Genomic DNA, 72,089 nt, shown 5'->3' on the forward strand with positions numbered 1-72,089 from the left:
AATTCGAATAAAAAATATTTGGACGTTACAGAGTGTGTATAGGATCTGATACGGAAAAATGGTATCAACCGCTCTGATGCCAATTGTTAGGTCCTGAAACGATTGTAGAAGGGGGGGTTGAATACAATCGTCACTAAAAATCGCGGCGGAATAATCTGATTTGAATTAAACTTGTTAATCAGATTTTAATTAATTAATATAACAATGTTTTAAGTCGTTATATAATTAATAAGGTTCGTTTTAATGTCCACTAAAGTTCGTAGAATAAATTCGACAGGATGTATTCTAGTTTAGTGATTAAAACAACCGAGTGATCAAAGCACAGAAAACTGTGGATATAACAATTGCAAGTTACAAACAACTTGAAAGCTTTTACAATGCAATGAACACTTGGAAATGAAGAAGTGAAGCCATATTTATAGGCAAGCACTTTGAACTAGGTATGACATTGAAAGGAATGACTTTTAAGCTTAGGAATGACATTACAAAGGAAGATATGACATTGTTACACAAAGCCATGCCCTAAAACAAGAAAGGAATGACATAAACAAGTAATGTCATACTGCATAGGCACGGTATGACATTCTATACTTGGCCACTAAGTCATTCGGTATGACTTTGAACACAAAAGACATTCGGTTGCCTTCGGTATGACTTTTTCAAGTCATACAAATGCAAGTCATACACACAACTGCCAAATGCCTGAGTGGATGACACGGTATGACTTTATTAAGTCATACCAGTGAATGTCTGATACCAACAAACGGTATGACATTCACAAGGTTATATCAGCTCAAGTCAGAATCAAGTACACGGTATGACTTTTAATAAGAAAGTCATACCGATTGATTAAGCCATGCAATACTCATCAGTATGTCATATTAAAGCCTATTCTGTGAATGTCTGCTCAATTGACACGGTATGACATTATCTGAGAATGTCATACCGAGTCCAATATGCATTAAAACACTTGATTTAATTAAATAAATACTTACTAATTACTCACTTAATTATATTAATTATATAAATTCATAAATTAAATTAATTCGAAGGTGAATTAATTTAATAAATAAATTATACAACCAATTTAATTAATTTGAAGAGTGAAATAATTAAATAAATATTTATAAAATTATATTCCTTTAGCAGCAGGGACTCCAGGCTTTGTTGAACGTTGTAGATTTCTGTCTTGATCGAACGGCCACTTGTAGTTGATGCAGAACACTTAATCTGAGTAGCTGACACACAAATGTACTGTCTGGTTCATCTGTATCTAGCTGAATTAAATATTCTTTATCAAATAAACATTTGAGACGTGGCTTGTTCGTCGATTCTTTGTCTTCGTAGTTCTTCTTCATTAGTAACAATAGTATGGAATCTTCTGAATAAATAAAGTATTAAAACTTTATACCTTCTGGACTTCTGGACGTGCTACAAAAGATTATTTGTACACTGAGGCTTGAACATATTAATGAACTTCTTCCAGTGGTGTGCAGCAGCATCCTGAAATTCTTCAGACATATAATTTCAATAAATCACTTGACGTTCTTCGTACGGATTCCTTCAAGAGTACTTGCTATTTACCTTGCTTTCTTATCAGAGTTGAGTTGGTACCTTTTTAATTACAAATAGGCTAAACATATGCCTTTCATTTTTGTAATACATATAAGATATAAGAAAATTATGATTTTATTAATTTTGTATAGAATTATATGGCGTTAATGTCTTGTTCATCAAACCAAATTTTATTATATTTTATTTAAATTCTACATTTTCATGCAAATCATCGGTGTAACTGCAGAAGAGTTTAATATCTACTAAGAATCCCTAAACAAAAATTTGAATCATGCTGCTTGGTCCATAAATTTATTCATTTGGGATGCATACACGGACATAAAAAAAATTGTTCATAGATTTAGTTGGAGGGCTCAAAGGGTGAAAGTCAGCGATAATTTAGAATTTAATTAGAAAATTTAAAGGGCGAAAGTCACGTATAAATGAATAAAATACCTTAAATATTAAAATACATATTATTATTTCATATCTCTATATTCAAAATAAAATAAATATTAAAATATTTATTTATAAAATTCTTATAATCCTTTGCAGTGATTTATAATATTTATATGTTATTTTATAAAATATGTTTGAATATTTATTTTATTTTTCATTAAAAAAGATTTTTCTTTCGTTAAACTTGCTTTTAATTAAACCTCATTCATATTTTTCCCAAAACTACCCCTCCCTTCTGTTAAACTTAACGGTGATTTGGATGGAAAGTGTTAAGTGGGTGCAAAGCGTTACAGATTAAAAACTTATGAGTGCAACTGGCAATGTTTTAAACAATGAAACCAAATCGCAAAACGCCCCAAAGTTACAGGTGCATAGTGTGATTTACTCATATATATATATATATATTTATACACGAAAGGGTAGTTAGCATTGTAATGACGAGGATACTATTAATTATAGGTGCAAGTAGGAGGCCAGGCAAAGAACCTCTATAAGCATCTATACAAGAGTTCAGTAAGCTTTATCCAGGCAAGTGAAACTCTTCCTTTATACTTGCTTGATAATTGTATACCCTGTGAATATTGATTTACTGCTTACTTAGAACTGGAATATTTCATCACCCCTTATGATCATAACTTTGGATTCCAATAATACCCTTAATACTTGAATTACCCTTTTCATATAATGTCACCCTTCAACCACATGAATACACTCTAATAGTCCCTTGATGAATAATGAGAACTTGATACCCCACATTAAACTGAATTATCCCTTTGGAACCCTGATCTTAATAACATTCCATATTTTGAGAAATATCACTTGTGTTTTGAAAACACCTTGCTTAATGACTTGTCTTTGATCAAGACCCCTTTTTGAAAATGAATTGAATTGAATGACCTTAATAGGAATTGGATAATAATTTATAAATACTGAGGCGCCAGTCAATTATTGCAGCATCAGTAGCGGGGAGCCTGATGTCTGTTTATGGTCAATGTGTGCCGAGGATCCTCCCTGGTTGAATCACTTTATGTGGTTCAGAGCTTGGTGTGGACTGATCACCCCTCAATGCTCGTAGCGCTGTGTGTTTCCAATTTCAATAAACTGTTATCTCACATTGTACCTTTACTTGTGATTATACCTTGTGATATCTATTGTTGATTTTGCACTTGTTATACTGCATATTGTGAACTGTTATATATACTGCTTTCACTTGCTGAGCTTTTTGCTCATATATATATTATTGTTGTTATAACCATTCAGTGAAACCCGAGAATGGCACGATTGAAGCAGATCACCCGTAAATCCACCTCCGGTTCAGGGATTGCATACCGCCGTATGATGGAGCAGGTTGGGAACTCGTAGTTCCCTAATTTATCTTTTAGAAACTTTTGGGATTTAAAATTTGTAGTAATGACTTAGACTTTTAATTTGGGTTTGTAATAACTTTAGATGTTGTTCATACTCATTCCTGGTGATTCCGGGATCATGGATTTAGACTTGTAGTTTAATCTTTATAATTCTGTAGTTTAATTATATATATCGATATGCATGTTTTAGTCGGTTATTTATGGTGGGTCCGTCACACACACACACACACACACACACACACACACACACACACACACATATATATATATATATATATATATACACATATGAGTCTTAGGTTGCTCTCCTTCTATTTTAGTCAATGTGGGATCACAAGTCACAAATCAGAATAAATAAACAAAACATGTGTTATTCATTATTTATATTATTCAGATTAATTGATATCAATTTTATAGAATATATTCATAGTCTGATTATTAAAATAATCTTGACTCAATATATTTCATATTATTAATTAAATAATTAATATAAATAAATAATCTTGTAATAGAAAAAGATAGGGTTAAATATCAAAGTGGTCACTGAAGTAGAGGTCATATATCACTTTGCTCACTAATTTTATCGGTGTCTCATTTCAATCATTAAAATCACAATAAATATCAATTAAGTACCTCCAAATTAAAACTCTATAAATAATATTTTTACTCCTTGAACTGAAATTTGGAGGTACTTAATTGATATTTGTTATGACTTTAATGATTGAAATGAGACCCCTGTGACGACCCAGAATATTTCAGTATGAATTATTATTACAAATAAATATTTTGTGATTTGGAATTTTAGTTCCTTAAATAAGTAGTTAAAATGTGATATATAGTTGTGCCTCTTATCTATGGCTTCCGTATAGAATGATTTTTGTTAACATTTGAATAATATACAAATTGACTAATTTATATTTTCGGGAATTTTATTAATGTATATATTTTAATTATATTCATTTTAAATTATGACATTCGGCATAATCGAATTATATTTATGATATTTTTATTTAAATATTTTACTAATTTATGCTAATATTTGAGAGGAAATAATAATTTTTAAACATTTCAAAAATATTATTAAAGAATGCTGCAAATATTAGTTTCTATTTAAAATGATATTATAATCAATAGTCAGGACCCATAATTTTGTGTTAATTAGTTAAACAATAAATGATAATTATGTGATTACTTGTCAGGTATGAAAAATTATGAGTTATACGATGCTAACATGTCACTCGTATGTGCTTATGTGTATAAATGTGTTTATAGTAGTCTATCTTAATTGTTTAGTAATTATTTTTTTTTGAATTTTCGGAAATTGATATTTTAAAGAATAAATTACAAAAAAGTACAAATATAATTTTAAATATTAGTTTTAAGGTTCCCTAGTGATAATTATTATATTTATGACTTTTCAAAATTATATAATATTAGTTTTAATAAAAATTAGATTTTTAGTGAATGGTTTTTGAATTAAAACTTCCAAAATCCGTGAAGACTTCAAAAATTATTTTAAAATTCTGAAACTTTAATTATAAACCTTTTATAATATTACCTTGCTATGGTAAATGTATCGTGAGTTTTAGAAGATATTTCGAATAACTTTTATATTACAATGTTTACGATAAAAACGAAACAAATTAGTAATTCACGAGCCGAGAAACACTTGGCATTCATTTGGGGCATGATTTTTGCATGTGAGACAAGTGTTAAAAGATGGGGAGGTGAGGCCATGACTCACCACTTAGATTGATTGCATGGTTGGCAAGTGTCAAGCTAAGAAAAAACAAAGAAAAAAAAAACAAATATATCAAAACTTTCATTTCTCTCTCTCCACTCACAATCTCTCCACTCCCTCTCCTCTCACTCTATCCCTCTGGGCACCCCCTTCTTTTTCAGTATGATATCTTCTCTTTTCTTTTCCAAAGGGCTGGAGCTCAAGGGCCGCGGGGATGTTGTTGAACGGAGGTGGTGCTGGCTTTGGTTTAGGAATGGAGAATGCACCAAGTAGGATAGAGATGAAGGTGGTACATAGATGGAGTTGAATGGATGGGGAATATGTATTGGAGCTGGTTTGTAGAGAGAAAGAGATATATGGAGAAAGAGATAAGGAGGTTGGATGAGCATGGAAGTAAGGAGAATACAAGAGAAGGTGGAAGGAGCAAGGCAGAAACCAACCGCTCCTGGACAGATTTGGACGTGAGTTTGCACAGGTAATATGAATGTCATAAACTCCGATTTAGTTTAAGGTTTCTACACGAAAATTATTCCTTATAGTTTTTAGAATCTCTCTGCAAAAGTTCATGATAAATCACTGTATAAGTTCGGAGTTATGAATTTATTAGTAAAGGGGTGCCAGAACATACGACCTGCAGATGTATCCTACTTTGGGTAATTGTTTTTGTATGACAACTGGTGAATTGGGACATGAAGTTTTTATAGGAGATACATAAGACATTTATTAAGATTCTGTAAAAATTTGGTTATGATATATTAATATTTCGAATTACTAAAAATGCCCAAGTAAAAGGTGTGCGGGCAGGATTTCTGTTTCCAGGGATGTAGTGCTATTTTGGAATGTGTTTTTGAGGATGTTATGGACTTTATCTCTTGCTGGACAAAGAATGAAAGTCGTAGATAAATATCCGAATATGGCCTCTGTAAAATTTGGTAATGTTTAGACATGTGGATAATGAGATAATGCGAAAGACAAATCAGTTCTGGAATAAAGGAAGCCACCAGGCTACTGTCCTGTTTTGGACAGAGCATATGAGGCCCTTAAACTCATATTTTGATGATACGTGTTGAAGACAAAATGTTCAATACTGTTTCTAGTTTACTTAGGCGAAAATCTTGTACTATTTAAGCGTACGATTGTTGAGTTATGGTATCTTAATGAAGATCTATAAAACTAGAATTTGCGAATTGACACCAATTGCTGAGAATTGTTTGAAACCTCATTCTTAACTTGTATTCAACAAAAAAATCTTGGTACACCTATTATATGATGACAATGATGATACACGTGTTTGGTAATGGGATTAACACGAGTTTACTTATGGAAATGTTAAGATTATAGCCGTAATAATGCCCAATTTTCGAGAAATATCACCACGGTTGGTACACAGATTCAGGGCATAAGAATTTTGTCAAATATTTGGCATGTCTATGTAGATATTAGTTAGTAGATCACGTGAGCGCTTGAATCACGTAAAAAGGATGTACGCTTTAGGAGTTATGGTCGTTTTTATATGGGATGTGCGTAACCGTAACTCTCGTAACAAAATGAATTTTGTGATTAAAGTTCACATAGTGAAAATGTGAAATAAATAACGAAATCTATATAACTGTAATAATCATGAAATACACTGGAAATGAGATTTATTTTTAGTAATATGAAACATAAAGTAATATATTAAGTAGGAAGTCAGAACTTTGTTTTAAGAAAAATTCTAAATTATTTATTTCTGTCTAGAAGAGCCCTTCTTATTTGGGGAAGCAAGCACATCTATATATGTTTTGGGCAAAGACTTTATTTCAAGGAAAGCAAGGCAAGTTCACTTATCCCTACTTTGACTTGCTGAATTTTGTGTTATGATTCTGTTAAATGTGATTTTACTTGATATTAAAGATCCGGAAATAAGGCAAGTTGATTTCTTAACCTATACTCTTTTTATTATTTTTGTTTTCTGCACCCCGATAACTTTAGACTTAACTTATACTCCATCCATTATTCTCTACGAGTAACTCGATCCAGAATTCAGAATTATTGCGTATTGAGGCTGCTTCTCTTTGTTCGAGGGCAACCTTTTAATTATTATATAAATTATGATTATTTTCCTTTGTTCGGAAATAATCACTTTCATTGACTCAATGGTCGGTATATTTTTCATATCGACCACCTTCGTCTTGATTAATCGATACTCGCTAGATTCCTTGTTCGAATCTAAGACTTTTGATTATCCTTTCAATCATTTAATTTTATTCGAAAATCTTAAATCTGGAGGATGCTCTTCTCACTGGTCAACGTGGCTTGCGAACCACGGAGTTTAATTTATATATGAGATTATTGGTCCCAAATGAGGACATTTACGAATACGGGGAACGTCGGAAGAGTTCGACGATGGCCTCAGAGATATTCGTTATGCTAGCTAAAGAGGATAGGGCGTGCTTATCGCGAGCCGTGATCGGGTGAGGGTAAGTTACGCAGGAGAACGGTACTCGGCGATAGTTGATCGCATCGCTGCTGTATCGGGGTGGAAATGACCAGTTTCATCTTACAAATTATCGGTGAATTGCCAGATAAGAATCTCTTTAATACACTATGATGTGAAGTGAATTTCATTCACTTGAAGTTGTGATTATTGTTTCATTCATTTAATGTTGTTATTATTATTTCATTCACTTAAAGATGTGATTATTGTTTACTTTCGAGATCCCCTCTCATATCATTTTTGAAATGTTAATTATGAACTTGCTGAGCACACTGTTGCTCACTCTTGCTACTCTGATATTGTTAGACAGGGTGGAACAAAGCAGATGAACAGTATTGTTCGCCAAAGCAAAGAGAAATTAAGTATTATATATGAAGTGAGGATGTATAGACTTGAAAGTTGTTTCTTGGGATGGTAACGTAGTATGTTCAGACTTGTGCTAAAATTTCCCAAATGTATCAAATATTGTATTATGTAGGTAGTGTTTGTGAGTATTAGATCCTGAGATCTGTGGGGTTGTGTCCACGGTGAACCTTATTTTATTATGAGTTGTAATGATAATACAAGTGTATGAAAGTATTGTACCGTGACGACCTAAATTCACGAAAGGGTGGATTTGGGGGCGTTACAGAGTTGGTATCAGAGCTGTAGTTATATTCTTAGGATTATGAACCCCTAGGAATATAATACGATGAGAGAGATATTATAATAAGAGGAGTATAGGACTATTAAGAAGATATATTGATATAGTTGCATATATTAATATTATAATTAGTGTCTTTCTAGATATACAATGAGAGACTAAGTGAGAGTTATCTCTGAACTGTAAAATGAAGAACTAAGTAGTGACCTTTTTATTAATAAGAGAATTTACTAAAAAAAAAATTTAGGTGTCAAACTTTCCTAGAACCGCGACAGGTCCCCTACTTCTCACTCGGGGGACTGTATTGACTATTATCGATCTCTAGCAGTGACATTATTGAACATTAGATGGCAGTAGAGAACGACTCTGAGAATTCTTATGCTTAGGTACTAGCACGCTCTGCACCCAAGATTTTGTTGATGATGAGGATGAGTCCATAATAGTACTTCTACACTGGAGATGGAGCCACATGTTCCACATTTGAAGCTAAACCGCTGAAAGTTTTGATATTCGTGATATATTACTTCCGAAGGTCGTGATATATTCTCAGTATGTTGTATCCTTACACGATGTCTAAACCTACTAGCGTAGTTGTAGTTTTGCATTAGAAGTTGTTAAAACCAAATAAATAAATGAATAAACCCCTTAACGACAATTATCAAGAATGCTTACAAACTTAATGCATATAGGCTTCTGGAATTGTGAATCCATATTGTATCCCTCCTAAACCTTTGATATTCTTTGGTATAACTGAGATGAACAACCTTATTCATATAAGGGATAAAGACTATTTGCCTGTGTGACAAAAGTCTGGTGGGACGCCACCGATTGGTCTGTTGCGTATCATTAGAGTACTAAAGGCTGGCCACCTTGTGTACTTTGAAGATTGTTCTAATGATAATGCATCAGATGTTCATTGATCATATTGATCTCTCAGTTTAACCCTTTTTCAGAACACCTTAGTTATCAAGTGATCCTACCTATACCATAACTCGGACTTAATCTGATTCTAATAAGGATTAATGTTTAAGAGCAAAAGAAGGAAGTGATAAATTATGGAGTAATAAAACTTCCCTTTGAATATGGAAAGGTCAAGAAATCAATTTTGAGCACCGATAGTTGATTAAAGATATACCTTCGCAACAGTTCATTATTCGTATCTTCAGAGTACATTCATGTTATCCCATAGTTAGTATAAAGTTTTAAAATAGAATAATTATGGAAGTGAGTTTTTTTTTCAATGTAAGAAATGAAGTGAAGTGAGATGCATATCAGATATATTGTTGAGTGATCGAAAGTGATTGAATACATATCAATCATCGAGTCGTAGTAAATAAAGGAATGCTTAGATTTTAAAAGATATAAGATTTAATGTTTAAGATATTTAATCAAATTGTACATCATTTCGCGGTCAGAAGAAAGGATTCTGCAAATTAAATTAAACCAACTCTTTCCAACCTCTTCAGAAGGATTAGCTTCACCAAGGTTGTTGTTATCTATTTGATTGGTGGAGGGCGACATGCTATCAGTGTTGAGATGAAAATACCATGTTAAGGTTTATTATTATTGAAGATGAGACGATACGAATATAAAAGACATACGAACGTATACCTATCAAATTTATTGAAAAACCGCCATACACGTCCCGTCTCCTAATGGTACCTTTGTAAATTTGGTTGTGATAATTTCCATACGCAAAACTTAAGTTATTGTGTTTAAAGATTTATAACCCCAAATACGATAATAGTTTTAATTAGTTATATTTACCCTACCTATTTGATCTTTATAACCCAAAATCTTGTTTCAAGTGTTTAAAGAGATACCATCAAAGTGAAATATTTGGGTAATCACTCAAGCTAAACCTGAAGAAGACCAAAGTGAAGACATTTTTAGAGAAAACCAGAACCGAAATTGAGATCCTAACCTAAAACCAATCATGGGTGATTTTAATTTCTTTAAGTAAAAAAAGATCTTTTTGAGAATAAGTACATCTAATACATATAGGGTAAATGTGATTTGTGTCATCCCTACTACGTACAAAAGCATTGTGGATAGGATTAGTTATACCGAGAAGATAACAGTAGAAATGAAGAAGGTTATGTAATTATTTGTGTTTAAGATAAGAATACAACAACCACTACTTATTGAGCATGAATGATTTGAGATCTCTAGACGTTGATTTATCATGATGACACTTACGTAACTCGAACTAATACCTTACAAGGATTTAAATCATAAGTTTTAACTGACCCCCTTTTTAGAAGACACCAAATACACTTCTTTGGTTTAGAGAAATATAATAAAGGTAACAGGGAAAGAATTATATTTCAAGGACTAGAACAGAAGAGCGAGTTTGAGAATGTTCTCAAGAGAATTAGTAAAAAAAATACTATGAGAATGAAATCATTAGAATAATAAAAAAATAAAAAGAAGAGAGATTTTGTGGATGACTGAACTACCCTAGTAAATTAACTAAGTCAAAAAAAAAGAGACCATTTTGATATATAATATGTAAAAGAGAGCATTCAAGATGTATAACCCATTGGTTAGTTAAATACCTCAAATATAGCAAAATGGACCACCTGTAAAGATATAAAAGAGAACCTAAAGTCTAGTCACCCATATAAGTCCATCAGATTTATTGGTGACCGTTTGGCTATACGGTAGATATTTATTTGAACTCATTTGAGAACACCTGATTATTTTATTGTTAATTATTAAATCGGAGTAATATATATTACCTAACTAACAAAGAGAAGGAACTAATTACTCCAAAAAAAAAAAAAAAAGAAGCAATATATACACATGTGTTAGAGAATACCCATAACTTCCAATGGAAAACCCGGATATAGAATTTACTACATCCATGGGAAACAAAATGAGTGCTCGCAATTTTAATCTCATTGTGAGATATATATGATACAAGGATAAGAAGGTCATTAGAAACATGCACAATGATTAGGAATTACCAGATAATTTACTTCATTGATATCCACAAATACCTTGATTATTGAATGTTTGTGCTCGAAGGAGCAGCTAATGAAAAATGAAGATGATTAAGAGATAATACCTTTTGAGGACATGTTTATATAAAAACTTGAAATTAATAGTTTGAACCTTATCTTATTTCTTTCAAGATAGCAAAGATTGGCATATGTAGGAGTTAGTCACCAATATAGATTGAATGCTAGGGAAAAAAAAATTGTGATAAGAAACAAGCAATAAAGTTTTACCAATGTTTCAAGTCAAAAGTGTTAGGTCCAGATATGATTGTAGAAGGGGGGGGGTTGAATACAATCAGTACCAAATCGTCGCGGAAGTGAATCTGATTGAATATGATTTGTTAATCAGATTATAATTAATTAATATAACAATGTTTGACGTCGTTATATAATTAAGATGGTTCAGTTTTAATGTCCACTAAAGTTCGTAGAATAAATTCGACAGGGTATATTCTAGATTTAGTGATTAAAACAACCGGGTTATCAAAGCACAGAAAACTGTGGATATAACGATCAAGCAAGTTACAAACAACTTGAAAGCTTTACAAATGCTTTGAATACAAAGTGAATGAACACTAAAAATGAAGGATGCAATGCCATATTTATAGGCAAAGCATTTGTACTTGTAAGACAATTGAAAGACAAGACAATTGTAAGTAGCAAAGACAAAGTGGAAGGGGCAAGACAATTTCAGATTGCCTTGCAAGCACAAGACACAGCAGAAAGACAATTTTTGAGCTCGTAAGACAATTTAGAGCTTCGGTAAGACAATCTTCATTCGGTCAGACAATCAAGAACTTCGGTAAGACAATTGCAATTGTCTTGCAGAAGCCATTCGGCCAGACAATCTTGGATTGTCTTGGCAGAAGACATTCGGCCAGACAATTTAAGATTGTCTTGCAAGCATCACAAGGCTTCGGTCAGACAATCTAATTGTCTTGGCACAAAGCATTCGGTAAGACAAATTGAATGTCTTGCAGACTTTCTAAACCATTCGGTAAGACAAAGAGTTTGTCTTGGCAGTTGTCTTCACCTTCGGTAAGACAAACAATATTTGTCTTGCAGTCATTCAATGAGATTCGGTAAGACAATTCCAATTGTCTTGCTGAGCTTGAGTAGGTGATTGAATGTAATATGTAGATTATATTTAAATAGAAAATTATCCACTTAATTAATTTAATCATATAAATTCATAAATTAAATTAATTCGAAAGTGAATTAATTTAACAAATAAATTACATAATTAATTTAATTATTTGAGAAGTGAAATAATAATCTATTAAATATTAAATCACCCCTTCTTCAGAAGAATAGCTTCCCGTCTTCTTTAAACATTAATAACTCCGTCTTGATCAGTCGAACGAACGAACCACCAACTCTGCTTGACTTCAAATATTCAATTTGAATAACTGATACACAGATGTACTGTCTGGTTCATCTGTATCTAGTTAAATCAAATATTCTTTGTCAAATAAACATTTAAGAATTTGATTTGTTCGTCGAGTCTTCGTCTTGTAAGTACTTCTTCATTAAATGGAATCTTCTGATAAAATAAAGTATAGAAACTTTATATCTTCTGAACTCCTGGACGTGCCACAAAAGATTATTTGTGCACTGAGGCTTGAACATATTAATGAAATTCTTTCAGTGGTGTGCAGCAGCATCCTGGAATTTATCTGACATATAATTCCCATAAATCATTTGACGTTCTTCGTACTGATTCCGTTGACTTACTATTTACTGAGCTTTCTTATCTGAGTTGAGTTGTATCTCTTTAAATACAAATAGGCTGAACATATGCCTTTCAATCTCCCCCTATTTGTTTGTTAACATAACATGCAAATTTCCTAGAGGATAACTCAACTAACAGATAAGACAAAGATTTAAACAATGGAATGTAAATAGCAAAAGTTTATGGCTTGCATTGAACATTAAACCATATTCATAATAGATTACAAAAGGATGTTCCTTGAACATATCTAACAAATATCCTAATCAATCTATTCACTCAGAACGAGTGACTTCTCCTTCTTCAGCATCTGAACAGTGAATAATTGGAGTAGAAGGCTCATTCTGAGTAGGCTCTTCAGCTGCAGTGGATTCTCCACGCTTCTTTCTTTCACGAGCCAAAGAGAGATAATATTGAACTTCAATATCCACAGGGTCTTCGATGAAATCTGCTGGCTGAGATTGGTTGATATACTTCATCTTCCTGAAGTATTGTTGAATGTTTCTCCTTGTGCAGTAGTTTACAATCTCAGTATCAGCATCAGCTTTGGCCTTAGTAGCGAAGCCCTTGGTACGTAGAATTGTAGATACAAGAACCAACTGACTCACATCATACTTAAGAAGATGTTGGTGGTCCAGGTAGAAGGTTCCAAATTTTCTCTCGTGAATGAACTTGACACAGTAAGGCTTTCTGACAACTTGTGGACTTTTATGAATAGCACAATCCATAAGTTTGTCACGTAGGAGTTCATTCAGATTCGAGCTACGTCTGATCTTGTTACGAATCACCCAGATTTCAGTTAGAGATAGAAACTTGAATAAATCAATTGAAACCCTGAATGTTCCGTTTCTCTGAGTAGAAATAATGATCTCCCATTCATTGAGAAGATTCTTGACACCAATAGTTATATATTCTAACTCGAGAGCAAGAGCACGCATAAACATATCTTCATTAGGGTTAGCCTCTCTCAGGTCATAAATGAAGGATTTGAATTTACCATCATTGAAAGGTTCCCTTTGAGGTCCAGAGAGAATTTGCCTTGCAATATCCCAGCTTTCACCAACTTTTCTGGAGATATCCTCTCTCTTTTCCTTGCACTTGGCATCCCATAGTTTCTGTTTCTCCAGCTTGACCAACTCATCAGTTGTCCTCTTCTCATCTACCAGTTTCTGCAGTTCCTGAAGCTTTGCTTTGCTAGCTTCATGTTGAGCTTTGAACATCTTGACCTTTTCCATGTGCTCAGGATCTACAGACTGATCTTCATTGAAAAGAAAGCCTTCCTCGAAACGACCTTCTTCCTCAGCTTCAAAATAAGCAGAGTCAAATGCATCATCATCATCAACATCTTCAGGAATGTTGTCATAATCCTGATTAGTGAAGATGTTCTCAGTTTCAGGCATTTTGCCTTTAGATTTGCTAGCTGCAGAAGAGTCTTTTTCACTTGCTCCTTCTCCACCCTTATCACTCCTATCAGTATCACCAGTATCACCACCCTTGTCACCACCCTTATCACCCCTGTCACCAGCATTGCTGTCATCCTTATCTTTGTCATCCTTATCCTTCTCCCCCTTAGTTGAGGGATCCTCTGGAGTAGACTGAGATGTTGACGGATTGATCTTTAAGTGTTGAACAACTTGAGCCAAAGTTTGCTCCAAGTTGTCTAGCTTCGTCAGACAGAGCTCCTGAGTTGTATCAAATTTGTCCATCCGAGAGTGAATACCCTTGACATGAGCATCTAATTCCTGTTTGAGGGAAGAAAATGAAGGATCAACAACCTTTTCTTGTAGAGTCACCAACTCTCCACTTCTGAATCTTGCATTCTCAGCATTCAACCTTTCTATCTCAGTCCTGAGAGCAGCCATTTGTTCCTGTAACAGATCTGTGTTGGTGTGTGCACTCACCTCACGAACACTCAAAGATTTTTCACTATCCTCTCGTGCATGTGTTTCGCTCGGTGTTTGCCTGATTTCACTCGTGTTTGTCACACCGTCACCAGTACCTGTATATACAACCATAGTTCCCTGAGATGGAACTGTAGGTTGTGAAGGAACAAATTGTCCTCCGAATGCCTGTGAAGGCGGATGTACTTGCAGGTTGCCAAGTAGATCCTGATCCAAAAAGAAAGAGTGATCAGAAAGATTTTCATATAACATGTTTTGAAATTCTGTGCTCTCTCTAAGTGAAGAATCAAAAGACACAGGTTCAGTGTTTACTAGCGTGAGTGCTAGTTGTGTGCTTGACTCTTTACAGGATACCGCGGTCGGACGGCCAATTTCAATAAATGCATTCTGTGGAGAGAATGAATCTAGAGACTGTATATTTACCGTTTCAGAGTCCAAATCCTTTTGGGAGGAAATGGATGCAGCTGCAGTTGTCTCTGGTTCTGCCACCCTTTGCTTCTTATGAGACAGAGCTGCGGGATCTCGTAAAAGTGCACTCCCACTCCGTTTCCGGGCTACCTTTCTAACAACAGGGGTTGAAGTAGTGTTGTTTGAAGTGTTTGAAGAAGAATCAGTAGTTGAAGCGGAAACATCAGCTTGGATATGAACCTGGGTGTTTTCAGGTTCAATGCTGGGAGTCTGGAAATCAAATCCAATATCACAATCAAAATCTGCAATATCAATATTAAAGGTATCAGTGAGAGTAGAAAGTACCTGAGCTACCTGTAAATCTGTCCTGAAGTCCTGTAGCTCTGGATTGATAGCAGAATCAGCAGGCAGAGGCTGAGAAGTGGATTGTGGTGGAGGAATGGTATGTGTATGTGTAGGTGAAGGTATTGGTTCAGATTGAGAGGGAAGAATGGAGGCTTGTTGGTCTGGGAAGAAGTTGTATTGTGGAGGGGATTGATGTTGAGATTGGTGAGGAGAATTGTAATCTGATTGGTGAGGTGATTGTTGTGGTGAATTGTAAGGAGGGTTGTAGGGAGAGTAATGTGAGGATTGGCTGGATGATTGGTAGTCTTGGAGTAGTTGAAGTGGTTGATAGTTTTGAGGAGGTGATTGTTGTTGCGGTTGTTCTTGTGGTTGAGCTTGTTGTTGTTGTTGTGGTTGATATTGTTGTTGTTGTAGTGGTTCTGGAACTTGTACAGGCTGAAAAGGAACACTGAATTGCTCGAGCATGAATGGAGTCACCACAAGTGGTACATTGTCATGCTTTTTCTTGTTGACCAGCCTCGTTTGGATCTTGGCACAAGTCCTCTGAATAGGAACAATAGGAGAATCGACGTACATGTGCCTATCATCATCATTCATCATATCATTCATAAACAACATCAGGAATCTGGGGTAGAAGCATTCAACTTTGTCATTCCTCTGAATTGATCTCTGTGTAACAGACCCCATCTTTCTGATAATCTCCCTCAGCAATATCTTCCCAAAGTTGATTCGACGGTTATAAGCTATGCTGAATCCAAAGATCTGCAGCATTGAAGATATATTGCCAAAATTCTTTCGATTAGTGGGAGCAAACACCTTGGCGAGGGTGTCAAAGAACACATCCCATTCAGCCTTCAGATTTCCCTTTGACATCTTCGGGAGAAAGATCTGACCTTGATAGTGGATATCCTGAAAGAATTGTCTCAGTTCATCCTCTGAGGGATCTGGCTCAAAATTGTCCCTTGGAAGTCCTAAGATCCGGTTCACATCATCGACAGTGATTACAATCCTCTTCCGGTTAGGTAAATCCCCTATTATCTTGTAGTTTTCCAGGGTCGTAGAGTTGACAGCATTTGAGTAGAAGTCAAACAGAGGTTGCAGCTTGACTTGAATATCTGCAGTCAGTGCCGTACTGACTAAACTCTGTCTCGAAAGAAATCTGACCCAAGTCCGGAATCTATCAGAGCAGTCATCAGGATTAAGGCTGGCACAGTAGTTAGTCTCAGCAACCACGAATTCTCCGGCCATTTTTAATAATTAAAAATTGAATTAAGCGAGAATTTTTCAAATTAAATGTGAATTCTCAAATGTCTCGCAAATTTCAACTATTAATTAAAACTTGATTAATTAATTAATAATTCGAAATATTTGGATAATATCGAATTAAAAGTTAATTAACTTAAATGGCACTAAACAATTAATCCAACTCAGCCAAACACGCCCTTAAGTCAAAAAGCCCCAATTTACACTAACTCCAAACCAAACGCAGCCTTAAATCAAAACTCCAAGAACCCTAACTTCAAATTGGCTTAAAATCGACTCGAAAAACACACAAGCAATACAGATAAACTGAATCCCAGGCAAGTCTCAGATCAAACTAAGTCGAAAAGTTTTGAAAACAGTCAACAAAAACCGACGAGAATCCGACCAAAATCCGGCAGAGGTTCGGCTGAAATCGATCGATTTTAAGTAACAAAGCAAGCTTAGAGGCTTGAAATACAAGAATCCAGCAAGTTTTCGGTTTAAAACTTGAAAACCCAGTTCGAATGCGTGAAGATATGTATGTGATCGTGTGTGTATATGCTCAGTGTAGAAGATGAAGGCAACGGGCAAGACAAACGAGATTGTCTTGCTCGAATTGTCTTGAGACAATTATATACAAATATCAAGACAAACGCTAATTAAGTCTCGGTAAGACAATGTAAGATTGTCTTGCCGAGATTTATCTAATCAGACAAGTCACGTGTCTGTAAGACAATTAATTGTCTTACAGATACAAAAAAGGCGAATTAAGAGATAGGCTCGGTAAGACAAATTGTCTTGCCGAGTTTTTGTTTGATTTAATAGAAATAAACTGAGAAACCGGTTCAGCAAGACAATTTGAGATTGTCTTGCCGAGCCATGCAGTAGACAATGTAATTGTCTAGCAGAAAAATAAAAATAAAAATACTAATTTGATTTTTGATTAATTTGAAAGATAAAACTTTTTGCAATTAAAATCAAAAATCTATTTATAAAAAATAATACTATAAATCACACAAATATTTTGTAAATTTCAACTTTAATTAAATATAAATACTTATGATTTTAACTTTAATTCAAAAAGATGAATTAACTTAGAATCAAATATTTATGCTTAATTAATTTTGAAAAATACAAAATAATTACAAATAATTATCTAAATGCTTAGGGAATAGTACAGGGGAGTGTATGAGCACTTAGAAAATTACAGACTAATATACAAACATGCATAATTACTCAGAATATTATCAGATAACATACAGAAAATCATATAAAATCTAATAAAATAGATATAATTATACAGAAAATTCACAAAAATATACAAAAACATATAATGCATATGAAAAATATATACAAGAGAACTATGTCATATTTAACATCCCTAATTCACAAACCAGCTTAGAGAAAGTGGATTCATCCAGTGGTTTAGTGAAGATGTCAGCAATTTGCTCAGTCGTGGGTACAAAATGTAACACCACTGTACCATTCATGACATGTTCTCGTATGAAATGATACCTGATATCAATGTGCTTGGTTCTTGAATGTTGAACCGGATTGTTGGAAATGGCTATGACACTTGTATTATCACAAAATATGGGAATTTTGTTTACTACAACACCATAATCATTCAGTTGATTCTTGATCCACAAGATCTGAGCACAGCAGCTTCCAGCAGCTATATACTCAGCTTCAGCAGTAGAAGTAGACACGGAGTGCTGCTTCTTGCTATACCAGGAAACCAACCGACGTCCTAGAAATTGACAGCTTCCAGACGTACTCTTCCTATCAATCCTGCATCCTGCATAATCAGAATCTGTATAGCCGGTTAAGTCAAAACCAGTATTCTTAGGGTACCAAATACCTAAACCAGGTGTACCCTTAAGATATCTAAAGATTCTTTTGACGGCTATAAGATGTGATTCCTTAGGATCAGCTTGGAACCTAGCACACAAACATGTTGCAAACATGATATCTGGTCTACTTGCAGTAAGATAAAGTAGAGAGCCAATCATACCTCGATAGCTTGTGATATCAACTTTCTTACCAGATTTATCCTGGTCAAGCTTTGTGGCAGTGGCCATGGGTGTCTTTGCCGGTGAAGAGTCTTCTAGATTGAACTTTCGAAGAAGATCTCTGACATACTTGGATTGGCAAATAAATATTCCATCATCCTTTTAGCTTACTTGAAGACCAAGTAAGTAGGACAGCTCACCCATCATACTCATCTCATAGTTACTCTGCATCAACTTAGCAAATCTCTTGCACAAGTTATCGTTAGTAGAACCAAATATAATGTCATCAACATATATTTGTACAAATATCATATCCTTATCATGCAATTTGTAAAAGAGAGTTTTGTCTATGACACCTCTAGTAAAATTGTTTTCAATTAAAAACTCAGAGAGAGTGTCATACCATGTCCTTGGTGACTGCTTGAGTCCATAGACAGCTTTGAATAGGAAGTATACAAAATCAGCAAACTCTGGATTCTCAAAGCCAGGGGGCTGTTCCAGATATACTTCTTCTTCTAGCTTTCCATTCAGAAATGCACTTTTCACATCCATTTGATATACCTTGAAGTTGGAGTGTGCAGCAAATGCAAGAAATATTCTGATGGCTTCAAGACGAGCAACTGGAGCATAGGTTTCATCATAATCAATTCCTTCTTCCTGTGAATAACCTTTTGCAACCAGTCTGGCTTTGTTCCTTACAACAATGCCATCACCATCTAACTTGTTACGGAAGACCCATCTAGCTCCAATTGTAGATTTTCCTTTTGGTCTTGGAACCAGGGCCCAGACTTCTTGTCTCTCAAATTGATTGAGTTCTTCTTGCATGGCAAGAACCCAATCAGGATCAGCAAGTGCTTCTTCTATTTTCTTTGGTTCTAGTTGAGATAGAAACCCAGAGAATAGGCATTCATTTGTCGTAGCACTTCTAGTTCTTACACCAACATCAGGATCACCAATAATCAAATCAAAGGGATGATCTCTGCTCCAAATCCTTTCCCTTGGAAGATGTGTCCTTGATGATTCAGCAGTATTATCATTAAGCTGAAATGTGTGACTAGTTGATCCATCAGCTCCCCCTGAGTTGTTGCCAGGTTGACTTGATGATCCACCACTGGCATTAGTGGAATCTCCAGCATCATTGCCATTTCCTCCACCATTGCCTGGATCATTATCATTGTTGTCATCTCCTGTTGCAACCTCAGGTGGAATATCATCATCTGAATCAGAGTCTGGATAGTTGTCAAACTTCAGAGACTCAGATGGATCAGCAGATTGTATACTTGGAAGTTTAGTGTCATCAAATGTAACATTGACACTAACTTTCACTGACAGAGTATCAATTATAAAAACTCTATAAGCATTATTTGTATAACCAACAAAAATTGCTTCAGAAGCCTTTGGCTCAAACTTGTTCAAGTTCTCTTCACCATCCTTGAGAACATAACACTTGGCTCCAAAGACATGAAGATGTTTGACATAAGGTTTCTTGTTGTTATACAGATGAAATGGAGTTTTCATATGATCCTTGTTGATCAAAGTTCTATTCTGGGTATAGCAGGCAGTAGACACAGCTTCAGCCCAAAAGTACAGAGGAAGCTTTGCTTCAGCAATCATAGTCCTTGCAGCTTCGATCAGTGTACGATTCTTTCTTTCGACGACTCCATTCTGCTGAGGAGTCCTTGGTGCTGAATACTGCCTTCTAATTCCCTTTTCAGAGTAAAAATTGATTAGAGTTTGATTTTTAAACTCAGTTCCATTGTCTGATCTTACAGCTTTTACAGGAACACCTTTTTCCAACTCAACCAACTTGATATGATCAATTACTGTCAGGGGAGTTTCATCCTTAGAAGCCAGGAAGTAAACCCAAGTAAATTTTGAGAAGTCATCCACAATAACCAAGGCATATCTTCCTCCATCAATGGATGCAACATTCACAGGGCCAAACAAATCCATATGCAACAAATGAAGTGGATCTGTAATGGTATTGATGGTTTTGCCTTTGTGAGATGCTCTCTTCGCTTTTCCTTTCTGACAAGCTTCACAAAGAACATCAGTTGAGAATTCCAGGGAAGGCAACCCTCTCACTAGATCTCTCTTGACTAGAGAGTTCATGGTTTTGAAGTTGAGGTGTGAGAGCTTCTTATGCCATAACCAACTATCTTCAGCTGACGCTTTGGCGTAGAAACAGTGAACTTCGTTTCCTGGTCCTGAAGACAAATCAGCTACGAATATATTGCCTTTCCGTATGCCACATAGTGAAGGACGCTTATCCTTGATATGTTTAATGATACATATCTCCTTTTCAAAATGAACATAATAACCTTTGTCACAGAATTGACTGACACTCAGGAGATTATGTTGAAGTCCTTCAACTATTGCAATATCTTCTATGATGATCCTTCCAATTTTGTACTTGCCATATCCCACAGTACGACCTTTGCTATTATCAGCAAAACTGACTGTAGGGCCAGCTCCTTCTCTTATGTCCTCTAGCAGGGATTTATTGCCAGTCATGTGCATTGACGCTCCACTGTCAAGCAACCAAGTAACACGAACAACTCCACTGGCACCCTGCAAAAGACAACTTGATTAGACAGTCTTTGGGACCCACACTTGATTGGGTCCGGCAGTCTTAAAGAACTGATTTCTATTAGGTAATACAACAGAGCCTCTTGGACTGATACTTGGTTCAGACTTGACTGAACTTACTTCCTTAACAACAGCCTTATAAACCTTAGTTTTAGGCTTTGGAACATAAGTCTCCTTCCTAACATGAGTAGGACTAGCAGTCTTTGATCTTGCATGCTTGTTGTTTGTGTGTTGTCTAGGTGATGTGTTTTCATTTTTAGCATGCAAATTTTTAAAATAAGCAGACATCAAATTGAAAGCACAAGTCATACAATTATCAACACTACAAAATTTATGACATGCATCAAAAGCAGGAACAACAGGAGTATCAGTCACAATAATAGGAACATCAACAGATTCTACTCTACTATCGTTAACAGTTTTAAAATTCTCAGTAGAATGGCATCTATTGTTTCTGTTCTTACTATTAACAAAATTATTGGGCTTGTTGAACTTAGTTCTTTCAGAGTTGACACCTAAACCAGCTTTAGGCAACCTAACATTGCCTTTCACTTTAATTGGTTTCAGGTTTGTCAGAATCTCATCTCTCATTTCATTACTCTCTTTCATTTTAAGGTCTTCCTGTTTTAGTTCATATCTAATGACAACAGGAGTCTCTAAAAGAGGTTCAGCTTCTGAGGTTTTAAACAAAGGTTTAAGGGAATCTTTCAAAACAAAAGGAATCCCTCTCTCTTCAGCACTCTTCTTAAAAGGAGTAATGTTACTAGCCTTACCTACAGATTTGTTATAGTCAAAACCTATTCCAACAGTTCTCTTGATCTCTTGTTTATCATTAAGTTCCTTGACTATAGTGGAGGCATCCTTAAAGGCTTTACACTTAACTTTCTCTTCGTCTAGCTGAAGTCTTAAAGCAATCTCACCTTTCTCTAGAACTTTGACTTTAGCACATTGTAATCCTAAATCCATAGTCAATTGTTCTAATTTAGGTTTTAATACTTTCATCTCATTCATCTTATAAGCATGAATTTCTAAGACTAAAGTATCAATTTTAAGATTGGCAGCTTTCATCTTTTTAATAGCATCATCTCTTTCAAGTCCTAATTTCATCAACAGTTTAGGGCATGTAGGATCTACCTGAAAGCTTCCAGCAGGAGGAGGTGAAGATGATCCTGTATTAGCCATGAAAGCAACATTCCCTAGCTGCTCCTCTTCATCACTATCTGTATCATCCCAGCTTTTGCCTTCTGCCAGATAAGATTTGCTTTTGAAACTTTGACTTCCAGAAGTACCATGATGCTTTCTAACCAGTGCATCATACTTCTGCTTCAGCTCATCATACGAATCTTTTCTTTTTCCTTGAACCTTGGGCTGTTTGCATTCAGTTGCAAAGTGTCCAGGTTCACCACAATTGAAGCATTTGAACTTGCTTCTGTCCACCATCCCAGTCTTGTATCCTCCTTTGCTTGTAGAAGATGAATAGCCTCCCTTCTGAAACTTACTAACAGTAGGTTTGTATTTATAGGAAGGGTTCTTCCGGAATCTCATGTTTCCAAACTTCTTGGCAAACAGTGATAGAGATTGATCTTCTAACTGTTCAAGCTCTTCCATCGTATAGAACTCTTCGTCACCACTGGAAGAAGCAGTCTGACCCATCTCAGGTACAACAAATTCCTGAGTGGTTTTAGAAGGAACAACAACATCCTTCTTCTTTTCTTCCAGTACAGGTGACTCAACAACTAGAGCTCTCGAATGGTTCTGTGTTTTACCCCAGCCATATCTCTGTTTACTTTGAACTTGCTCCAGTTCATAAGTTTTCAAAACTCCGTAGAGTCTTTCCAGAGAAATCTCATTCAGATCCCTGCTTTCCCTGATGGCAGTGATTCTGTGTTCCAGATGTTCAGGAAGGGTTAAGAGAAACTTCATGTTGACCTCTTTCTTGTCGTAGAATTTCCCATTCGGATTTAAATTATTTATCAAATTATTAAGTCTGATAAATACTTCTGAAATCCCTTCACCGGGATGGGAACCAAACTGTTCATACTGAGCCATCAGTATCTCTTTCTTGTTTTCCCTAACTTCCTCTGAGCCTTCATTGATAATCTCTAACGTATCCCAGATTTGCTTGGCGTTCTTACAATTTACAACAGCATTGTACATCACTGGATCTAGAGATTCAACCAAAATTAGTTGAAGAGCATCATCTAAATTCATCTGTTCACTCTCTTCATCTGTGTACTCAGAAAGTTCTTTCGGAATGACCTGATGAGGTATCAACACACCATCCTCTTCGTGTGCTAATATGACCTTCATAGGAGTAGTAACACCCTTGTCTAAAATCCCAATGTATTTTCTGTTCGCTGTTCGAAGGAATAGGAACATGTGCCTTTTCCATAGGCCAAAGTGTTCCTGGCTGAACGGTGGGATTTTAATGCTACTGATCTTTTGCGTACTCATTTTTTAGGAATTTAAGGTGAATAGTGTTTGGATGAGATTTGGATTTTTGAAAGAAAAATATTTTAAATCAAAATTAATTTTTGGAATAAAATTAATTCGAATAAAAAATATTTGGACGTTACAGAGTGTGTATAGGATCTGATACGGAAAATGGTATCAACCGCTCTGATGCCAATTGTTAGGTCCAGATATGATTGTAGAAGGGGGGGGGGGGTTGAATACAATCAGTACCAAATCGTCGCGGAAGTGAATCTGATTGAATATGATTTGTTAATCAGATTATAATTAATTAATATAACAATGTTTGACGTCGTTATATAATTAAGATGGTTCAGTTTTAATGTCCACTAAAGTTCGTAGAATAAATTCGACAGGGTATATTCTAGATTTAGTGATTAAAACAACCGGGTTATCAAAGCACAGAAAACTGTGGATATAACGATCAAGCAAGTTACAAACAACTTGAAAGCTTTACAAATGCTTTGAATACAAAGTGAATGAACACTAAAAATGAAGGATGCAATGCCATATTTATAGGCAAAGCATTTGTACTTGTAAGACAATTGAAAGACAAGACAATTGTAAGTAGCAAAGACAAAGTGGAAGGGGCAAGACAATTTCAGATTGCCTTGCAAGCACAAGACACAGCAGAAAGACAATTTTTGAGCTCGTAAGACAATTTAGAGCTTCGGTAAGACAATCTTCATTCGGTCAGACAATCAAGAACTTCGGTAAGACAATTGCAATTGTCTTGCAGAAGCCATTCGGCCAGACAATCTTGGATTGTCTTGGCAGAAGACATTCGGCCAGACAATTTAAGATTGTCTTGCAAGCATCACAAGGCTTCGGTCAGACAATCTAATTGTCTTGGCACAAAGCATTCGGTAAGACAAATTGAATGTCTTGCAGACTTTCTAAACCATTCGGTAAGACAAAGAGTTTGTCTTGGCAGTTGTCTTCACCTTCGGTAAGACAAACAATATTTGTCTTGCAGTCATTCAATGAGATTCGGTAAGACAATTCCAATTGTCTTGCTGAGCTTGAGTAGGTGATTGAATGTAATATGTAGATTATATTTAAATAGAAAATTATCCACTTAATTAATTTAATCATATAAATTCATAAATTAAATTAATTCGAAAGTGAATTAATTTAACAAATAAATTACATAATTAATTTAATTATTTGAGAAGTGAAATAATAATCTATTAAATATTAAATCACCCCTTCTTCAGAAGAATAGCTTCCCGTCTTCTTTAAACATTAATAACTCCGTCTTGATCAGTCGAACGAACGAACCACCAACTCTGCTTGACTTCAAATATTCAATTTGAATAACTGATACACAGATGTACTGTCTGGTTCATCTGTATCTAGTTAAATCAAATATTCTTTGTCAAATAAACATTTAAGAATTTGATTTGTTCGTCGAGTCTTCGTCTTGTAAGTACTTCTTCATTAAATGGAATCTTCTGATAAAATAAAGTATAGAAACTTTATATCTTCTGAACTCCTGGACGTGCCACAAAAGATTATTTGTGCACTGAGGCTTGAACATATTAATGAACTTCTTTCAGTGGTGTGCAGCAGCATCCTGGAATTTATCTGACATATAATTCCCATAAATCATTTGACGTTCTTCGTACTGATTCCGTTGACTTACTATTTACTGAGCTTTCTTATCTGAGTTGAGTTGTATCTCTTTAAATACAAATAGGCTGAACATATGCCTTTCAAAAAGATTTGTATATTAAGCGTAGTAAGTCTGTTTGGTTCAAGAAGGTAGATGTAGAAAATAACCACTGTGATTGAAGCGATTTCAGTTTAATGAGTTCGGACATGTTTTATGAGAAAATAATGGGTTGTGGAGAAAAAAGGGAGCGAAAAAGTTCTACCAATAATTTAAGCCAGAAGAATAGTACATTAGCGCAGTAAAGCCTAGTTGTTGCAAGAAGGTGTTAACCTCTATGATTAAAGAGATCTTACTTTAATATCAAAATTTATCAAGATTATCACTTCATGGAAAGTGAAGTTTCGACAAATGGTTACGAGGTCCCACACTTATATTTAGTGCACTGTACGAATGGCTATAATGAAAATGGAAGGACTAGTGAAGCGGCTACAAGAGTCACTTATTAAGGATGTGATAGATTCAATAGGTAACAACGAACATATATGAGTTGCGAATAAGACTATACACCTACGTTAGGATTACCAGAACGTAATAAAAGGAAATTTGAGAATAAATATCTTTATCTTCGACTGGTCAAGAGATTTTTTTTCCCCCTAAGATTCAATAGAGACAAGGATATCATCGACTTAACATGAGATGTTTCATGGAAGTCCTTATAGGTATGATATGGATCATAAAGAATACTTAGAGGTTATTATTTATTTGATCACTGTGTCTAATATTTTCTTGAAATTCGGTGAACTGGGACCAGGAGGAATAGTAGACGTCTTGTGATTAAGATCTTTAAGGATTTAATGATTTACTCACAAACTTTAGATTTAGGAAGGGAGAACATCTCAAGCTTTTATGGGCAATACTAGAAATATTACGTAAGGAAAAGTGGTAAGTGATTTATTGAAGAAGAACTCAACTTTCACGATATATGAGATGAGGGAGTGTCTATAGACCTTAAAAGCAGTATTATGATTGAGAAGAATTAAGATGATGATGTCGTTCAGAGTTTCTTAGATTACCGAGATACTAAAAAAAGGTTTGTGAATGATCGCTAAACCACTAACAAAGATAAAAGGTTAAAGTGAGAAGTTGGAATTGATGACTACAAGTGAAACACATAATTCAACATATTTTAATTTAAAGTAAAAATATTTTCTTGGATATTAAGGGAAATTACTAGTAGCCTAATGAGAAAATAGAAATTGTGAACTTGGCAATTAAAATGTGTAGCATGCAAAAGAATGAAAGCTAGTACAAGACTATTAAAACCACTAGAAATTCTGAGTGAAAAGGGAGCCTCTCAGGATCGATTCTAATAGTGGATTGCCATAGACTATGACGAATCATGATGTACTAAAGGATATCATGCACAGACTCGCCTAGTTAGCAAATTTTCTCTTAAGAAATTAAAAACTAATTAATTGAGAAATCGATGGGATTTATTAGAAATAGATTATGATTAGACATAGAACAATATGTATCAATGGTGTCGAAAAGAGACGTTTGAATTAATTAAGAATTCTCAAGACATTTCCAAGAATATCTCGTGGATAGGTTAAATTCGAATACAACATATAATCTGTAGATTTAGCGGCTACGTGAAGAGCGATTCATACTACAAAAGAGTTGAGATGAACTTAAGCATCAAACTTCAAAGGGAGTTAATATAATCATTTTCCATTACTTGAGGCTGCCATAACCATATATGTCAACCAAGTATCAGATCGCTTTGTCGGAAACAATGTATGGACAAAGGTTTCCATGTATTGGGATGAAGTACGAGAGTGAAATACACTGAAAATCGATACTGTAAAAAAATAGTAATAATAACATGACCCGTGGAGATTTTTTTTATAAAGGACTAAGATGTGTATCGACACCATATGGAGATGAGTTCCTATACTTGGAGATTATTGAGAATATGACTAAGATATCCAACATATGATGTTGAGGTGGCTACTAAATAAATTGGATATCTGACTTAGAAAAATCAGTTGAAGAGTGAGAAAGTTGAGATATACATGAAATATGGGATCGATTTAAAGATTTATCATCACATAAATAAAGCAAAATAAGGTGAGATAGTTGTCTAAATTTTTTTCAGGAAGTTACGATCACATCCTAAACTATTCTCCACCAAGAAGGAATGTCATTGTCAATACTTAGAACCGAACGAAAAGATATAAGATGTTAGTTTCTAGGACTAAGTTGACTAGATAAATTATAAAGTTATTAACCAAAGTCAAGATTTGAGCTCATGCAATCGCAGAAGGATTTGAAATATTGGTGGAGGCTAAGTAACTTCAGGAATTTTAAGATACTCTGAAAGAGCGATTAAAGAAGGAAGCACGTAAATGACAGGGGAAGAGCTCTTGAGTAAGAAGGATGATAAGAACAAAAAAAAATTTTGCTTTTGAACCTGGATTCTAGACATTGCAAGATGAATTTATGAGTGAAACATATAATCTAAGATATTATAATCATCTAGGAAGTACAAATATATATACCAGGATATCAAAAGAGACTATCAATGACTCTTAATGAGGAGAGAAATTATGTGATTGGATAGCTAAATGTTCACATGTCAGTGAATGACAACTAACTCTAAATTATTATGACCATTAGAGATTCTAGGTGGAAATAAGTTCTCATTAAGATAGATTTCTGTAAATAGGTCACCATGGATGGATGTAAATCATGATGTGAATATCGTGACAGACTTACCAAGATAGCTTTTCTTTCGGAAAATCGTAATTAGTCAATAGAGAAACTACGAAATTTGATGCGAAAGAAGTTTTGGTTAGAATTAAAAAACTGAGGTCAATAACGTCAGATAGAGATGCCCGATGCCTTTTGATTTTAGTGATCATTTCAAGAATATTTTGAAACCGGATTAAAAATCGAATACAATTTAGCATCTGTTGATTGGTTAACTAAATGAAAGGGTGATATATGTTGTAGAAGAGATATTATGGGCTTAAGCATTAGATTTCAAAGGAAGGTTGATATGATTAATTATCACTACTTAAGTTTGCCTCTAACGTTAGATGCCATTCAAGTAATATAATACATCTATAGAAAACGTTGTATGGGCAAACGTCTTTAATGTATTTGGAGGATATGGGAGAACGAATATACTTAAACTCATATGGTACAATTTAACTTATGAACATATTTATATAGTGGATTAGAGGATACAAGAGTCGAGAAGTAGAAAGATCAAGATGGACAAAATAGTTTTAAGGGAACCATGAGATATAAGAAGCTATTTGGAAGTTATAAACCAAAATACAGAAGGAATATCCCTCTCTATTGATGACAAGTGTTGATTCCGAGGACGGAATCCTTGAAGGGGGGAAGAATGTGACGACCCAGAATATTTCAGTATGAATTATTATTACAAATAAATATTTTGTGATTTGGAATTTTAGTTCCTTAAATAAGTAGTTAAAATGTGATATATAGTTGTGCCTCTTATCTATGGCTTCCGTATAGAATGATTTTTGTTAACATTTGAATAATATACAAATTGACTAATTTATATTTTCGGGAATTTTATTAATGTATATATTTTAATTATATTCATTTTAAATTATGACATTCGGCATAATCGAATTATATTTATGATATTTTTATTTAAATATTTTACTAATTTATGCTAATATTTGAGAGGAAATAATAATTTTTAAACATTTCAAAAATATTATTAAAGAATGCTGCAAATATTAGTTTCTATTTAAAATGATATTATAATCAATAGTCAGGACTCATAATTTTGTGTTAATTAGTTAAACAATAAATGATAATTATGTGATTACTTGTCAGGTATGAAAAATTATGAGTTATACGATGCTAACATGTCACTCGTATGTGCTTATGTGTATAAATGTGTTTATAGTAGTCTATCTTAATTGTTTAGTAATTATTTTTTTTGAATTTTCGGAAATTGATATTTTAAAGAATAAATTATAAAAAAGTACAAATATAATTTTAAATATTAGTTTAAGGTTCCCTAGTGATAATTATTATATTTATGACTTTTCAAAATTATATAATATTAGTTTTAATAAAAATTAGATTTTTAGTGAATGGTTTTTGAATTAAAACTTCCAAAATCCGTGAAGACTTCAAAAATTATTTTAAAATTCTGAAACTTTAATTATAAACCTTTTATAATATTACCTTGCTATGGTAAATGTGTCGTGAGTTTTAGAAGATATTTCGAATAACTTTTATATTACAATGTTTACGATAAAAACGAAACAAATTAGTAATTCACGAGCCGAGAAACACTTGGCATTCATTTGGGGCATGATTTTTGCATGTGAGACAAGTGTTAAAAGATGGGGAGGTGAGGCCATGACTCACCACTTAGATTGATTGCATGGTTGGCAAGTGTCAAGCTAAGAAAAAACAAAGAAAAAAAAAACAAATATATCAAAACTTTCATTTCTCTCTCTCCACTCACAATCTCTCCACTCCCTCTCCTCTCACTCTCTCCCTCTGGGCACCCCCTTCTTTTTCAGTATGATATCTTCTCTTTTCTTTTCCAAAGGGCTGGAGCTCAAGGGCCGCGGGGATGTTGTTGAACGGAGGTGGTGCTGGCTTTGGTTTAGGAATGGAGAATGCACCAAGTAGGATAGAGATGAAGGTGGTACATAGATGGAGTTGAATGGATGGGGAATATGTATTGGAGCTGGTTTGTAGAGAGAAAGAGATATATGGAGAAAGAGATAAGGAGGTTGGATGAGCATGGAAGTAAGGAGAATACAAGAGAAGGTGGAAGGAGCAAGGCAGAAACCAACCGCTCCTGGACAGATTTGGACGTTAGTTTGCACAGGTAATATGAATGTCATAAACTCCGATTTAGTTTAAGGTTTCTACACGAAAATTATTCCTTATAGTTTTTAGAATCTCTCTGCAAAAGTTCATGATAAATCACTGTATAAGTTCGGAGTTATGAATTTATTAGTAAAGGGGTGCCAGAACATGCGACCTGCAGATGTATCCTACTTTGGGTAATTGTTTTTGTATGACAACTGGTGAATTAGGACATGAAGTTTTTATAGGAGATACATAAGACATTTATTAAGATTCTGTAAAAATTTGGTTATGATATCTTAATATTTCGAATTACTAAAAATGCCCAAGTAAAAGGTGTGCGGGCAGGATTTCTGTTTCCAGGGATGTAGTGCTATTTTGGAATGTGTTTTTGAGGATGTTATGGACTTTATCTCTTGCTGGACAAAGAATGAAAGTCGTAGATAAATATCCGAATATGGCCTCTGTAAAATTTGGTAATGTTTAGACATGTGGATAATGAGATAATGCGAAAGACAAATCAGTTCTGGAATAAAGGAAGCCACCAGGCTACTGTCCTGTTTTGGACAGAGCATATGAGGCCCTTAAACTCATATTTTGATGATACGTATTGAAGACAAAATGTTCAATATTGTTTCTAGTTTACTTAGGCGAAAATCTTGTACTATTTAAGCGTACGATTGTTGAGTTATGGTATCTTAATGAAGATCTATAAAACTAGAATTTGCGAATTGACACCAATGGCTGAGAATTGTTTGAAACCTCATTCTTAACTTGTATTCAACAAAAAAATCTTGGTACACCTATTATATGATGACAATGATGATACACGTGTTTGGTAATGGGATTAACACGAGTTTACTTATGGAAATGTTAAGATTATAGCCGTAATAATGCCCAATTTTCGAGAAATATCACCACGGTTGGTACACAGATTCAGGGCATAAGAATTTTGTCAAATATTTGGCATGTCTATGTAGATATTAGTTAGTAGATCACGTGAGCGCTTGAATCACGTAAAAAGGATGTACGCTTTAGGAGTTATGGTCGTTTTTATATGGGATGTGCGTAACCGTAACTCTCGTAACAAAATGAATTTTGTGATTAAAGTTCACATAGTGAAAATGTGAAATAAATAACGAAATCTATATAACTGTAATAATCATGAAATACACTGGAAATGAGATTTATTTTTAGTAATATGAAACATAAAGTAATATATTAAGTAGGAAGTCAGAACTTTGTTTTAAGAAAAATTCTAAATTATTTATTTCTGTCTAGAAGAGCCCTTCTTATTTGGGGAAGCAAGCACATCTATATATGTTTTGGGCAAAGACTTTATTTCAAGGAAAGCAAGGCAAGTTCACTTATCCCTACTTTGACTTGCTGAATTTTGTGTTATGATTCTGTTAAATGTGATTTTACTTGATATTAAAGATCCGGAAATAAGGCAAGTTGATTTCTTAACCTATACTCTTTTTATTATTTTTGTTTTCTGCACCCCGATAACTTTAGACTTAACTTATACTCCATCCATTATTCTCTACGAGTAACTCGATCCAGAATTCAGAATTATTGCGTATTGAGGCTGCTTCTCTTTGTTCGAGGGCAACCTTTTAATTATTATATAAATTATGATTATTTTCCTTTGTTCGGAAATAATCACTTTCATTGACTCAATGGTCGGTATATTTTTCATATCGACCACCTTCGTCTTGATTAATCGATACTCGCTAGATTCCTTGTTCGAATCTAAGACTTTTGATTATCCTTTCAATCATTTAATTTTATTCGAAAATCTTAAATCTGGAGGATGCTCTTCTCACTGGTCAACGTGGCTTGCGAACCACGGAGTTTAATTTATATATGAGATTATTGGTCCCAAATGAGGACATTTACGAATACGGGGAACGTCGGAAGAGTTCGACGATGGCCTCAGAGATATTCGTTATGCTAGCTAAAGAGGATAGGGCGTGCTTATCGCGAGCCGTGATCGGGTGAGGGTAAGTTACGCAGGAGAACGGTACTCGGCGATAGTTGATCGCATCGCTGCTGTATCGGGGTGGAAATGACCAGTTTCATCTTACAAATTATCGGTGAATTGCCAGATAAGAATCTCTTTAATACACTATGATGTGAAGTGAATTTCATTCACTTGAAGTTGTGATTATTGTTTCATTCATTTAATGTTGTTATTATTATTTCATTCACTTAAAGATGTGATTATTGTTTACTTTCGAGATCCCCTCTCATATCATTTTTGAAATGTTAATTATGAACTTGCTGAGCACACTGTTGCTCACTCTTGCTACTCTGATATTGTTGGACAGGGTGGAACAAAGCAGATGAACAGTATTGTCCGCCAAAGCAAAGAGAAATTAAGTATCATATATGAAGTGAGGATGTATAGACTTGAAAGTTGTTTCTTGGGATGGTAACGTAGTATGTTCAGACTTGTGCTAAAATTTCCCAAATGTATCAAATATTGTATTATGTAGGTAGTGTTTGTGAGTATTAGATCCTGAGATCTGTGGGGTTGTGTCCACGGTGAACCTTATTTTATTATGAGTTGTAATGATAATACAAGTGTATGAAAGTATTGTACCGTGACGACCTAAATTCACGAAAGGGTGGATTTGGGGGCGTTACAACCCCGATAAGATTAGTGAGTAAAGTGATATATGACCTCCACTTCAGTGACCAATTTGATATTTAACCCGAAAAAGATATAGAAGTTTTCACTAGTACTAGGGCACACAAGAATTCCACTTATACTAGTAGTTGTGAACAACATTGATACAAGATGCTATATAAACCCTATAAATGCACATTTATAGACTCTTGCGATTGTAAAACTCAGCATGACAACACTCTAAATCAACGACTTGACTCTGCAGCAATCCGAAGACACAAAACACATCAGAAATCGAAGCAAAAACAGACTCGGAAACTCAAAATAAACAATACCTAAGAAGATTACAGAACTTAAAATCGTGAAAATGAGAAACAACGAAAATAGACTCAAAACTTGCAGCACAACGACTCGACTTTACAACTCAGAACTCATCCATCGAACAACTGAACTGAACACGCAGCAAAACGCTGAAAAAACTCGATTCAAAACCCAGCAAGAAAATTCAACAAGACTCAATAGCAAAATGTCATCCAAAATTGATCTTCGCAATAGACCAACTATAGATCAAGTTGTAGGAACAATCGGACCTTGGCCCTGCGTTTTATGATATTAATTAAAAGTTCGAACAGAATATTAACCTTAATCGCTACGGCGCAAGCGATTCAAATCCACGTCTTCTACTGTATTCCTTGATTCTCCTTGGACGAAGTGTGGCCTTCGATCTCCCAAGATGTGCCTCTCCTTAAAGCTCCGAAAACCCAAAACCCTAGCTGTCTCCTTGAGAAAAACGTCTGCCTCTCTCTGACTCTAGGATTAATTCGTTTTGGTGTGTCTTTCAGCTTTAGGAGAACGAGAATATATATAGGCTACAGCAGGGATCATGGATCATTAGGTCAGGCCTTCCAATGACATTCCGGGCCAGGCCCAATGTCATTAAATATTAATTCTATCCACTAAAGAACTAATATTTGCACTACCTTTCCTAATTCCGTAAATTAATTATTTAATTTGACTCCCATATTAATTGCTTATAAATTCCCCATGTTTAAGATATCGCATGTCCATTAATTAAATTAATTTCTGACAATTAATTTAATCAATATCTTTTATCCTTGATCATCCACTCAACCTTATAATTATGCAAGAACAAATCTGCCTGCAGGACTAAAGCATAATTATCTTTATGAGCTTTCAAGAGGACATCATCACCCGAATATAATTTTCGGACACGGTTTCCTTCTATAGTCAATATCCCACTTTGTATATAATGTCATTGCCCAATACATAAATTCGTAATTTAAAATAAATTACTTAATTTATGAGTCAAGGCATGTGCATTAAATACAAGTGTCAATCACTATATTCGGATTAAGAACTTAAGCATTAATAACATCATAGAATCTTAGTTCTTTATTGTCAGAATTAAAGAAACAATTATTCTACTATTTTGATCCCGTTCAATATACACAAAGTATATAAGTATTATTCAATAGTCAAGATAAACTATTTCCAAATAATACTTCAGCCGTTCCAGTGGTTTGTCCAACACCACCTCGACTGTGAACCTTTATTATATTATATAAAGAGTCTGACAATCTAATCTTCTGCTATCCCATTTGATACTAGATTGTCTACAATATATAATATACAGACAATGTGAAAACATGCATTCAAGATTCTCAAATAATTGTTATATACTTCAAACGAATATTTTAGTATAACCCTAACAATCTCCCACTTATACTCAAGATATTCTTTGAGTATATCAGTGTTTATTACAAGCTATCCACTACCAACTATAGTAACTATGTGACCAAGTATCTGACTCCTATCGCTTCCACGTGCTCCTGAAAAGCCTTAGCTGGTAAGCCCTTCGTGAAAGGATCTGCCCGGTTATCCTTCGATGCTATGTCAGCCACAATGATATCTCCTCGCTTAACGAACTGTCGTATGAGGTGATACTTACGCTCTATGTGTTTCGCTGCCTTATGGGCCGCGGTTCCTTGGTATTCGCCACAGCACTAGTGTTATCACAATAAATCGTGATTTGCTGTGGCAGATTAGGAACCACACCCAAATCCAGCAGGAAGTTTCGGAACCATATAGCCTCTTTGGCTGCCTCCGAGGCTGCCACATATTCAGCTTCCATGGTTGAGTCCGCGATGCATTTCTGCTTCACACTCCTCCATATTACGGCTCCACCTCCCAAAGTAAAAACACATCCCGAGGTGGACTTTCTCTTATCCTTATCTGTCTGGAAATCTGAATCGGTATATCCCAGAGGCACTAAATCAGAGGACTTGTAAACCAGCATATACTCCTTAGTCCTTCGCAGGTACTTGAGTATTGCTTTTACAGCACTCCAATGTTCCTGTCCTGGGTTTGACTGGTATCTGCTAACCATGCCCACGGCAAAACAGATATCAGGCCTCGTACATAACATTGCATACATTAGGCTCCCACATGCCGAAGCATAAGGAACTGCCTTCATGTTCTCTATCTCCTTAGGTGTCGAAGGACACTGCCTCTTTGATAGAGTAACTCCATGTCTGAAGGGTAAATTACCCTTCTTGGAGTCCTGCATGTTAAAACGAGCTAATACGTCATCTATGTAGGGCTCCTGAGATAAAGCCAACATCCTTTTCTTGCGATCCCTTATAAGTTTGATCCCAAGGATGTATGCTGCTTCACCTAAGTCCTTCATTTCAAATTGTTTGAACAACCATGCCTTTATTGAAGACAACATCTTAACATTGTTTCCAATGAGTAAAATGTCATCAACATAAAGCACTAGAAAAACCACTGCATTTCCCTCACATCTCTTATACACGCATGCTTCGCTTGGACATTGATCAAATCCATATGACTGGACTGCCTGATCAAAGCGAATGTTCCAATACCTAGAAGCTTGTTTAAGTCCATAAATAGACCTCTTCAGCTTACAAACAAGATGCTCTTGGCCTTCTTTAATGAATCCCTCTGGTTGCTGCATATAGATGGTTTCCTCAAGATTTCCATTAAGGAAAGCTGTCTTGACATCCATTTGCCAAATCTCATAATCGAGATGAGCTGCTATAGATAAAAGAATACGGATTGACTTAAGCATGACTACCGGCGAAAAAGTTTCCTCATAATCGATACCTTCTTTCTGAGTATACCCTTTCGCAACAAGTCTTGCTTTCCAGGCTTTCACCTTTTTGTCTGATCCCCTCTTTTTCTTGTAGACCCACTTACATCTAATAGGTTTTACACCTTTGGGTGGTTCCACGAACTCCCAGACCTGATTAGAATACATAGATTCCATCTCAGAATTCATTGCCTTTTGCCAAAGACTTGCATCTTTGTCTTGTATTGCCTCTTCGTATGTCCGGGGACCATCATCATGTTCACCGGAGACCAAGTCCGAAGACTCTCCCAAAATCATGAATCTGTCGGGCTGTCGAACAACCCTCCCACTACGACGAGGAACTGGTGCGGTATTAGTGACCGGTTGCACAGTCAGCTGTGGTTGTTCTACTTGTACTACAGGTTCATTATTCGTCCCTCCCACTAATTCCTCTAAAACGATACTACTCATGGGTTTGTGATTCATTATATAGTCTTCCTCTAAGAATCTTGCATTGGTGCTAACAGTGACATCCCGATCCTTAGGACTATAAAATAAATAACCTTTTGTTCCCATGGGGTAGCCTACAAACAGCTTTACTTCAGTATGAGATTCTAACTTAGTCGCGTTCTTGTTCAGCACATGTGCTGGACAATCCCATATCTGAATGTGTCTCAGACTCGGTTTGTCTCCGGTCCACAATTCTAAAGGGGTTTTAGGAACCGACTTAGAAGGTACTAAGTTCAGAAGATAAGCTGCTGTCTCTAAGGCATGTCCCCAAAAGGACTTGGGTAAATCCGAATAACTCATCATCGATCTAACACTCTCTAAAAGAGTCCGGTTCCTTCTCTCTGCTACACCGTTCTGCTGGGGTGTGTCTGGTGCAGTCAACTGGGATTCTATCCCATTCTCTGATAAATATTCCCTGAATTCCCCAAGCAAGTATTCGCCACCACGATCAGATCGTAGTGACTTGATACTTTTATTATGTCGCTTCTCCGTTTTAGCTTTGTACTCCTTGAATTTATCAAAGCACTCAGACTTACGGCGCAACAAATAAACGTATCCATATCTAGAATAATCGTCAATAAAAGTGACGAAATACTCATAACCACCTCTTGCTTGGATATTCATAGGTCCACATAAATCAGAGTGAACCAATCCTAACACGTCTTTGGCTCTATTCCCCTTTGCCTTAAAAGGCCTATTGGTCATTTTACCTTCCAAGCAGGATTCACAAACTGGAAATGGCTCCACTGCCAATGAGCCTAAAGGCCTGTCTACTACCAGTCTTTGAATCCTCCTCAAGTTAATATGACCTAATCTCAAGTGCCAAAGATATGTTTGGTTCAAACTAGAAGGTTCCTTTCTTTTATTAGAGGTAGAAGATGTGTTGTTCAATACCCTTTGTTGTAGTTGCAGTGCGGGTTGACTAGGATTAATTATATACAAATTGTCTTGCAATGTACCAGAACATATAATCCGTTTATTCATCATAATAGAAACATTACGATCCAAACAAACATTATAACCATCCATAGCAAGTTTAGAAACCGAAATCAAATTCCTTCTAAAAGAAGGTACATAAAGACAATTGTTCAAAACCAAAATCCTATCAGAACCAAAAGATAAATGAATAACTCCTACTGCAACTACTGCTACTTTCGTAGCATCTCCCATGAACACGTAGATCTCACCATCTCTAAGCATTCTGGATTGCTGGAACCCCTGCATAGAGTTACAAACATGATCAGTGGCTCCAGTATCTACACACCAAGTGCTCGTAGATATAGCCGCTACAAATGTTTCTGTAACTAGAGAAAGAGACATACCAGTATCGTTTGTCTTCTTAGGAAGAGGACAATCCTTTTTCCAGTGACCCGACTGCTTGCACCGGTAGCACTTCCCCTTAGGCTTTTTCACACCACCTTGAACTCCCACTGCCTTCACAGCTTTCTGTGTCTGAGCCTTTTTCTTCTTCTTATTGCCTTTCGGCTTAGAGGAAGAACCTTTCTCAGCCACATTTACTTGAACACTCTGGCGAAATAATCCTTCAGCTGCCTGAAGTTCTGTCAGCAGTTCCGCAAGACTATACTGCCTCTTGTTCATGTTGTAATTCAAGCGGAACTGCTCAAAACTCTTGGGCAAGCTCATAAGGATAATGTCAATCTGGGTTTCCCCGTCAAGCTCTGTACCAAGGATCTCTATCTCATTCAGATTTGACATCATCTTGAGAACATGATCCCTTACAGGTGTACCTTCAGCCATCTGAGTGTTCATTAAAGCCTTCATGGCTACTTGCCTAGCAGCCCTATTCTGATCTCCAAAAAGTTCTTTAAGATTAAAGAGCATATCCGAAGCAGTGGCCATAGCCTGATGCTGATGCTGCAAAACACCCGACATTGCTGCCAGAATGTAACATCGCGACATCTCATCAGCCTTTGTCCACCGCTTATAATACTCTTTCTCCTCATCAGGAGCATCAGCAGCGGGCTGCTCAGGCTTGGGTTCATAAGTGCAAAACTTGTACTCCTCAGCAGTCAACACAATGTCCAAATTACGTTTCCATTCAATATAGTTAGGTCCGGTAAGTTTGTTATCCTTAAGTATGGTGAACAGTGGATTAAACCCCATTATATCCTGAGAATCATGCATGAAAAAATCACATTACACATAAAGAAGGGTGCATAAAAAATTAAGTCCTATTGGTTCCTCTAACAATTATTAAAATTAAATGCACTAACGTTTAAACACCATAAGTTTCTGGTACGTCACGATGGGTGACATGTATACCACCTAAATTTGTTTAAACGTTACTTCGGTCCTATTACTAAACAATAAGCCACGTTGGGGTGGTCTATATTATTTTTCATAGCTAAGTGTATACCATCATCAAATCTTAAATTACCCGAAACCTATGGAACTTGGTACGCCACGATGGGCGGCATGTATACCTTCCAATATTTCTGGAATAGAATACTTTAATTCAATATTCGTGTCTGGTTTGACTTCTAGGCAGTGGAGGAGTCACATCGGTCTCACTTAATACCCATAAGCCTTCGAAATCGCCCCAAATCAGAGATAAAGAAAATCTGTATCTATTCGTATTAATTTAAGAAGTTTGTTCCAGTAATATCTATAACATTCTAGACACCATAAATTACATGCCATGATGGGTGACGTATACATAATTTATATTCGCCTTTATGTTAAATTACATACAAACAATGATGGAAACCATGGGATTTAATACCATATTAACTCCCTCTCCCACTTTGAATTTACTTTGAGGATTTTAATCTAGATGCATCGCCCTATGTTATTTCTTCGAAGTCCACATGCATACTATCATGGTTATAGCAACATAAAGAACACATAAAGAACACATAACATGGCAGCATACTAGCATGATTAAAGCATTAATTAAAAACATCCCTATGTCCATGTCATTCTAGCATGCGAAGGGTTAGTATCACATGGCATAACAACACAAATAAGAAACACATAATAACAATAATCAATAATCATAATAAAGCACATCCACTATTATGGCCCCAGAAAAATCAGCTTCGAATTCATCCTTCGTCAGAATCCAGATCTGTCCAGGAAACTTCGAGAGCCCGTTTGGAGGCCTAAACGGCCTCAGAATGCCTCGAAAAACTCCAAAAAACACCTTCGAAATCAGCTCAACCAGGGTCCCCCGGGTTGTGGCTAGCTCCGTCTCGTTCTGCCGTCTCCGAAAAGTGCTCATTCGCCCAAATCGGACATCGTATGCAAAAGTTACGCCCAAAACAGTGCAGCACCCCCGAAACCCTAATCGCAGCAGCGGAAGATCCTTGTTTCTTGCAGCCCCGTTGATCAAACAATTACATACTAATTGTACAGACGAACCAGCCTATTCTATTACATCAGATCATAATCTAAAACAATTACAAATTGAATTACAAGATTAAACTATCACGATCAACCCTCGTGATTTACAACAGCCACGATAAACCACGTGGAATCCAAACATAACAGAATAATTAAAACACGGCCATAATAGTGGACAACGACCTGCATCACAGAATCACTATATACATGCATATATAATCATGACATGGACTACATATCATAAATCGCAGAACCGCAACCTGGCTCTGATACCAATGTAGGAACAATCGGACCTTGGCCCTGCGTTTTATGATATTAATTAAAAGTTCGAACAGAATATTAACCTTAATCTCTACGGCGCAAGCGATTCAAATCCACGTCTTCTACTGTATTCCTTGATTCTCCTTGGACGAAGTGTGGCCTTCGATCTCCCAAGGTGTGCCTCTCCTTAAAGCTCCGAAAACCCAAAACCCTAGCTGTCTCCTTGAGAAAAACGTCTGCCTCTCTCTGACTCTAGGATTAATTCGTTTTGGTGTGTCTTTCAGCTTTAGGAGAATGAGAATATATATAGGCTACAGCAGGGATCATGGATCATTAGGTCAGGCCTTCCAATGACATTTCGGGCCAGGCCCAATGTCATTAAATATTAATTCTATCCACTAAAGAACTAATATTTGCACTACCTTTCCTAATTCCGTAAATTAATTATTTAATTCGGCTCCCATATTAATTGCTTATAAATTCCCCATGTTTAAGATATCGCATGTCCATTAATTAAATTAATTTCTGACAATTAATTTAATCAATATCTTTTATCCTTGATCATCCACTCAACCTTATAATTATGCAAGAACAAATCTGCCTGCAGGACTAAAGCATAATTATCTTTATGAGCTTTCAAGAGGACATCATCACCCGAATATAATTTTCGGACACGGTTTCCTTCTATAGTCAATATCCCACTCTGTATATAATGTCATTGCCCAATACATAAATTCGTAACTTAAAATAAATTACTTAATTTATGAGTCAAGGCATGTGCATTAAATACAAGTGTCAATCACTATATCCGGATTAAGAACTTAAGCATTAATAACATCATAGAATCTTAGTTCTTTATTGTCAGAATTAAAGAAACAATTATTCTACTATTTTGATCCCGTTCAATATACACAAAGTATATAAGTATTATTCAATAGTCAAGATAAACTATTTCCAAATAATACTTCAGCCGTTCCAGTGGTTTGTCCAACACCACCTCGACTGTGAACCTTTATTATATTATATAAGGAGTCTGACAATCTAATCTTCTGCTATCCCATTTGATACTAGATTGTCTACAATATATAATATACAGACAATGTGAAAACATGCATTCAAGATTCTCAAATAATTGTTATATACTTCAAACGAATATTTTAGTATAACCCTAACACAAGTAACCACAATTTCTCAACAAATAGCAAAATATCATAATACGAATAGCATACTAGTACAATCCTTAGCAATAATTGAGATCCTATACATCCTATCATTCGCAAACCAATACACAAGACTCTGATACATGCTGGCCCTGGTTGTATTAATCTGGATAGTTCTAATAGTCCTGGACCTTTCTGCAATAGTCTATATTAGGTCCTAACACAGGCACGTAGTTCAGAACTAAACAATTACTCTAAGATATAACAATATATCATAACCAAGTATTTAATAAAAGTACATTCTGTAATCTTAACTTTCAACTCAACATGAGTTGCTGACTCAATCACCAAGTCCAAATAACACTGATATGGGTAGACTCTCTACCTAACATAACCTAACAAAGTTACTTAAACCTGTAGCTCTGATACCAACTGTGACAGCCCAGAATCCGGGGTGTAGATTCGGTGTCACTAAAAAGAATAAACTATACAATAAAATAAACTACTGACAGCTGAATAGGTTAACATAATAAATATATACCATTACACCCCTAAGCAAAGATCTTGCCAGGTTTAAGTCTGGGAAAGGTTTAAACTATCACTACAAACGAACAATGACATAGGTACCTTACTACATGAGTTTTTCACTACAACTACAATACAACTTGAAGGAAACAAGTCCTACTGACTAATCGAAACTTCGCCCAAGACTTCTAGCACCATCCTGTGATTTACCTCGCACAAAAGATATTTCTGGGAACCCTTGTAAGTGTCTCCTCTAATCCTTGGCATCTGAAAAGGGTTAATTTGAAAATAAACAAGTATGAGCCAAAGAAATGCTCAGCAAGTACAACAGAATGAAATTGATATCTTGTTGTAAAGCAATGCCATAATAAAAAAGTGAGAATCTTTAAAACTGCATAAATGAATGTATAAGCCAATATCTCTTGAACGCAGGATAACTTCTTTTTAAGCTATTCACAATATTATTGGGCTTTAAAAAAAATAATTGGACACCTGACTATAATAGATGATCAATCATGCTATAGTACATAAACCAAGCTTATTCAGCAAGGTTGACAAATATTACGAATTCCGGTAATCTGGACTTAAGGAGTGTTATTTTACACTAACTATAAGAAATATTGTAGAAGGGGGTAAAATACAATCTTTTACAAATTAAAAGATTCAAGAACAAGAACACTTAAAAATAATAAATCAGAAAAACACCAAGTATTAAAAATACGGGTGGATTGATTGATCCACCCGTGAGATTTTATATAGAAGAATCTGTGGATTGATTACAATTCGCACAGCTGCAGGTTCATCACTTGAACAGTTTCTAACTCTCAGATTTTCTCTCAAGTATTCGAACAAATTAAACTGATGCTCCTAACTTGGTTATATACTCCAAGTTATACAAAGCTTTTTAACTAGAATACAAATTGTGCACTCTAATCTAAACTATGCTGCACATCTTTGTCTTATGCAAGCTTTCTGTAATGTCTTCATCTTTGACCATCATCTTCTTTTGATCCAGATTGCATTGCATGAGATAAGAATGTTTCTGGTTCTTTTTTATTGTCCTAATCAAGCTTCCATGTCTATTTTGGTGTAATTCGATCCATGTGACTTGTTAGAATTAAGCTCTAGTCACTTTCAACTGCTATTTGCTTCATCAGTTGAAAGTGGCTTCATCAGTTGAACGAATTATAGACTTCATCAGTTGAGTCCTGTAACATCTGGGATTATCCGTGTAATTATTGGAATGATTAATGAATATTATATGAATTTTATGTGAATTTTGTGAATTAATTGGTTCCTGTTATATTAATTTAGTTAGGTATTTCTGATTAAATTTGAGGAATATCAATTTTTATATGTTCAGTACAAAATATAGTTTATTTAGATATTTTCATATCGATTTATGTATTGACAGATGATTTTATATTTGATTTATGGATTTAATTATGTATATTTTAATTAATTATTAATTATTCTGATTTTTCGAAAACCGTCAACCTACAACGGTACCGAGATTTTACTTCCCGAAAATTTCAACAAAATTCACCTTTAGTTTAATTTGAACATTCCGGACATTTTTCATGTTTTGACTTTTTCGATCCGGAGTACGGTTTGTTCCGGAGTCGGTCCGGCGGAGTTTTTCGGTATTAGATAAGTATCTAGTTGTCTCGATAAACGTGAAATACAATATTTTATTCCCATCCTTATCTTGTAATAATGACGGTGGGACCCGCGTATTAATGACGGATTAAAAAGCCCCGTTTGATGATTATCTCGAAAACCGGTACCGATTGGACCCGTTTTATTAGTATAAAGCTATTAAACAGTGTATTTTCATGCCATATATGATCCAAAGGGGTACTAATTATTCATAAGTATAAATATTCTTAACCGTACTTTATTTCATTACGAAAATCATAAAACCAGTTAAAACCGAGAAATTCCCGAGAGAGTTTATCGCGTTCTTGAGATTCAAACGAGGAATCGGAGGTGTTAACGGACTCGGATTTTGGTGTTCAAGTATCCAAATCGAAGGTTTTGACGAGTAGAATCCATATCTAGCATCAAAATCAGTGCAGCAACAACAGGTGGGCACGGATTTTTGATTTTTAATTCGAACTAAATTAATTCAAATTAGGGCTTTTTGATTTTGAAGTTGTTCATGTGATTTCTTGCTTGTATGTGGTAGATAATGTTCTCCTGGTCATTTTGGTATATCATATGCTTGATTTGGAGTTCAATAACGTGTTCAATTTGAGGTTTAATTGTTGAATTAGAAAATTAGGGTTTATAACCGTGATGAATGTTCTTAATTGAAAATTAGGACTTTCTTATCTGTTGATTCTGGGGATGATTGGTTGATACCATTGTGAAGAGCGTGTTAAGGGGAGTCAGTAGGTATGTTCAAACGTGGTGAACGACCTCCGTAGAGGTTGCCGGAATCTGCGAAACCGCGGCGGCGACGCTACGGTCGGCGGGGATTTCCGGCCGCCACGATGATCTTTTGTTGAAACTGGCAACGGGAAAGGATTCCTGGCAACATGTAGGTGATATCTGCAGCTTATGGTGGCGTTCTGGACGCCTGTAATCGTCCGGCAACTCGCCGCCGGCGAGATGTCGTCGGAGACGACGACTGGGGTGTCAAATTTCAATTTGACCCCCAGTCTTTTCATAATGTTTCAGTTTGCTTCCCCAAGTTTCCAAACTTACGTTTCAGACCCTGGACTTTTAAAATCTTTTAAAAGTTTTATTTATTTAAATTTAATTTCGAAAATCATTTATTTTAAATTCAAAAATTGTTTTTAATTATTTATTAATTCAAAAATAAATCTGATTTAATTTATTAATTAATTTTAATTAGTAATTAATTATTATAATTAGTCAATTAATTTAATTATTAATTGATTAATTGTTTTAATTAATTATTAATTGATTTTAATTGATTTATTAATTAGATTTAATTATTTTAAATAATTTTAAATGATTTTAAAATTCCGAAAAATAGTTTCGAGCTTTAAAATATTATTCTAAAATATGATTGAAGCTCGTTAATTGATTTCAAATGATTTCGGACTTGATTTCGAGTATCCAGAAATGGATTATTTATTTATAAAATGATTCTTTGACCCGTTTTAATTCCGAAAAATGTTTAAAAATTCATAATAAATACCAGAAAAATCCGTTTGACTTCAAACTTCTTTTGAAAGATATATTTCATTAAATATTTTGTGTGGTATGTGCTATGTGCTATCTGAGTGACATGCTATGTGTTTACGTGAGTGATATAAAATTGTTTTTGACATATCTTTTGATCCGTAAATCGGATTTGGGTGAAACGAAGGGTAGATAGAAACTTGTTTCGAATAAAGAATGATGAGAATAGTATGAGATCACATATTGATAATTAGTTGTGATGATTAGCAGAGAAGCGAGGCGTAATAAAGGGGAAAGCAAGTGGATATAGAATAGTATATCGAGCAAGAGCAATTGAAATTTGAGATCGTCAGTATAAGGCAAGTTTCCTTGATACTTTCCTCCAATTATATATATATGATCTTTGATGTGATTGCTTTGCGATCTATTTAATTCACTCATGACACTTATTGAGCCATATCATGAATTGTTTAATTCATCGATTCTTAAACCATCAACCAGATTCTTTGACTATCACTTGAACTATTCATTCATTGATTCTTGAGCCATTAACTTGATTCTTTGATATCTATTTTGGAAACCTTATTCAATTGTAAACCTTCAAACCTTGAGATTCTTGGATAACTACCATATAAACCTTATTTCAATGCTTTGACACACCTTTGATCTCCAAACCAATCGACCGGAAGTCAATCATACCTGGAATACCATACACCCCACAATTGTTGTTCCTTTTCAATAACTTAATTTCTTTGGATTTGAAAACACCCCTTTGACATGTGAATTCTTTAATAAAACCAGAAACCTTCTTTCATACAAACCAGGATTATTGTTACACTTAAAATCCAGATATGTTATCTCTGATTCCTTGACTCGTGGAATTATTCCTGATTCTTATTCTGGAATATATTAAAGATGCTTCTGCATTGTATTCTGTTTCTGCTTCAGAGTTTAATCATATCATTACTGATTCTGTTTATTGAATTATATTGTTGCTTATTCTGATTCATAATGGAATTGGATAGTTTTTCTTAAATGGACCAAATGAATGGTCAGACCAGATGAGTGGTCGCTTTAGGCCAATGTGTGCCTTGGATCCAGTAAACGAGCATGGCGGGGCCTGCTCGGGGTTAGTGTCTGACTGATCAGCAGCCTAACCTTTGGTTTTTAAAAAAATAAAAATTTAATATCCAATTCTAATTGAAACTCTAAAAAGAAACTTTGACATTGAAATTGATTCTATTAAATGCTGATTTCCATCATCTTTTGATAAATGTTTAAATTGACATTGTTATACTTGCTGAGCTTGTTAGCTCACTCTTGCGAAACTCTATGTTCTTTCCAGTGAAAGCAGAGAAGGTTGGTAGCGATGACCCTCAGGCTAGTGGTAAGGCCAGGATTCCAGGCTGAGCGATGGAGAGCGCTATCAGCAGCACTTGGTTTTTATATATATACTAGTTTGAGTTTTGAGATGCGAACATTATGTAAGCTTGTAAGAATTGAATTTATATTTGGGATTTGGGTTTGTAATAAATAAAGTTATGCTGTGGCTTGTTTTATACTTTAACCTGTTGCGATCCATGGACAGTTAAGGGTCACTGCATATATTATATTACTAATGACAGGTTTATGATATGGTGTGGACCCCAAACTTCTGACCCGGGTTTGGAGGGCGCCACAGGTTGGTATCAGAGCGACAGGTTTGAGTCAATGAAACAAGCCTAGATTGTTAGGTTGGGTAGAAGTTTAGGATTAGAAATGAGTGATAGGTAGATAGAACATTGAGAGGTTGAGGATTATTCGTAATAGATTTAGGATTGATGTTGGTAGTGGATACAGATTTTTATACGTGTTTGTTCATGTTGATTCTCAGACTATCAGGCATGTCAGGCCCCAGTACCCCGGTTCATTCTGATCATTCAGAGTCGACAGTTGAGGGACTTCCACCTCGTCCAGGAGTTGTACCTATATCTCCACCCAGGGCACTTACACCCCCACCTGTAGCTGGACCTTCACGTCCACCTGGATACCCTCGTAGTGGACAGATCCCTATTGCAGCTGTACCGCTCAGGGCTATACCCCCACTTGCACCTGAGATGCCCCCACCTGCTCCCCTTATGCGACCTCCTATCCGTGGACCCCCACCAGAGCATGAGTCTTCAGGATTTTCCGGTGTTGGACCCTCTTATCCGTGTTCCCCTCTTTCAGTACCCTATCACTACTATCAGGCACTCTTGATGGAGAGAGATGAGTTGTTGGGCCAGATTGGAGAGCTGACACAGGCGATGGGGGATTTAGACCCTAACAGGGCAGAGCGACAGTTGAGAGAGGAGATACGTGCTTTTAGGACAGAGGCAGTAGAGAGGTTATGTGGGATCACCGCACCACTTGGTACCCCTGGAGATATTATAGACTGGGCTCGTTGGGTCTTGGAGCGGCTGGATGTTATCGGAGGACCAGACTTTCCATAGGTCTGGAGTGTATTAGATGTTGGAGATGATCAGTACTATAGTGAGTAGTGTGTATGATGCAGCATAGTGAGTAGTTGTATCAGGTCAGCAGATTTTGACATGTACATATAGACTAGCGGAGCTGGCCAGATGATGTGTATGTTGTTATGGTCATCAGCCGATTTTGACATGTATATATATAGACTAGCTGAGTTGACTAGATAGCCTTGTTGTTGCTGTTGTTGTACTTTACTTTTGTTAAAGTGCTTGACGTTTGTATCTCCAGCACTGACTTATATATATCAGCATCTTTTACTTTACATTCTTGTCTTTTACTTTATCGCACTTGTTTTATTTTACTTTACTTCCAGTAACGATCATAAACCCTTGTGATAATATTGAAACCTTTCTTTTATTGCTTTACATTCTGTAAAGAAGTATGCAATTTATTTAGTTAAATAATCTCAAAAATGTTTTCAACAATGTATAATTCTGTTTTCTTAAAAACCTTTTATAAAAAGAAAAATTTGATTCAGAACAACTAAATGAATTGTTTCTTCTTTACAGAATGATTCCAACAAGACATACTCGTGCCAACAGTGATCCTGAAGGCACCAACAGCATCAATGATCACAATGATACCCAGAATGTCAACATAGGCCCAGTCGATCCTGCTGTGGCCCAACTTATTCAAATTTTGGCTCAACAAACTGCTCATCTTACCCGACAACAGCAACATCAAGAGAATCCTAGGGTAACTTTTAAAACTTTTCAGGCAGTTAATCCTCCAGAGTTTAAGGGCTCAGCAGATCCTGTTGCAGCCCAAACATGGCTAAAAGAAATGGAAAAGTGTTTTGCATTAGTTCCAGCAAGTGAGGATCAGAAAACAAAGTATGCTAGTCATTACTTAAAGAATGAAGCAACGTATTGGTGGGAATCTGTGAAGAATGTGGAAGGTACAGTTGAGATTACTTGGGAGAGGTTTAAGGAATTGTTTTTAGAAAAGTATTTTCCTAGGTTTCTTCAAGATCAAATGGAGTTGAACTTTTTAGAGCTGAAACAAGGCAATATGTCTGTGGTTGAATATGAAAATAAGTTTGCGGAATTGGCTAGGTTTGTGCCAACTTATGTAGAGACAGATAGGCAGAAAGCAAAAAGATTCCAACAAGGTCTGAAGCCTTGGATTAGAAGCAAGTTAGCTATTTTGCAATTAGAGACGTATGCGGCAGTGGTTGAGAAAGCAATGATTGCGGAGGCTGAGAATGAGTTGTTTCAGAAGTCTAAAGAGGATAAGAAGAGAAAGTCAGACAATAGAAGAGGATCAACCCATCAAGGGAAGTTTCAGAAGAAAGGGAAGTTTCAAGCAGGAGGAAATCCTAATTTTAAGAAAATAGGCAGTGGTGGACAAGGAGGACGTTTTCTTACGGGAAGTCAGGCCAATCAACAAAGGTCTTCAATGTTAGAATGTCAAACGTGTGGCAAGAGACATGGAGGAGTATGTAATAAACTGAATGTGGTATGTTTTAGATGCAACCAGAAAGGACACTACTCTAGAGAATGTCAGAACCAGCCAGCAATAAAGGATCAGACCAATAAAGGCTCAACAAGTAAGATTCCAGCCATAGGATATACATGTTTTAAATGTGGAAAGCCAGGACACATGGCTAAGGACTGTAAAACACCAGCCCCTGCTAACAATGCACTTAGAATCATGGGAATTGTTCCAGAAATGAATGAACCTCCTAGGGCAAGAGTCTTTGATATGTCAGTAAAGGATGCTATTCAGGATGCCGATGTGGTGACAGGTACGCTTAATGTAAACTCTATAAATGCCAAGGTGTTAATTGATTCTGGAGCCACTAGATCATTTATTTCTCAAGCTTTTGTTGATAAGTTGAATTGTCCGGTTGAATTGTTGAATGAGGTTATGAATGTAGAACTAGCAAATCAGGATCGTATTTCTGTTAATCGAGTTTGCCCTGATTGTGAAATTGAGATTTTAGGAAATAAGTTTTGCGCCGACTTGATACCTTTCAAGTTGGGGGAGTTTGATGTAATCCTAGGGATGGACTGGTTGTCTAAACATAGTGCGCAGATAGATTGTAAAAATAAGAAAGTAATATTAATGACACCAAACGACGAGGTAATAACGTTTAGAGGACAAAAGCAAGTAAAGAAGTTTTTAACTATGATCCAAGCAAAGAGAATGTTACGACAAGGATGTGAAGCCTATATTGCTTATGTAATTGATAAAAGGCAGGAACCAGTAAAACTTGAAAATATTCCTGTAGTGAATGAATTTCCAGACGTGTTTCCGGATGAGTTACCAGGACTTCCTCCAGATAGAGAGATAGAATTTGCAATCGACTTAGCACCTGGAACGGAGCCAATATCCAAAGCCCCGTATAGGATGGCACCAGTAGAGATGAAAGAATTGGCAAAACAATTACAAGAGTTATTGGAAAAAGGAGTGATTAGACCTAGTGTATCCCCATGGGGAGCACCAGTGTTGTTTGTAAAGAAGAAAGATGGAAGTATGAGGTTATGCATAGATTACAGAGAGCTTAATAAGCTTACTATCAAGAATAAATATCCTTTACCCCGTATTGATGATTTGTTTGACCAGTTGAAAGGAGCAGAATATTTTTCTAAGATTGACCTTAGGTCAGGATACCATCAGCTCAAGATCAAATCTGAAGATATACCTAAAACAGCTTTTAGAACAAGGTACGGTCATTATGAATTTTTAGTAATGGCTTTTGGATTAACGAATGCACCCGCAGCTTTTATGGATTTAATGAATAGAGTCTTTAAGAAGTATTTGGACAAGTTTGTGATTGTTTTTATAGATGATATTCTGATATATTCTAAGACAGCTGAGGAGCATGCAGAACATTTAAGAACAGCCTTAGAGATATTAAGAAAGGAGAAATTGTATGCAAAGTTTTCTAAATGTGAATTTTGGTTACAAGAAGTTCAATTTTTAGGACACATAGTGAGTCGTGAAGGAATCAAGGTAGATCCAGCGAAGATTGAAGCTATAATGAATTGGGAAAGACCAAAGACCCCCGCAGAGATCAGAAGTTTCTTGGGGTTAGCAGGTTATTATAGGAGGTTTGTACAGGATTTCTCAAGAATTGCAACCCCACTGACCAAATTAACTAGAAAGAATGAGAAGTTCATATGGAATGAGAAGTGTGAGGAAAGTTTTCAGGAGTTGAAGAAGAGATTAGTGTCAGCACCAGTATTGTCCCTTCCAGATGATCAAGGAAATTTTGTGATTTATAGTGATGCCTCATATAAAGGATTAGGATGTGTATTGATGCAGCATGATAAAGTTATTGCGTATGCGTCTAGACAACTTAAACCTCATGAACAAAAGTACCCCACTCATGACCTGGAGTTAGCAGCTATTGTATTTGCATTGAAAATATGGAGACATTATCTGTATGGAGAAAAATGTGAGATTTATACGGATCATAAAAGTTTAAAATATATCTTTACTCAGAAAGAGCTGAACATGAGACAAAGGAGATGGCTAGAGTTGATTAAGGATTATGATTGTACGATTAAGTATCATCCAGGAAAAGCCAATGTAGTAGCGGATGCTTTAAGTAGAAAGGAAAGATTAAATATATTAACTGTGCCAGAGGAGTTGTATAAAGAGTTCCAAAAGTTGGAAATTGAGGTAAGAATTCATGAACCATCAAAGATAGCAATGTATACCATGACCTTCCAACCGGAGCTATTAGAAAGGATTAAGAAGTGCCAGGGAGAGGTAATTGTTAGGTCCAGATACGATTGTAGAAGGGGGGGTTGAATACAATCGTCACAAAATAATCGCGGCGGAATAATCTGATTGGAGTTTAACTTGTTAATCAGATTTAAATTAATTAATATAACAATTTTTAAGTCGTTATATAATTAATATGGTTCGTTTTAATGTCCACTAGTTCGTAGAATAAATTCGACAGGATGTATTCTAGTTTAGTGATTAAAACAACCGAATGATCAAAGCACAGGAAACTGTGGATTTAACGAATAGCAAGTTACAAACAACTTGAAAGTTTACAAGGCAATGAACATTGAACAAATGAAGTGGTGAAGCCATATATATAGGCAAACCATTGAACTTGTATGACAAAGCTAGGCATGACAACCCTTAGGAAGCTCTATGACAATTACACAAGTGCTATGACAAAAGGTATGACAATTACAAGCATTGTCATGGCACAAATGAGAAGGTATGACAATCTAAGGGAAGGTATGACAATCAGAATGACAATCAGTGGGAAGGTATGACAATTACAAGCATTGTCATGCTGATTTTGAATAGGTATGACATCCGTATGACAAACGGTATGACAAACGTGGGAAGGTATGACAATCGAACCTTGGAGGCTAAGTCATCAGGTGGTATGACAAACGGTATGACAAACCAAGGCATTGTCATACCTTGAGACTTCGGTATGACAATGAGCCATTGTCATGCCTAAGTCATTCGGTATGACAAACCAAAGGTTTGTCATGCCTCCTGACTATGGCAGATGACATAGTGCGGTATGACAATCAAATAGATTGTCATACCGTGCTCAAAAACCATATAAAATGCAATTTCTTATATATAATTAATCCAATAATTATCCACTTAATTATATTAATTATATAAATTCATAAATTAAATTAATTCGAGTGTGAATTAATTTAATAAATAAATTACATAACTTATATAATTATTTTGAGATGTGAATTAATTAAAAGAATAATTATATTGAGCACAACTTCAGTAGCAGGTCTTCTGTCTTCCTTTAAACGATCAGATTCTTTGTCTTGATTGAACGACCACCTATTGTTGATGCAGAATATTTAATCGGAGTAGCTGACACACAAATGTACTGTCTGGTTCATCTGTATCTAGCTGAATCAAATATTCTTTATCAATTAAACATTTGTGAAGTGGCTTGTTCATCGAGTCTTTGTCTTCGTAGTTCTTCTTCATAAGTAGAAATAGTTTGGAATCTTCTGAATAAATAAAGTATTAAAACTTTATACCTTCTGGACTTCTGGACGTGCTACAAAATATTATTTGTACACTGAGGCTTGAACATATTAATGAACTTCTTTCAGTGGTGTGCAGCAGCATCCTGAAATTCTTCAGACATATGATTTTAATAAATCACTTGACGTTCTTCGTACGGATTCCTTCAATAGTTCTTGCTAATTTACTTTCTTTCTTATCAGAGTTGAGTTGATACTCTTAAATACAAATAGGCTTAACATATGCCTTTCAATCTCCCCCTATTTGTTTGTTAACAAAACATGCAAATTATCGAGAGGATAACTCAACTAACTGATAAGACAAAGGATTAAACATGAATTGTAAATAGCAAAAAGTTTCTGGTATTTCATTAAACATTCACCAGAATTCAAACAAGTACATTAGATTACATAAGGATGTTCTTACTGAACATATATTACAAATTCCTTATCAAATCTAAAGATCAACTTCTCCTTCTTCGTTATCTGAACTGTGAAGGACAGGAGTTGACGGTTCTTCTCTGGATGGCACTTCTGATGTAGTGGACTCACCACGCTTCTTACGTTCTCGTGCCAGAGCCAGTTGATGTAACACTTCCATCTCTACAGGGTCTTCCCGGAAGTCTGATGGCTGAGCCTTTGTAACATTCTTCATCCTCCGGAAATATTGAGAAATATTCCTTCGGGTGCAGTAAGCTAGAATCACATCATCAGCATCAGACTTGGCTTTAGAAGCGAAGCCCTTGGTTCGTAGTAGAGTGGATGCTAGAGCCAGTCGCTTAGCAGGATACTTTGATAAAGCCTCTTCATTCAGATAGACAGTGCTTAAGAGCTCCTTGTGAACGAACTTTACACAATATGGATTCTTGACAACCTGTGGACTGTTGAAGACAGCACAATCCAACAGCTTATCACGAAGGAGTTCGTTCAGGTTGGAGCATCGCTTTACCTTATTGCGAAGTACCCAGAGCTCAGACACAGAGAATGATTTAAGAAATTCAACAGATAATCTGAATGAACCATTTCTCCGTGTATATACAATCAGCTCCCACTGTTCTAGCAAGTTATTGACTCCAACAGTCAAGTAATCAATTTCTAAAGCAAAGGCATGCATAAAGATATCCTCGTCAGGGTTTACCTCTCGAAGATCGTAGATCAGAGATAAGAACTTTCTGTCATTGAAAGACTCCCTTTGAGGTCCATTGAAAATCCTCTTTGCGATGTCCCAGCTTTTTCCAACTTTCCTTCTTATATCAAGATTCTTCTGCTTGCACGCAGCATCATAGATTTTCTGCTTCTCTATCTTGATTTGCTCTTCAGTTATCAACTTGTCCTCTAGAAGTTTCTGGTAATCACGAAGCTTACGCTTCCTAGCTTCATTCTCAGCTTTAAACTTCCGGACATTCTCTTCATGTTCAGGGTCAACAGGTTCTTCATCCTGAAACAGATAGCTCTCCTCAAATTTGCCTTCTTCCTCTGCTTGACGGTAGGTAGCATCGAAGACGTCATCATCATCCATGTCTTGTGGAAAATCATCATAGTTATCAGAATCAAAGACATTCTCAGATTGATGTGCCGGCTCTTTGCCTTTAGACTTTCCAGAATTGTCAGGAGCAGATTCAGAAGTATTCCCTTTGTTACTTTGATTCGAACTATTGCCCCTGTCACCTTTGTCTCCATCTCCTCCTCTATCTCTTCTATTCTCCCCCTTAGTTGAGGGATCCTCTCTGGAGGTATCAGCATCTGACTTTGAGTTACTGAGGAGTTGATCCAGCTTTCTGTCGATATCATCAAATTTTGACATATACAGTGCATGATTAGATCTCATTTCGACAGTCAACTCATGAATTTCTCCTTTAAGCTCATCCCTGGAAGAACTGGATGGGCTTTCATCAGCTTTCTTCTCTAGGGTCACCAACTGTGCACCCTTTAGCCTCTCATTTTCAGCTATCATCCGGGCTAATTCAGCTCTAAGCTTAGACATTTGTTCCTCAAACAGAGCCGGGTCAGTGTGTGCACTCACCTCACGTACACTCATAGCTGTTTCACTAGCCTCACGTGCATGTGTATCGCTCGGTGTTTGCCTTTCATCACTCATTGTTTGCACTCTTCCAGCTGTACCTGTATAAACTACCAATGCCCCCTGAGATGGGTTCAAAGGTAGTGGAGGAACAAACTGTCCTCCGGAAGCCTGTGAGGGCAAGTTTACTTGCACGTTGCCAAGTACCGCCTGATCAGAAAAGAAAGTTTGATCAGAAAAGTTTTCATACATGATAAACTGGTTTTGAAAATCTGTGCAATCAGTAAACATAGTAACCTGTGTATTTGTTTGGTCTTGCACTAGCGTGAGTGCTAGCGCAGTGCTTGACTCTGTACAGGGTACCGTGGCAGAACGGTCAACTTCAATGGCTTCATTCTGTTGAGAGAATGAATCCAGAGACTGTTTCATTGCCTGTTCCAAGTCCAAGCCTTTTTGGGAAGGCAAGGATGAGGCTGCAGTTGTCTCCAGGGCTTCCAACCTAGGCTTCTTAATGGAAGACAGAGCTGCGGGTTGACTCGTCAAACTGCTTGAGCTTCTCTTTCTGGCAACCTTACGAAGGGGTTGAGTAGTAGTGTTGATTGCAGTGTTTGCAGAAGAAAGAGTTGGTTGAATGAATTCGTCAGCTTGGATATGAACCTGTGTGTTGTCAGGTTCATTGCTGGTAGTCTGGAAAACAAAATCAAGGTCACCAACAAAATCTGATACATCAACATTAAAATTAGATGAGAAGTCAGAAAGTACCTGAGCTACCTGTAGGTCCTGTCGAAAGGACTGCAACTCTGGATTTGATGTTGAGTCAGCAGGTAAAGGTTGGGAGGTTGATTGTGTTTGTGGTATATAGTGGTTGTGTTGTTGTGGTAGAGGTTCAGATGAAGACGGTTGAGCTTCGAAGAAGTTGTATTCCTGAGGTTCGTCTTCAAATGATTGTGATTGATGTAGAGGGGAATGGTGTGGTGATTGGTATGGAGATTGATGTGGTGATTGGTATGGTGATTGGTGTGGTGATTGGTGTGGTGATTGATGTTGTTGTAGTTGTTGCATTTGAAGTGGTTCTGGTTCTTGTGGTTGCTGTTGTTGTGGTTGAGCTTGTTGAAGCTGTTGCTGTTGAGGTTGTTGCTGTTGAGGTTGAGCCACTTGGAATTGATGAAGTTGTTGTGGCTGAGCATTGATCTGCTCCATCAGGTATGGAGTCACTATTAGTGGAAGATTCTCATATTTTCTTTTGTTTGTCAGAGCTTTCATCAACTTCGTACAGACACGCTGAGTTGGTGCAATTGGAGAGTTGAAGTATGAATTCTTCTCAGCGTCCGTCATCTTATCATTCAAAAACAGCATTAAGAACCGAGGGTAAAAACAGACAACCCTGGGATTCTGTGCAACGGATCGACTACTGAGTGGTCCCAACTTCTTTAGAATCGACTGAAGAATCAACTTGCCAAAGTTGATTCGTCGATTGTGAACAATGCAGAATCCAATGATTTGAAGAAGGGAGGATATGATATTGAAGTTACTTCGAGTGGTTGGGGAAAAGACCTTTGCCAGAGTATCGAAGAATAAATCCCACTCAGGTTTCAAGTTCCCTTTCAGCATTCTTGGTAGATGTATCTCTCCCTGATAAAGAATGGTCTGAAAGAATTGAGTAATTTCAGCATCTGTCGGAATCTCAGCAAAGTTGTTTCGTGGAAACCCAAGAATTCTGTTGACATCATCTACTGAAATGGTAATGCTCCGACCTCCAGTAATATTTCCCGAAACCCTGTAGCTGTCCAAGAGAGTGGTATTAAGTGCAGAGGAGTAGAAGTCTTGGAGTGGACGAATCTGTAAATCAGCATGAGCAGTGATGGCCGTGCTGACTAAGCTTTGACTATTCAGAAACCTCACCCAAGGTCGGAATCTCTCTAAGCTGGAATCAGGGTCCAAATATCCGTTGTAGTTTGTCTCACCGATAACAAATTGGCCAGCCATTTTATAATTAAAAATTGAATTAAACGAGAATTTTTCAAATAAAATGTTAATTCTCAAATTTCTCGCAAATTTCAATTAATAATTAATTAACAATTAACCAATTAATTAATAATTCGAATTAATTGATTAAACTCGAATTAAAAATTAATTAAATTGTAAATGGCCAATTCAAATTCTCAATAACTCAATTAAGTCCCAAATAATCTTACTTAGCCAAACAAGTCCCAAAATCCACACGAACCCTTCAAAATTCGAAACTTCACACCTCAAAGAATTCGAAAAGATACAAACTCCAAATCTGTCAAACTCTTCGCAATGCAGATGGAAATCCCAGGAGAAGATCACAGTAAAGATTTGAAGTCCCAAATTCGAGCAAGAGTCGCGTATTACAGCCTCGAAATCGTGAACGAGGGTTTGATTTTTAAGAAAAATTTGGCATTATAACGGCTTAGAACTTGATAAATCAGTAACCAGCAAGCGATTTAAGCTTGAAAAGAGAGTAACCAGCAAGTTTATAACGAGAAAACTTGAAAAACTCGGCGAAGAAACAATGGAGTTGTGTGTATTTCGGCAGTGTGTATATATATGAATTAAACAGCGGGTATGACAATGATAAGCATTGTCATAGGGGATTTTGACTTCGGTATGACAATGCTTAAGATTGTCATACCGAGGTTTTGATACGTCGTGTGGTAGGTGAATAAAAGACTCGGTATGACAATCCTTACGATTGTCATGCCGAGGTTTTGAAGCGTATAGGATACACCACTGAAACGTTAATATGACAAAGCAAAGTTTGTCATACCGAAGTAACACAGAACTCGTATGACAATCGATAATTGTCATACCGACGGAAATTAACAGAAATAAGCACACGGTATGACATTTTGAACAATGTCATACCGAGTTTTAAAAGAATAAAAACGAAAAAATAAATACAAATATTATGATTTTTGACTTTCTTTTGAAATAAAACCCTTTTACACATAAAATCAAAAATCTAATACAAATAATATCTAAAATATTACACAAATATTCTGTAAAATTCAACTTTAATTAAATATAAATATTTATGAATTTAACTTTAATTCATTAAAATGAATTAACTTAAAAACTAATATTTATGCTTAATTAATTTTGAAAAATACAAGATAGACACAAATAATCATCTAAATGCTTGATAAATAATACAGGGGAGTGTGCAGCACTTAGAAAATTAAAAGAGACATATATGAACATGCATAATTACACAGAAAATTATCAGATAATTTACAAACAATTATATAAAATCTAATAAAATACATATAATTACACTGAAAATTCACAAAAATATATAATAATATATAAAACAAATATATAAAATATACAAAGAGAATCATGGCATATTTAACATCCCTAGCTCACAAACCAACTTAGAGAAAGTGGATTCATCAAGTGGTTTAGTGAAGATGTCAGCAATTTGATCAGCTGTGGGTACAAAATGTAACACCACAGTTCCATTCATGACATGTTCTCGAATAAAATGATACCTGATATCTATGTGCTTGGTCCGGGAGTGTTGCACTGGATTGTTTGAAATGGCTATGGCACTGGTATTGTCACAAAATATTGGAATTTTGTTGACAGAAATACCATAATCATTTAATTGATTCCTGATCCAGAGAATCTGAGCACAGCAACTGCCAGCAGCAATGTACTCAGCTTCAGCAGTAGAAGTGGACACAGAGTGTTGCTTCTTGCTGTACCAGGAAACCAACCGACGTCCTAGAAATTGACAGCTTCCAGACGTACTCTTTCTATCAATCCTGCAACCTGCATAATCAGAATCTGTATAGCCGGTTAAGTCAAAACCAGTATTCTTAGGGTACCAAATACCTAAACCAGGTGTACCCTTAAGATATCTAAAGATTCTTTTGACGGCTATAAGATGTGATTCCTTAGGATCAGCCTGAAACCTAGCACATAAACATGTTGCAAACATGATATCTGGTCTACTTGCAGTAAGATAAAGTAATGAGCCAATCATACCTCGATAGCTTGTGATATCAACTTTCTTACCAGATTTATCCTGGTCAAGCTTTGTGGCAGTGGCCATGGGTGTCTTTGCCGGAGAAGAGTCTTCTAGATTGAACTTTCTTAGAAGATCTCTGACATACTTTGACTGGCAAATGAATATTCCATCTTCCTTTTGGCTTACTTGAAGACCAAGGAAGTAGGATAGTTCACCCATCATACTCATCTCATAATTACTCTGCATTAACTTAGCAAACCTCTTGCACAAGTTATCGTTAGTAGAACCAAATATAATATCATCAACATATATTTGAACAAATATCATATCATTATCATGCAATTTGTAAAAGAGAGTTTTGTCTATGACACCTCTAGTAAATTTATTTTCAATCAAAAATTCAGAGAGGGTGTCATACCATGTTCTTGGTGACTGCTTAAGCCCATAGACAGCTTTGAATAGGAAGTACACAAAATCAGCAAATTCTGGATTTTCAAAGCCAGGGGGCTGTTCCAGATATACTTCTTCTTCCAGCTTTCCATTCAGAAATGCACTTTTCACATCCATCTGATAAACTCGAAAGTTGGAGTGTGCAGCAAATGCAAGAAATATTCTGATGGCTTCAAGACGAGCAACTGGAGCATAGGTTTCATCGTAATCAATTCCTTCTTCCTGAGAATAACCTTTTGCAACCAGTCTGGCTTTGTTTCTCACAACAATGCCATCACCATCTAACTTGTTACGGAAGACCCATCTAGCTCCAATAGTAGATTTTCCTTTTGGTCTTGGAACCAGGGCCCAGACTTCTTGTCTCTCAAATTGATTGAGTTCTTCTTGCATGGCAAGAACCCAATCAGGATCAGCAAGTGCTTCATCTATTTTCTTTGGTTCTAATTGTGAAAGAAAACCAGAGAATAGACATTCATTTGTCGTAGCACTTCTAGTTCTTACACCAACATCAGGATCACCAATAATCAGATCAAAGGGATGATCTCTGCTCCAAATCCTTTCCCTTGGAAGTTGTGTCCTTGATGATTTAGCAGTATCATCATTAGGCTGATGTGTATGACTAGTTGATCCACCAGCTCCCCCTGAGCTGTTGCCAGGTTGACTTGATGATCCACCACTAGCATTAGTGGAATCTCCAGCATTATTGCCATTTCCTCCACCATTGCCTGGATCATTATCATTGTTGTCATCACCTGTTGCAACCTCAGGTGTCACATCATCATCTGAATCAGAATCTGGATAGTTATCAAACTTCAGAGATTCAGATGGATCAGCAGATTGTAAACTTGGTAGTTTAGTGTCATCAAATGTGACATTGACACTAACTTTCACTGACAGAGTATCAATTACAAAAACTCTATAAGCATTGTTTGTATAACCAACAAAAATTGCTTCAGATGCCTTTGGTTCAAACTTGTTCAAGTTCTCTTCACCATCCTTGAGAACATAACACTTGGATCCAAAGACATGAAGATGTTTGACATAAGGTTTCTTGTTGTTATACAGATGAAATGGAGTTTTCATATGATCCTTATTGATCAAAGTTCTGTTCTGGGTATAGCAGGCAGTAGACACAGCTTCAGCCCAAAAGTACAGTGGAAGCTTCGCTTCAGCAATCATAGTCCTTGCAGCTTCGATCAGTGTACGATTCTTTCTTTCGACGACTCCATTCTGCTGAGGAGTCCTTGGTGCTGAATACTGCCTTCTAATTCCCTTTTCAGAGTAAAAGTTGATTAAAGTTTGATTCTTGAATTCTGTGCCATTGTCTGACCTTACAGCTTTGACTGGCACACCTTTATCCAATTCAACTAACTTTATATGATCAATCACTGTCAACGGGGTTTCATCCTTAGAAGCCAGGAAGTAAACCCAAGTAAATTTCGAGAAGTCATCCACAATGACTAAGGCATATCTTCCTCCATCAATAGATGCAACATTCACAGGGCCAAACAAATCCATATGCAACAAATGAAGTGGATCTGTAATGGTATTGATGGTTTTGCCTTTGTGAGATGCTCTCTTCGCTTTTCCTTTCTGACAAGCTTCACAAAGATCATCAGTTGAGAATTCCAGGGAAGGCAAACCTCTCACTAGATCTCTCTTGACTAGAGAGTTCATGGTTTTGAAGTTGAGGTGTGAGAGTTTCTTATGCCATAACCAACTATCTTCAGCAGACGCTTTGGCGTAGAAACAGTGAACTTCGTTTCCAGGTCCTGAAGACAAATCAGCTACGAATATATTGCCTTTCCTTATGCCACATAGTGAAGGACGCTTATCCTTGATATGTTTAATGATACATATCTCCTTTTCAAAATGAACATAATATCCTTTGTCACAGAATTGACTGACACTCAGGAGATTATGTTGAAGTCCTTCAACTATTGCAATATCTTCTATGATGATCCTTCCAATTTTGTACTTGCCATATCCCACAGTACGACCTTTGCTATTATCAGCAAAACTGACTGTAGGGCCAGCTCCTTCTCTTATGTCCTCCAGCAGGGATTTGTTGCCAGTCATGTGCATTGACGCTCCACTGTCAAGCACCCAGGTAACACGAACAATTCCACTGGCACCCTGCAAAAGACAACTTGATTAAACATCCTTTGGGACCCACACTTGATTGGGTCCAGCAAACTTAAAGAACTGATTTCTATCAGGTGTAACAACAGAGCCCCTTGGACTGATACTTGGTTCAGATTTGACTAAACTTACTTCCTTAAGAACAGCCTTATAAACCTTGGTTTTAGGCTTCGGAACATAAGTCTCCTTTCTCTTGTGAGAGGGACTAGCAGTCTTTGATCTAGCATGCTTGTTGTTTGTGTGTTGTCTAGGTGATGTGTTTTCATTTTTAGCATGCAAATTTTTAAAATATGCAGACATCAAATTGAAAGCACAAGTCATACAATTATCAACACCACAGTATTTATGACATGCATCAAAAGCAGGAACAACAGGAGTATCAGTCATAGTAGTAGGAACATCAATAGATTCTACTCTAACCTTGTTATCAGATTTAAAGTTCTCAGTAGAATGACATCTATTGTTCTTGTTCTTACTATTCACGAAACTATTAGGCTTGTTGAATTTAGTTCTCTCAGAGTTGACACCTAAACCAGCTTTAGGCAACCTAACATTGCCTTTCACTTTGATTGGTTTCAGTGATGTCAGGATCTCATCTTTCTTCTCATTACTCTCTTTCATTTTAAGGTCTTCCTGTTTGAGTTCATATTTAATGACAACAGGAGTTTCTAACAGAGGTTCAGCTTCTGAGGCCTTAAACAAAGGTTGAGGGGAATCTTTCAAAACAAAAGGAATTCCTCTCTCCTTTGCACTCTTCTTAAAGGGAGTAATGTTACTAGCCTTACCTACAGATTTGTTATAGTCAAAGCCTATTCCAACAGTTCTCTTGATCTCTTGTTTATCATTAAGTTCTTTGACTATCATGGAGGCATCCTTAAAGGCTTTACATTTCACTTTCTCTTCGTCTAGCTGAAGTCTTAAAGCAATCTCACCTTTCTCTAGAACTTTGACTTTAGCACATTGTAATCCTAAATCCATAGTCAATTGTTCTATTTTAGGTTTTAATACTTTCATCTCATTCATTTTATAAGCATGAATATCCAAGACTAAAGTATCAATTTTAAGATTGGCAGCTTTCAACCTTTTAATAGCATCATCTCTTTCAAGTCCTAATTGCATAAAAAGTTTAGGGCATGTAGGATCTACCTGAAAGCTTCCAGCAGGAGGAGGTGAAGATGATCCAGCATTAGCCATGAGAGCAACATTCCCAATCTGCTCTTCTTCATCACTATCTGTATCATCCCAGCTTTTCCCTTCTGCTAGATATGATTTGCTCTTGAAGCTTTGACTTCCAGAAGTACCATGATGCTTTCTAACCAGTGCATCATACTTCTGCTTCAGCTCATCATACGAATCTTTTCTCTTTCCTTGAACCTTGGGCTGTTTGCATTCAGTTGCAAAGTGTCCAGGTTCACCACAATTGAAGCATTTGAACTTGCTTCTGTCCACCATCCCAGTCTTGTATCCTCCTTTGCTTGTAGAAGATGAATAGCCTCCCTTCTGAAACTTACTAACAGTAGGTTTGTATTTATAGGAAGGGTTCTTCCGGAATCTCATGTTTCCAAACTTCTTGGCAAACAGGGATAGAGATTGATCTTCTAACAGTTCCAGCTCTTCCATTGTATAGAACTCATCATCACCACTGGAAGAAGCAGTCTGACCCATCTCAGGTACAACAAGCTCCTGAGTAGTCTTAGAAGGAACAACAACATCCTTCTTCTTTTCTTCCAGTACAGGTGACTCAACAACTAGAGCTCTCGAATGGTTCTGTGTTTTACCCCAGCCATATCTCTGTTTACTCTGAACTTGCTCCAGTTCATAAGTTTTCAAAACTCCGTAGAGTCTTTCCAGAGAAATCTCATGCAGATCTCTGCTTTCCCTGATGGCAGTGATTCTGTGTTCCAGATGTTCGGGAAGGGTCAAGAGAAACTTCAAGTTGACTTCTTTCTTGTCGTAGAATTTCCCATTCAGATTTAAATTATTTATCAAATTATTAAGTCTGATAAATACTTCTGAAATCCCTTCACCGGGATGGGAACCAAACTGTTCATACTGAGCCATCAGTATCTCTTTCTTGTTTTCCCTAACTTCCTCTGAGCCTTCATTGATAATCTCTAATGTATCCCAGATTTGCTTGGCGTTCGTACAATTTACAACAGCATTGTACATCACTGGATTTAGAGATTCAACCAAGATTAGTTGAAGAGCATCATCTAAGTTCATCTGATCACTCTCTTCATCGGTGTACTCAGAAAGTTCTTTCGGAATGACCTGATGAGGTATCAACACACCATCCTCTTCGTGTGCTAAAATGACCTTCATCGGAGTAGTAACACCTTTGTCCAAAATCCCGATGTATTTTCTGTTCGCAGTGCGGAGGAATAGGAACATGTGCCTCTTCCATAGGCCAAAGTGTTCTTGGCTGAACGGTGGGATTTTAATGCTACTGATCTTTTGCGTACTCATTTTTTAAGATTAAAATGAATAGTGTTTGGATGAGATTTGGATTGCTGAAAGAAAAATATTTTAAATCAAAATTAATTTTTTTTTTAAAAAAAATTAATTCGAATTAAAAAATATTTGAAATTGAAGTGAATAGTGTTTGGAGAGATTTGGATTTTTGAAAGAAAAAATATTTTAAATCAAAATTAATTTTTGGAATAAAATTAATTCGAATAAAAAATATTTGGACGTTACAGAGTGTGTATAGGATCTGATACTGAAAATGGTATCAACTGCTCTGATGCCAATTGTTAGGTCCAGATACGATTGTAGAAGGGGGGGTTGAATACAATCGTCACAAAATAATCGCGGCGGAATAATCTGATTGGAGTTTAACTTGTTAATCAGATTTAAATTAATTAATATAACAATTTTTAAGTCGTTATATAATTAATATGGTTCGTTTTAATGTCCACTAGTTCGTAGAATAAATTCGACAGGATGTATTCTAGTTTAGTGATTAAAACAACCGAATGATCAAAGCACAGGAAACTGTGGATTTAACGAATAGCAAGTTACAAACAACTTGAAAGTTTACAAGGCAATGAACATTGAACAAATGAAGTGGTGAAGCCATATATATAGGCAAACCATTGAACTTGTATGACAAAGCTAGGCATGACAACCCTTAGGAAGCTCTATGACAATTACACAAGTGCTATGACAAAAGGTATGACAATTACAAGCATTGTCATGGCACAAATGAGAAGGTATGACAATCTAAGGGAAGGTATGACAATCAGAATGACAATCAGTGGGAAGGTATGACAATTACAAGCATTGTCATGCTGATTTTGAATAGGTATGACATCCGTATGACAAACGGTATGACAAACGTGGGAAGGTATGACAATCGAACCTTGGAGGCTAAGTCATCAGGTGGTATGACAAACGGTATGACAAACCAAGGCATTGTCATACCTTGAGACTTCGGTATGACAATGAGCCATTGTCATGCCTAAGTCATTCGGTATGACAAACCAAAGGTTTGTCATGCCTCCTGACTATGGCAGATGACATAGTGCGGTATGACAATCAAATAGATTGTCATACCGTGCTCAAAAACCATATAAAATGCAATTTCTTATATATAATTAATCCAATAATTATCCACTTAATTATATTAATTATATAAATTCATAAATTAAATTAATTCGAGTGTGAATTAATTTAATAAATAAATTACATAACTTATATAATTATTTTGAGATGTGAATTAATTAAAAGAATAATTATATTGAGCACAACTTCAGTAGCAGGTCTTCTGTCTTCCTTTAAACGATCAGATTCTTTGTCTTGATTGAACGACCACCTATTGTTGATGCAGAATATTTAATCGGAGTAGCTGACACACAAATGTACTGTCTGGTTCATCTGTATCTAGCTGAATCAAATATTCTTTATCAATTAAACATTTGTGAAGTGGCTTGTTCATCGAGTCTTTGTCTTCGTAGTTCTTCTTCATAAGTAGAAATAGTTTGGAATCTTCTGAATAAATAAAGTATTAAAACTTTATACCTTCTGGACTTCTGGACGTGCTACAAAATATTATTTGTACACTGAGGCTTGAACATATTAATGAACTTCTTTCAGTGGTGTGCAGCAGCATCCTGAAATTCTTCAGACATATGATTTTAATAAATCACTTGACGTTCTTCGTACGGATTCCTTCAATAGTTCTTGCTAATTTACTTTCTTTCTTATCAGAGTTGAGTTGATACTCTTAAATACAAATAGGCTTAACATATGCCTTTCAGTAATGGATCAGGATGTGAACAAGTTAGTGGGAGAAGAGTTGTGTACACAGAAGGATGATCAAGGTATTCTTAGATTTTCTTCCAGGATATGGATTCCACCGGTAACAGAGTTAAAGAATGATATTTTGCAGGAAGCACACAGTTCTAAGTATTCAATTCATCCAGGCAGTACTAGGATGTATAGAGATTTAAAGGAGAACTATTGGTGGCCAGACATGAAAAGAGAGATTGCAGAATGGGTGAGTAAATGTTATACGTGTCAAAGAGTGAAAGCGGAACACCAAAGACCAAGTGGATTATTGCAACCTTTAGAGATTCCAGAATGGAAGTGGGAACATATTGCTATGGATTTTATTGTAGGATTACCAAGGACTAAAGCAAACCATGATGCCATTTGGGTTATAGTGGATAGACTAACCAAGTCAGCGCATTTTCTTCCGATCAACGAGAGATTCTCTTTGGATAAACTAGTTCATATGTATTTGAAAGAGATTGTAGTTCGTCATGGAGTCCCCGTATCCATTGTATCAGATAGAGATCCACGATTTAATTCGAGATTTTGGAAAAGTTTTCCAGAAATGCTTGGGCACTAAATTGAATATGAGTACGGCATATCATCCACAAACAGACGGCCAAAGTGAGAGAACGATTCAGACGATCGAAGACATGCTACGTGTTTGCGCAATCGATTTCAAAGGCAATTGGGACGAGCATCTACCTTTAGTGGAATTTGCATACAATAATAGTTATCACGCAAGTATTGGGATGCCTCCTTATGAAGCTCTTTATGGACGCAAATGTCGATCACCAGTATATTGGGATGAAGTCGGAGAACGTAAAGTACTTGGACCGGAATTAGTACGGCAAACAAAGGAAGTCGTTGAAATTATTCAGAAACGATTAATTGCAGCACAGAGTCGTCAACGAAATTATGCAGATCAATTCCGGAAGGACGTAGAATTTAAAGACGGAGAAGCAGTATTGCTGAAGGTGTCACCATGGAAAGGACTATCTAGATTTGGAAAGAAAGGCAAGCTGAGTCCCCGATACGTGGGGCCATTTGAAATCTTGAGACGTGTAGGCAAAGTAGCGTACGAATTGGCGTTACCCCCGCAAATGGAGCACATTCATAACGTCTTCCATGTATCGATGCTTAAGAAGGATAATCCAGATTCAAAATATGTGATAGAATATGAGCCGGTAGAACTCGAGGCAGATTTATCATATGTAGAAATGCCAGTGGAAATTCTAGATAGAAAAGAGAAGGTGTTAAGAAACAAAGTAGTTAAATTAGTAAGAGTGTTGTGGAGAAACCCAAAGGTTGAAGAGTCAACCTGGGAATTAGAAAGTGATATGCGTGAAAAGTACCCTCATTTGTTCGCCTAATTGATTCTGAGGACAGAATCCTTTTAAGGGGGGAAGGATGTAACATCTGGGATTATCCGTGTAATTATTGGAATGATTAATGAATATTATATGAATTTTATGTGAATTTTGTGAATTAATTGGTTCCTGTTATATTAATTTAGTTAGGTATTTCTGATTAAATTTGAGGAATATCAATTTTTATATGTTCAGTACAAAATATAGTTTATTTAGATATTTTCATATCGATTTATGTATTGACAGATGATTTTATATTTGATTTATGGATTTAATTATGTATATTTTAATTAATTATTAATTATTCTGATTTTTCGAAAACCGTCAACCTACAACGGTACCGAGATTTTACTTCCCGAAAATTTCAACAAAATTCACCTTTAGTTTAATTTGAACATTCCGGACATTTTTCATGTTTTGACTTTTTCGATCCGGAGTACGGTTTGTTCCGGAGTCGGTCCGGCGGAGTTTTTCGGTATTAGATAAGTATCTAGTTGTCTCGATAAACGTGAAATACAATATTTTATTCCCATCCTTATCTTGTAATAATGACGGTGGGACCCGCGTATTAATGACGGATTAAAAAGCCCCGTTTGATGATTATCTCGAAAACCGGTACCGATTGGACCCGTTTTATTAGTATAAAGCTATTAAACAGTGTATTTTCATGCCATATATGATCCAAAGGGGTACTAATTATTCATAAGTATAAATATTCTTAACCGTACTTTATTTCATTACGAAAATCATAAAACCAGTTAAAACCGAGAAATTCCCGAGAGAGTTTATCGCGTTCTTGAGATTCAAACGAGGAATCGGAGGTGTTAACGGACTCGGATTTTGGTGTTCAAGTATCCAAATCGAAGGTTTTGACGAGTAGAATCCATATCTAGCATCAAAATCAGTGCAGCAACAACAGGTGGGCACGGATTTTTGATTTTTAATTCGAACTAAATTAATTCAAATTAGGGCTTTTTGATTTTGAAGTTGTTCATGTGATTTCTTGCTTGTATGTGGTAGATAATGTTCTCCTGGTCATTTTGGTATATCATATGCTTGATTTGGAGTTCAATAACGTGTTCAATTTGAGGTTTAATTGTTGAATTAGAAAATTAGGGTTTATAACCGTGATGAATGTTCTTAATTGAAAATTAGGACTTTCTTATCTGTTGATTCTGGGGATGATTGGTTGATACCATTGTGAAGAGCGTGTTAAGGGGAGTCAGTAGGTATGTTCAAACGTGGTGAACGACCTCCGTAGAGGTTGCCGGAATCTGCGAAACCGCGGCGGCGACGCTACGGTCGGCGGGGATTTCCGGCCGCCACGATGATCTTTTGTTGAAACTGGCAACGGGAAAGGATTCCTGGCAACATGTAGGTGATATCTGCAGCTTATGGTGGCGTTCTGGACGCCTGTAATCGTCCGGCAACTCGCCGCCGGCGAGATGTCGTCGGAGACGACGACTGGGGTGTCAAATTTCAATTTGACCCCCAGTCTTTTCATAATGTTTCAGTTTGCTTCCCCAAGTTTCCAAACTTACGTTTCAGACCCTGGACTTTTAAAATCTTTTAAAAGTTTTATTTATTTAAATTTAATTTCGAAAATCATTTATTTTAAATTCAAAAATTGTTTTTAATTATTTATTAATTCAAAAATAAATCTGATTTAATTTATTAATTAATTTTAATTAGTAATTAATTATTATAATTAGTCAATTAATTTAATTATTAATTGATTAATTGTTTTAATTAATTATTAATTGATTTTAATTGATTTATTAATTAGATTTAATTATTTTAAATAATTTTAAATGATTTTAAAATTCCGAAAAATAGTTTCGAGCTTTAAAATATTATTCTAAAATATGATTGAAGCTCGTTAATTGATTTCAAATGATTTCGGACTTGATTTCGAGTATCCAGAAATGGATTATTTATTTATAAAATGATTCTTTGACCCGTTTTAATTCCGAAAAATGTTTAAAAATTCATAATAAATACCAGAAAAATCCGTTTGACTTCAAACTTCTTTTGAAAGATATATTTCATTAAATATTTTGTGTGGTATGTGCTATGTGCTATCTGAGTGACATGCTATGTGTTTACGTGAGTGATATAAAATTGTTTTTGACATATCTTTTGATCCGTAAATCGGATTTGGGTGAAACGAAGGGTAGATAGAAACTTGTTTCGAATAAAGAATGATGAGAATAGTATGAGATCACATATTGATAATTAGTTGTGATGATTAGCAGAGAAGCGAGGCGTAATAAAGGGGAAAGCAAGTGGATATAGAATAGTATATCGAGCAAGAGCAATTGAAATTTGAGATCGTCAGTATAAGGCAAGTTTCCTTGATACTTTCCTCCAATTATATATATATGATCTTTGATGTGATTGCTTTGCGATCTATTTAATTCACTCATGACACTTATTGAGCCATATCATGAATTGTTTAATTCATCGATTCTTAAACCATCAACCAGATTCTTTGACTATCACTTGAACTATTCATTCATTGATTCTTGAGCCATTAACTTGATTCTTTGATATCTATTTTGGAAACCTTATTCAATTGTAAACCTTCAAACCTTGAGATTCTTGGATAACTACCATATAAACCTTATTTCAATGCTTTGACACACCTTTGATCTCCAAACCAATCGACCGGAAGTCAATCATACCTGGAATACCATACACCCCACAATTGTTGTTCCTTTTCAATAACTTAATTTCTTTGGATTTGAAAACACCCCTTTGACATGTGAATTCTTTAATAAAACCAGAAACCTTCTTTCATACAAACCAGGATTATTGTTACACTTAAAATCCAGATATGTTATCTCTGATTCCTTGACTCGTGGAATTATTCCTGATTCTTATTCTGGAATATATTAAAGATGCTTCTGCATTGTATTCTGTTTCTGCTTCAGAGTTTAATCATATCATTACTGATTCTGTTTATTGAATTATATTGTTGCTTATTCTGATTCATAATGGAATTGGATAGTTTTTCTTAAATGGACCAAATGAATGGTCAGACCAGATGAGTGGTCGCTTTAGGCCAATGTGTGCCTTGGATCCAGTAAACGAGCATGGCGGGGCCTGCTCGGGGTTAGTGTCTGACTGATCAGCAGCCTAACCTTTGGTTTTTAAAAAAATAAAAATTTAATATCCAATTCTAATTGAAACTCTAAAAAGAAACTTTGACATTGAAATTGATTCTATTAAATGCTGATTTCCATCATCTTTTGATAAATGTTTAAATTGACATTGTTATACTTGCTGAGCTTGTTAGCTCACTCTTGCGAAACTCTATGTTCTTTCCAGTGAAAGCAGAGAAGGTTGGTAGCGATGACCCTCAGGCTAGTGGTAAGGCCAGGATTCCAGGCTGAGCGATGGAGAGCGCTATCAGCAGCACTTGGTTTTTATATATATACTAGTTTGAGTTTTGAGATGCGAACATTATGTAAGCTTGTAAGAATTGAATTTATATTTGGGATTTGGGTTTGTAATAAATAAAGTTATGCTGTGGCTTGTTTTATACTTTAACCTGTTGCGATCCATGGACAGTTAAGGGTCACTGCATATATTATATTACTAATGACAGGTTTATGATATGGTGTGGACCCCAAACTTCTGACCCGGGTTTGGAGGGCGCCACAAGTCCTGTTCTAGTCTCATCGGTTGAATACTTTAGCTTCATCAGTTGAAAACTTTGTCTTCATCAGTTGAATGCTTGGTCTTCATCAGTTGAAACATGATCCAGTCTTCATCAGTTGAATAGTTACAACTCATCAGTTGAATATCCTTCACTTAGACAAAATTACATGGCATTGGATATTTACAATTAGCCATCCTATTCTATCCATCCGTTGATAATTCTCACAAACAAGAAATGTAACAATTACAACTGAATTTTAATAAAGATTCTAACTAGAACATGCTACAGAGTGTTTGTGTTATCATCAAAATCATTGATTCCTAACACACTCTCTAAAAGATTCTAGTTCCTTCTCACTGCTACACCGTTCTGCTAGGGTGTGCCTGGTGCAATCAACTGGGATTCTATCCCATTTTCTGAAAAATATTCCCTAAATTCTCCAAGCAAGTATTCGCCACCATGATCTGATCATAGTGACTTGATACTTTTATTATGTCGCTTCTCCGTTTTAGCTTTGTACTCTTTGAACTTATCAAAGCACTCAAACTTACGGCGCAACAAATAAACGTACCTATATCTAGAATAATCATCAATGAAAGTGACAAAATACTCATAACCACCTCTTGCTTGGATATTCATGGGTCCAAATAAATCAGAGTGAACCAATTCTAACACTTCTTTGCCTCTATTCCCCTTTGCCTTGAAACGCCTATTAGTCATTTTACCTTCCAAGCAGGATTCACAAACTGGAAATGGCTCCACTGCCAATGAGCTTAAAGGGCCATCTACTACTAGTCTTTGAATCCTCCTCAAGTTAATATTACCTAATCTCAAGTGCCAAAGATATGTTTGGTTCAAACTAGAAGGTTCCTTTCTTTTAGTAGAGGTAGAAGATGTGTTGTTCAATTTCCTATGTTGTAGTTTCAGTGCAGGTTGACCAGGATTAATTATATACAAATTGTCTTGCAATGTACCAGAACATATAATCTGTTTATTCATCATAATAGAAACATTACGATCCAAACCAACATTATAACCATCCAAAGCAAGTTTAGAAACTGATATTAAATTCCTTCTAAAAGAAGGTACATAAAGACAATTGTTCAAAACCAAAATCCTATCAGAACCAAAAGATAAATGAATAACTCCTACTACAACTACTGCTACTTTCATAGCATCTCCCATGAACACATATATCTCACCATCTCTAAGCATTCAAGATAGCTGGAATCCCTGCATAGAATTACAAACATGATCAGTGGCTCTTGTATCCACCCACAAAGTGCTCGTAGATATAGCCGCTATAAATATTTCAATAACTAGAGAAAGAGACATACCAGTATTGTTTGTCTTCTTAGGAAGAGGACAATCCTGTATCCAGTGACCCAACTGCTTGCACCTAAAGCATTTTCCCTTAGGCTTTTTCACACCACCTTGAACTCCCACTGCCTTCATATCTTTCTGTGTCTGAGCCTTTTTCTTCTTCTTAATACCTTTCATCTTAGAAGAAGAACCTTTCTCAGCCACATTCACTTGAGCACTCT

The 72,089-nt window shown here is 35.9% G+C and overlaps 1 protein-coding gene across 1 annotated transcript; it reads left to right on the top strand.

The window, feature by feature from the left end:
* Positions 1 to 5,477: 5,477 nt before the first annotated feature.
* On the top strand, positions 5,478 to 47,614 carry LOC108203942 (uncharacterized). Its single transcript, XM_064089491.1, has 2 exons — positions 5,478 to 5,596; positions 47,017 to 47,614. The coding sequence occupies exons 1-2, from the start codon at positions 5,478 to 5,480 to the stop codon at positions 47,612 to 47,614; spliced, it is 717 nt and encodes a 238-aa protein (XP_063945561.1).
* Positions 47,615 to 72,089: the final 24,475 nt, after the last annotated feature.

This window comes from Daucus carota, chromosome 1 (assembly GCF_001625215.2).
Source record: "Daucus carota subsp. sativus chromosome 1, DH1 v3.0, whole genome shotgun sequence".
NCBI classification, from domain to species: Eukaryota; Viridiplantae; Streptophyta; class Magnoliopsida; order Apiales; family Apiaceae; genus Daucus; species Daucus carota.

What these genes read in the sequence shown, in the direction of transcription:
- LOC108203942 (XM_064089491.1), top strand. Translation starts at nt 5,478, where the DNA reads ATGGAGAAAGAGATAAGGAGGTTGGATGAGCATGGAAGTAAGGAGAAT. An exon ending in TTGGACGTGAGTTTGCACAG is followed by an intron (nt 5,597 to 47,016) that starts GTAATATGAATG and finishes GTTGATTCTCAG; the next exon opens with ACTATCAGGCATGTCAGGCC.